Source organism: Schistocerca gregaria, chromosome 9, assembly GCF_023897955.1.
Source record: "Schistocerca gregaria isolate iqSchGreg1 chromosome 9, iqSchGreg1.2, whole genome shotgun sequence".
In the NCBI taxonomy this organism is placed as follows: domain Eukaryota; kingdom Metazoa; phylum Arthropoda; class Insecta; order Orthoptera; family Acrididae; genus Schistocerca; species Schistocerca gregaria.
Window position 1 is genome coordinate 115,497,946 of NC_064928.1, and position 72,089 is coordinate 115,570,034.

Below are 72,089 nucleotides of genomic sequence, written 5' to 3' on the forward strand. Positions count from 1 at the left end.
TGTTGATGCTTTGGGCAGATGGAGGGAATATTTTGAAGAGTTGCTCAATGTAGGTGAAAATACTATCAGCAATGTTTCAGACTTCGAGGTAGAATGGGATAGGAATGATAATGGAAGTAGGATAACATTTGAGGAAGTGGAGAAAATGGTCAATAGACTTCAGTGCAATAAAGCAGCTGGGGTAAATGAAATTAAGTCGGAACTCATCAAATACAGTGGAATGTCAGGTGTTAAATGGCTGCACAGGATAACTGAAATGGCCTGGAAGTCGGGACAGGTTCCATCAGACTGGACAAAAGCAGTAATCACACCAATCTTTAAACATGGAAACAGAAAAGATTGTAACAACTACAGATGTATCTCTTTAATCAGCGTTGCAGGTAAAATCTTCTCAGGTATTGTTGAAAGGAAAGTGTGAGTATTAGTTAAGGACCAATTGGATGAAAATCAGTGTGGGTTTAGGCCTCTTAGAGGTTGTCAGGACCAGGTCTTTAGCTTACGGCAAATAATGGAGAAGTGTTATGAGTGGAACAGGGAATTGTATCTATGCTTTATAGATCTAGAAAAGGCATATGACCGGGTTCCTGGGAGGAAGTTATTGTCTGTTCTACGAGATTATGGAATAGGAGGCAAACTTTTGCAAGCAATTAAAGGTTTTTACAAAGATAGTCAGGCAGCAGTTAGAGTTGATGGTAAATTGAGTTCATGGTTCAGAGTAGTTTCAGGGGTAAAACAAGGCTGCAACCTGTCTCCATTGTTGTTCATATTATTTATGGATCATATGTTGAAAACAATAGACTGGCTGGGTGAGATTAAGATATGTGAACACAAAATAAGCAGTCTTGGATATGCAGATGACTTAGTTGTGATGGCAGATTCGATTGAAAGTTTGCAAAGTAATATTTCAGAGCTAGATCATAAATGTAAGGACTATGGTATGAATATTAGCATCTCCAAAACGAAAGTAATGTCAGTGGGAGAGAAATATAAACGGATTGAGTGCCAAATACGAGGAACAAAGATAGAACAGGTGGACGGTTTCAAGTACTTAGGATGCATATTCTCACAGGATGGCAACATATTGAAAGAACTGGAAGCGAGGTGTAGCAAAGCTAAGGCAGTGAGCGCTCAGCTACGGTCTACTCTCTTCTGTAAGAAGGAAGACAGTACCAAGACTAAGTTATCTGTGCACCGTTCAATCTTTCGACCAACTTTGTTGTATGGGAGGGAAAGCTGGGTGGATTTAGGTTACCTTATCAATAAGGTTGAGGTTACAGATATGAAAGTAGCTAGGATGATTACAGGTACTAGTAGATGGGAACAATGGCAGGATGGTGTCCACAATGAGGAAATCAAAGAAAAACTGGGAATGAACTCTATAGATGTAGCAGTCAGGGAGAACAGGCTTAGGTGGTGGGGTCATCTGGATTTGGTTAAGAATGATTTTGAAGTAATAGGTTTAACATCAGAAGAGGCACCAATGTTAGCACTGAATAGGGGATCGTGGAGGAATTTTATAAGGGGGCTATGCTCCAGACTGAACGCTGAAAGGCATAACCAGTCTTATATGATGATGATGATGATGAGAAAATGTATCAGATCAAGTACCCAATGGTGAATTCGCCAGTGAAAATGTAGATTACTTTTCCACTTCAGGAGGTGAGGTAATGTCAGTTACTGTGAGCAGAGCTATTGCTTGGTCTGTTGTTACAATATTTGATCCTGTTATGGAGATCTTATAAGAATTACAATAGGTATTGTATTTTGACTTATTACCATGAAACAAACACAAGAGAGTAGGAAAGCTATGATGGGAGCTATGATTCAAAATTATGATACTATGCTTCTAAACCATGCTATGGGTAATGATATCAGACTGTTGACTAATGATTCAGCTAGTCAGCTTGCACATATCAACGAACAAATTAAAGATCAAACCAGGTAGTGAAGTGAAATATGTACAGAGCAAAGCGCTTCAGTACAGACAGGTAAGAATGAGCTAGAAAAAACATAGAGAACTATAACACAATATTTGCCTCATGGTAAGACTTAGTACTGAGATAGGTTAACTTGAAAAAGAATGGAATATGGTTATGGAACAAGTAAGAAATGGTACAGCCTATGCAGTTGACTCTAGTGATGTTTGCAACAGTTCAAGTACACAGTAATAATTAGTTATTACAAATGTTACAGCTAAGAGTATGTGGACAAGGATAATTCTTTCTTCTGTTTTGTTAGAAGAAATCTACTAAAACACAAGCTGTTTCTGATATGCACAACTATGACAGATAATAATAACAATGACAAAAACTACAACAACTGTTGCTGCATTAGCCATTGTCATGGCTGCACATAAGGTTGTGCTGCCATGATACATCACAGGACAGAAATGTCAATCCAATGACGCAACTAATAACACTACCACTGTGCTATACACGACATGCAGAATGCAGCCCACCTTCTATTAATAAAGTGAGATGTAATGGGAATCCAATCAGTTAATGTCCTCGCAATCTAGAACAATACACTGAACATGAGAAAATCAGAATATATGATATATTACACATACTAGGGCCACCAGAATGGGATGGAGATAGTTTAATTTCAAATAGTAAAAGATCCCCATGGAAACAGTTACTTATTGGCTTATCCATCTAATAATAAAATTAAGGGATTATATTCGCACAAGGACACTGGTAAATACTATCAATAGTACTTGAATGTAATTAATGGAGATGGAAGATCCATCTGAAGCTCAGGAACCATAACTCTGTAAGTTATGCCATAATTCAAACTAATGCAACAGATACCAATGGGTACCTTCAGACCATAACACAACTACAATGAAATAAAAGCAAACAGCTATTAATTCTCTTCATGGAATAAGCAAAATGTTGATAATTTTTTCATACTGTGTGGCCACAGTTATAATATATTTCTTTGAAGTCAGTACAGCCATTAGACTGTTGTTTATTTGCAGTGTTACATTTACACTTACAGAATCATGATTTTGGCTTCACAGTGCCATTATCAACTGTTTTAAGTGTTATACAGTGGCTAAGATGGCACATTGTCGTATTTAAAATACACAATGCGTCTAATAGTGTATTGCATTTAAAATACACTATTAGATGCATTGTGTATTTTAAATACGACAATATACCATCTTTGGCACTGTATAACGCTTAAAACCCTTGATAAGGGCACCTTGAAGCCGAAATCATGATTGTGTAAGTATAAATGTAACACTGCTAATAAACAACAGTCTAATGGTGATATTGACTTTAAAAATAGTAACATGCTGTTTCTTTAACTCAAATGCATTAGTTCCATTATCCAGTGTGGTTACAAATTTTATTGTTATTATTAAATTAACTAGGAAGCAGCAGTAACTAGCTGCTATACATCAACAGGAACGCACTTGTTATAGTGAGTGATGAAAAGTGACAACCACTGTAACATTAGATTAGGTTTTTAATAGGGAAGCGAAGTCGATTGGTATGACCATAATAGTTAGTTAAATGCAGTTTGGCTGGCATAATGGAATCTCATATATCTGTCGAAATGAAACAATATATATAAAGTTTTAATACAGAAGATAAAGTGATCAAAATTTGGAAACTATGTAAGTCGCTATGATCACTGACAGTGAGCCATTCTCTGTCTCTTACCATTAGAGGGAGACTGAAAGGAAATAGTAGAAAACAGAAATGACAATCTAGTAATGGAAAATCACAGTTCTGTAATGATCTTACAGTGCCAAATCCAGACTGTTATCTTGCAGAAAATGAATAATAATAAGCTTCATTAATATCAATTAGCAAATAATATTATTCGTGATGTGACAAAGACAGTTCCCTAAATGGAATTATTTGAAACTTCTGTGGTGTACTAAATCTTAATAATACTGATCCAAAAATTTCTAAAGAAGTGCAAAAATTAGAGCAGCACAACATATGTAGATTTCTCTTACGTTTAATTAAAATTGTAAATATGAATGCATATATTTTTATAGGTTGTTAGTGTATAGTGTATATGTCTGATGTGGACATTATATGTGCTGAACTGTATTTCTGTTCAAATAATATAAAATATTACCTCTTAGTTGATTATATGCTCTCACTGAAAAAGAATATTATTGCAAACTGAGATTCCCAGTTGATCAACATGCATATTACTTGCGAATGAGGCTGATAATGTATAAACGGCTTTTTGAGTAAAGCAAGGAGGAGAACAGACCTAATAGACCCAGTTTAGGTAACTAACTGCGCTATGTACGTTCAGAACTCTTAATGAAAGGGACAAAAGGCGAAACAGTGATAGATAGTGATATGAATTAATGGTGTCATCAGCTGGAAAAGCTGGCTGACAGTGTAAGTGTGTTTTACATATCAGTGGTAAGCTGTTACAGGGACAGACAGTAACTAAGACAGAAAGGGTCTTCACTTACTCCTGTTAGTAACAACAAATGTAGTAAATTCGCTCATAGCTCATACATACATCCAGAATCTTAAGCATATCAGTAATGAACATGTACAGGCCAGTCTATGTGACAGCATGATGCAACATGAATAAAAGCCACCCTGTGTTGTGGTTTGAATTTAATTGTTGTCGACGATCTGGTGTAAGCACCTGCGTTCTTAACTTTCAAAGAGCATACGAATGGCGTTTAAAAAATTAACACACATAGACAGTGTATATTGTGCCAGTGATTAATTTTCTATAAATGGTAGTTAACTAATAAAGACGATTTAAACTTGTCTACAGTTTCTCATAATAAGTTGCCATGGGCGCGAAATGATACTCCATTTTCTAGTTGTTTCAATTAGAAAAAAAACAACAGATTAACTGCATTCTGAAGTTAACGTTTCTTTCTGCACATACATATATCTCACGTGTGCCACTATTTTAAATCCTGTTTGTGCACCCTTTCCTGTAATACACCAAATGTGAACATCATCATAACCTCATGGAAACCTATTCTGAGCAGCCTGAAAGTGACCTGTCCACTGACTCCAAAAACTTTTCTTGGAAAATCCTGGTTTACAACGATGGGTCTTGTGTTGCCATGCAACCGAGTTTGCAGTCTTCTGTGTGCTGTTGACCATCGGCAATGCACTCACCATCAGTTCCTTGAAGGTGAAACTTCCAATGAAACTAATATAACTTCAAGAATTTACAATTTTATCTAAAACTCTTTTAAAGAAAGAAACTATAGTAAAGATTAAATAATTGTACCCTTGTGTCATGTAGTGTGTGTATGTGTGTGAGATTGAGTGTGAGTGAGTTTGTGTGTACGTGGGGGGATTAGGCTGCAAACAAACATTTGTGTGAAATGATTTAGCCTACTGAACATTTGCATGAACTAATTTAGCCCACAATTGAACATTTAAATGAACTGATTTAACACAGAGTGAACATTTGTATGAACTAAGTATGGTCTGAAGGTTATGCCACAGTTTTTATTCTTGGAGTTTCTCTACTATCCCTTGCCCGGTTGGGGGAAGAATAATCAATTAACTCCCAAAGTGTAATACGTTGATCCAGATCTTAAGTATACGAATCTGACATGTGCAAATGAACAAGTTTTTAAAAAAATCATATATCGCATTAAATACTTGTTACCCTCACACTTTAATAGTGAAAATATCTACAGTTGACTTCACCACACAAATGTTACTGTTTCGATGCCTCTATCAAGGGGGCAGTATAGAGACACAGTTTTCTTTTCCGACTTATTTTACAAGGCAATTAATGTTTTCTTTTGTGATGAAAAGATACCTATACCGTGCACAAATATAGAATGTTGATAATTCTGGAAATATCTTCTCTTTTTGTCTTGCTACATCCTCTTGTCACTTTGTTCATTATCTGTTCTCCTTCTCGCCACTAACTGTATATGAGTGTGTGTGTGTGTGTGTGTGTCTGTCTGTCTGTCTCTCTCTCTCTCTCTCTCTCTCTCTCTCTCTCTCTTTGTGTGTGTGTGTGTGTGTGTGTGTGTGTGTGTGTGTGTGTGTGTGTGTGTAGGTTATCATTTTCGAGAGTAAAAAAGTACAATCAAATAGACACATTGCATTGCACTTATTCACTTTCCTAACACTAATGATATACAGAGGGCTTATATGAAGCCATGACAAAACTGTATGAGGTTAAAGTAAAGCAGAATTTCCTTTCATTTTGTTGTTATTGGACTGATGAATCTAATAAAACATGCCCCAGACATGTATATGCAGTAGTTTTCCAGGACATCCAGAGAAACAAAGATGTAATTCCGTAAAAATTTTAATTTATTAACTATTTGGCCCTATTCGTTTTTTTTTTTAATTCCAGACAATTGCTCACAGTTTTCCACAGAAGATGCAGAGAATTTAATTGTGGAAAAATAATGGTAATAACGTTAACTGAGACTGTATGAATGTGTCAGATAATCTGATGTTATTAATACAATAACACACATGAATTCATGTTAAACCAGAAAAAACAAAGCTCAGTGTTAACGAAGTTGTACAGTGAACATACAGTTGCCAACAATGACATAAACATTTCAAAATTCTTAATAAAAAGTAAACAAATTTACTTGTATAAAAATCTCTGGATGATCTGGAAAAGTACTGCAGATGCACGTCTGGGACATGTTTTTATCTTTTATTATCCATAACTAAACATTGATGGATGGATGTTTACATGAACTTTTTTCTTTCGTTTTAGTTATAGAGTAATATATTAAAATATTTGCATATCTTCCTGAATCATCCTGTATTTGTATTATAACAGCTTATACTTTGAAACTGTCAGTACGTGTGTTTCATGACCAGAACTGGGTGGCTTGAACGTGATCTGTGTATCCTCTATTATGAACGTATCATAGAAATAAATGTCAGTTGTAGTAATTTTCTATAACCTACTTCTTTTAACCACAAAGTACAATGCAATAGTGGAAACAAAATTGGTACACTTCAAATATTTTGAATTCATGGCTTTTGACTAATTATCCAAGACAGCTACTTCTAAAGCAAAATATTTTGTATTTTTCATTTAACACTTGCTCTGGGGTGCCAAAGTAATTATTACTTTACAGCATGCACAGAGAGTTGATGCAATGCTGTTTTGACACATCATTACCACTTTCTTGGCATGCATTGATTTAACATGTGGGGAGTTTGCAATTCAGCTGTATTGTCAGCCCCACGCCTGCTGGACAGTGAGTGGATCACCATGTCTGAAATTGTTTCATGTAGCAGGTCTCTGTTTGTAGTGCAGCACAGTCACAGTCGGCAGTTACTTCCCATATTATGTGGACAAAAGCAAGGGAGGGGATGATACCATGTGGGATTGGCATGATTTCTGCCATGATCTTTGTCTTGTGATGATCTGATTCTGGTAAAAGCTCAATTTAACACCAGTTACTACTGCAATCCTCTTACTATTGCAGTCACCTAACTTTAGTATTAATTTATATTCATGACCCCCTTTTCCAGGTGCAATGTGATGGCACAACCTTTTTTTATATGAAATATCATTCTCAGTGGTTTTTCTACTATATGCATTTTAAATTGTTATTAACAAAAAATTAGCGTACAAATAGATTACTGATACATGTATTCACTGTAATTACTCATAAAGTGACTATATGATATTGATAACATCAGACAAAAATCCACACATCATGCACACAGTGTGTCTAAATACTTAGGTGACACATATTTAATTGGTTGAACATTACATTTAATAACAGTGCACTCTTTTGTGTTAACAGCAACACTGTAGCCAATGTTCCAAGAGGAATCTGTGTATTAACCAATGCATAGCTAATGGATTTTCGTTGGCTCTTGTATCTAGGATGCAAGAATAGTAGATGATTCGCTATTCAGATCAAGTGGCTTTGGAATCTGCATTCTTTTAAGTACATCCACATAAGCGTTGTTGTGAATAGTCTACTCCTATTCCAAACAGTAAAACAAGGAGATAAATCTATTTTAGGTTTTAAGTGAGCATATTGTTCGTCTTTTGTTATCTTCACTGAATCCCATTTCAGTTGTCATTAGTTTCTCATTTATTAATTGATTAAGATTAGCTTTTCTTGATAAAGAAGTATATCGTTTACAGTTAGATTAAGTCCATTTCTCATTTCATTACATTGTGAGTCATCTCCTTATGGAAGATACCACTTTGTCCTGGATTCGACAAGAAATTTATTACTATTCCTGCTCGCTTATTTGCAATGACTTCTTTAATAATGCCTGAAAGATGGCATAATTTATATCAAGCAGTTACAACTGCTGTTATGTCAGAGCCATCATGTTATAAAATCCCATCTAACAAAGTCAGACGCACAGAAAATCTACAAACACATAAGGTATTAATAGTAACAGTTTAAAGCTCAAAATTAGTAATAGAGTAATAAAGCAATATAGTAATAGACCCTCTTGTATGTCCCAACCAGATATCTACTAATATATGCTTAAGAACAACATAAAATAATGGAACTGGTCCTCTTCTAGTCCTAGATACTACAAAACACAGATTATTCTGCAAACTCGTGTATGTCATACCATAGAGAAACAATCATAGTAGTACTACAGAAAATAATTAATAAAACGTTAACAGACATGAATTAGCTCACATATGAAACACTTTTACCACCAAGATAATCCCTTTCTGAGTGAACAGTGTTTCACAGAGACAACGAAAATTTCATGTCTCAGTGCTTTTCATAAAAAGAGATTCCTTGTACTCTAATAGCTCTACACCTATATTCATTTTATTAAAATCCCTCAAAAGAACAATATTTTTTTATGTCAATGTCCTTTTTGTAGCAATAGTGTCACAAATACAGAGAGTAAAACTTATAGTTACAGGTTTGTTTCAACCTACCTACATGATTCTGTAGGCTTAGATGAAGGCTAACACTTCCTTGCTACATTTTTTTGATCTAGTTAAAGTATATGATCTAGTTTACATTGATGTTTAATAATTAAACATCACAATTGTGGGAACAGAGGAGTAGCTCTTAGTGTCATTAGATGATACCTTCAAAACGAAGAACTGAAAGTAGAAATATCATTAAAATAGCTGTAATATCTATCATAATTTCTGTACAAAAGTGATAGTGCGTCACTAAGAATCACATTAAGATGTCTGCTAATAGAGATTATATGTGCAGAAAACATCACTGGTTTAAATGTGGAACCAAGTTGTAATGCCACAACGAAGCATAGCCAAGGCGCAGCAGTTGAATAAGTAAAAGCTCATGCCATCTGTTGGATAGTTGCGCAAACAAAAGCACAGTTGCTTCCGCCTATCGGCAGTCAAATGAAATAGCGCTACGAGTACGACAGTATCTGAATATTGCTGCACTCGGACGACGAAATAAAGAAGCATTAAACTAGGATAATATTATTACATGTAGTAAAAGTATCAATTTAATATTATATATAATAAACGTGGACAATGCAGGTTGGCGCGTGAATTTGGAAGTAGAGAGAGATGTGTTCTGGAACTGTTCAGATGCAGAACAGAGATTACGCAGCGCATAAGTGACGGTTTAAGTATGGTATGGTGGTGGTGGTGGTTGTTGGGATGTTTAAGGGGGACTAAACAGCTAAGGTCATTAGTCCCCCAAGTACGGTATGGTAACGTTCCTTATAGACAGTTAAAAGTAAGCTTACAACAAACACGAACTGGATTTATGGTGTGTCAGCAAGTCAAATGGACAATAAGGCTTGCAGGATGCAACATTTCGACGGAGACGGCTTGTGAGCGATATAGTTGCTGTTCCCACTCAAAAAGCACTTGGCACGCCTTGTGGAAGTCTGCGTAATTTACGACGGACTGCAGCGACCAGCAGCAAGGTATGAGGTGACCAGTGTCTACACCTAATGTTGCAATGTGATCTTACTACCATATGAGATCCATTGATGAGCTCACGCCAGCACAAGCAACGAACTAGTAGTTATCGTATGACAGTATTTTTATGAACAGTGCATTTTATACCGCCGCCATAACAAGTACATTTATCCGTAGTGAACCAGTTTATGTATTTATCAAGTGAAGTTCTCTACAGTGTAATGTCTGAGTGAAATATTAAGTTTGTGATTCAAAGTGCATTCCATGAGTGTCATCAATTATTTGCAAAAAAAGTTCATTATTATCCCAAATCCATTACAGTGTGTGCAGCAATAGCAGTAAAAGGCTATATTATGTATCAGCATATTAATGCAACAAGAGGATATAATCGGAGTCAGTGCCGAAAATTTCCAACAAACGCTGGATTATACAACTGACAGAAGACGCCACTTTTTGTGACACATTAATTACAGTTCAACTCGATGTGGTGGCTTTTCAGTACATTATCAACATAAAAACTCATTCAGTTTCATTAGAACAAAATGATTCTAAAGTAATGTTTTTAACATCTCTAGTAAGCATCAGTTCTATAGTGTTCACTGATTATTCAATTAAAGAATTTATTGCCACCACAGTACTTATTGTACCTTCAGTACAATGCAAATTCAGCAACATTAAAATCATTACTGACAGTTGGTGTAGATCAATCTAACTTACAGCAAGTTCAAGTGTTTATCATAGGTTTGTGTATATCGTGTTACGTAAATGTTGTTCGGCTGCTAGGCGTGATTAACGTACACCAGTTATTGCATTCTGTTCAGTCACTTCAAAGAGGTTATTTTTGTTAATAAAATCAGAATTCATTTAACATTCGATTTCTTGTGTGCCATCGACAATATTTATTCAGGAATTCCGTGTAGTAGTCTGAACTACATAGCAAAGCTATTCAGGCTTATTACATGTGATAGCCGCTTTCCAGACGTCCAATTCCGCATGGTCTAATACTATTACAGTACATTCGGATAGTGGCATCACACAGTCCACAGGATACAAAATTGAGGTAATACTTGAAATTCTGGCTAAAACCAATACAATAATGCTCCATTGCTTGAATATTAAAGCACTGCTAGCCTCAGCAACAGACAGACAGCATATGAATCTATTTAACCTAAGTAAGGAATATAAATGTCGTTCAGAACTCCTTGGGCTCATTTTCGCCTTGTTCAGTGTCTTATTGATAAAACAAATTGTCTTTATCGATGTGTTTTGACATTGTACATCTACTGTGATATCCCAGTTGCCTCAGAATGCTTTTCAAAGAATGTGTGGAATTTTCTCATGGAAGCTGTCCACCACTAAACTTGCTATATCACTGTAAATGAACATGTATCTGATATCCAATAAATGTTGTTAATCTTAAAACAACTTATAATATGGAAAATCATACTGACAACTTGCACACAAAGAAAACTGGTAAGGTAAATATAACTATAAACATTGAAATGAACAATGGCATATAATTTTAAGTAATTTTATTTTGTAGCCAAAATTGTCTGTTATACTACACCAGAACCAAATTTTATAAGGTTCGAATTTAGGTGATGATGAACAAAGATCCTTCCTTCTGAACCAGCTGATTAAGTACAGTCTTACAAGTGAACATACTCATGTGTAAAGAAATGATATCTCTGAAACTTGACAGGTTTGTGGAGGGGTTAAATGATGTAATACATATTTTTTTCTTGTGCCCAGTTTTACTTTTGGGGGATAAAACACATCCCAAAAAGTAATTTGGCACAATTTAAAAGCAATATCATCAATATCTTCTTCTTCTTCTTCTCATACAAAAGTTGATATGTAATTAACATTCTTGGGGACTGTTCAATCTATATAATAATTTGAAGATTTCCAAAATATCCCATCAACACTAATTAATTTCAAAAAATGAAAACTTTTATTACAACATAAATTAAATATGTTTTCAAGCAATATGCATCCACATGTAATAAAGCTGGTTTCTAAAATATCATTTTTGGAAAATATGCTGAACACAATGTGCTGTTGAAGTATTCTCAATGTACCTAATTAAAATATCTAAGCATTCATATTATTCTAATTATTTACTTTCCTTACATTTCTTTTATGTTTTAAATCATTGTTTTACATTTTTCATTCATATTTTTTAGATTATCATTTCACATATGTGAAATTTGTTAATCAAAAATAATAAATTACTCATTATTATCACAAAACATCATTAGAATAATGATAATCTGCTTGAAACATAACTTTCTTAAATCATGCACATAAAATGATCGAAATTTTTTAATATAATATACATGACAGAGAACACAATATAACACAGAATACAACAGGATTTCAAATTGTCACAGATGATCCTCTAAATATCCTAATTTGCATCAGGCATATTTCAGTACACTGGTAAGCTTTGGTGAAGAGAATTGATTATGTACTAGTGACTGCAGCTTGATTATATTGTTTCTCAAGTAGTGACAATATTGTAATAATTTAACAAAACAGGATCAGAAAATGTTTGTACTAAGCTGTGGTAATGATGAGATTAAAGTTTGACATCCGATTGATAATAAAGTCATTAAAGGCAGTCCATGAGCTTGGATTGTGAAAGTATGGAGAAAGAAAGCGACAGTGTCCTTTTGACGGAAGCATCCCAGCATTTGCTTAAGCTATTTAGCGAAATCACAAAAAAATCTAAATCAGAATGGACAGATGTGGGTTAGGGCTGTCAGCCGGAATGCAAGTCCAGTCTACTAACAACTGCACTACCCTGCTTGGTTTTACACCAAAGTTCTTCCAGCATCAACAGCCATATACACCCTCTGGTTGTACCTGTACCATTGAGTCCTTTGGCATCGCCAGATGAACAAGTTTGTTGTGCTTAGTTACAAGGATTTTTCACAATGACCACCTGCCTTTTCATAGTTTTAAAGGAAACTAAATGTTGAGTTTGGACTGAGAAATCGAGAATCTCTTTTTCAAGCCCCAACTCTCCTTGTGACAGGATCTAAATGTTACAAACAAACGTCTAACCAGGTCAAAAGATATTTGAAATATGTTTTAAGGAGAAAAATATGTATTATTGTTAGATGCTTGGGGTGGTCGATGTAAAATAACAGTTTAGACCATCATACCGAAACACAAGGAACTTGTTCATCTGGTGATCCCAAAGGACATTGGAGGGATATGGTTTTTGATCTTAGAAGAATTTTGTGAGAGGTTTTCCAGATTTAGTTCTGTTGAATGATTATCATGTTGATCTCCACTTCAGAAACAGTGTAATCAAGCTGCAGTCACTAGCACATAATCATATATCTTCAACAAGTCTTACTGGTGTAGTGAAACATGCCTGATACAAATAGAGATATTCAGAGGACCACCCACAACAATCTGAAGTCCTGCTGAATTTTATTTAATATTGAATTCTCTATAACATGTATTACATGAAGAAATATCCTTTGTTATATTGTATAGTGTAAAAAAACCTTATTTTGTAAGCATTTATTTGCGGATTATCGTTATTGTAACGATTTTGCGTCATAATTACCGGTTACTTACTATTTTCAATTTACAAACTACACATATGTGAAATGATAAACTAAAAAATAAAAATCGTGAATGTAAAATGTAAAATAATGGTTAAAATGCCGCCGTTGGATAAGTATCTGCAGCAGCAAGTCGTATACTCCTAGCTCACTCATTTGTTACATATTTTAATTCTTAATTCCTTTGCGTGTTTTTGGTACCTGCATTGTTTAATTCATAAATTTCGGGCGTATTATAGTATTTGACAGTTGTAGCATCGCGTTTTAGTACCTGAATAGTGTAAATTCCCGTAGTCTCCTACCGCCGCCGAGCAGTGTCAGCAGTGCGCAAGTAGCAGCATTACTGCATTTACTAGGAAATCTTGTATTTTAATGACCGCTTAAATTTTGTGTTGATTTGTTTGCGTTCTCTGTATATTAGCTCAGACGTTCTTTGCACAACAGTTTTTAGCATGGATAGGGACTGCAACTGCTGTGTTGGGATGCAGGCTGAGTTGGCATTCCTTCGCTCCCAGCTTCAGGCTGTGTTGGCTTCAGTCACACAGCTTGAGGCTGTTGCCAATGGGCATCACTGTGGGGGTCTGGATGGGGGTTTGTCGGGGACGGCCAGCTCGTCCCACTCATCCCCCGATCGGACTAAGACTGTGGTTGCCCGGGATACTGCCCGCATTGAGGCTGATCCCTGTGGTAGAGTGGGAGGTCGTCTCAAGGTGTGGCAGGGAGCGAAAGACATTCCGGAGGGCTGAACGGAAGGCCTCTCCGGTTTGTCTGATGAACCGGTTTCAGGCTCTGTCTCAGGCTGATACTGAATTTCGGCCTGACATGGCTGCTTGTCCTATTCCAGAGGTTGCCCCTCAGTCTGCAAGATCCGGGTGGCCGCAGAGGGTGGGCTTACTGGTAGTTGGGAGCTCCAACGTCAGGAGCGTAATGGGGCCTCTTAGGGAAATGGCAGCAAGAGAGGGGAAGAAAACCAATGTGCACTCCGTGTGCATACCGGGGGGAGTCATTCCAGATGTGGAAAGGGTCCTTCCAGATGCCATGAAGGGCACAGGGTGCACCCATCTGCAGGTGGTCGCTCATGTCGGCACCAATGATGTGTGTCGCTATGGATCGGAGGAAATATTCTCTAGCTTCCGGCGGCTATCTGATTTGGTGAAGACTGCCAGTCTCGCTAGCGGGATGAAAGCAGAGCTCACCATCTGCAGCATCACCAACAGGACTGACTGCGGACCTTTGGTACAGAGCCGAGTGGACGGTCTGAATCAGAGGCTGAGACGGTTCTGCGACCATGTGGGCTGCAGATTCCTCGACTTGCGCCATAGGGTGGTGGGGTTTCGGGTTCTGCTGGATAGGTCAGAAGTCCACGACACGCAACAAGCGGCTACACGGGTAGCAGGGGTTGTGTGACGTGGGCTTTTAGGTTAGATGGCCTTGGACAAGTACAGAAAGTGCAACAGCCTCAACGGGTGCGGGGCAAAGTCAGGACATGCGGGGACCAAGCAGCAATCGGTATTGTAATTGTAAACTGTCGAAGCTGCGTTGGTAAAGTACCGGAACTTCAAGCGCTGATAGAAAGCACCGAAGCTGAAATCGTTATAGGTACAGAAAGCTGGCTGAAGCCAGAGATAAATTCTGCCGAAATTTTTACAAAGGTACAGAAGGTGTTTAGAAAGGATAGATTGCATGCAACCGGTGGTGGAGTGTTCGTCGCTGTTAGTAGTAGTTTATCCTGTAGTGAAGTAGAAGTGGATAGTTCCTGTGAATTATTATGGGTGGAGGTTACACTCAACAACAGAACTAGGTTAATAATTGGCTCCTTTTACCGATCTCCCGACTCAGCAGCATTAGTGGCAGAACAACTGAGAGAAAATTTGGAATACGTTTCTCATAAATTTTCTCAGCATATTATAGTCTTAGGTGGAGATTTCAATTTACCAGATATAGACTGGGACACTCAGATGTTTAGGACAGGTGGTAGGGACAGAGCACCGAGTGACATTATACTGAGTGCACTATCCGAAAATTACCTCGAGCAATTGAACAGAGAACCGACTCATGGAGATAACATCTTGGACCCACTGATAACAAACAGACCCGAAGTTTTCGACTCTGTATGTGCAGAACAGAGAATCAGTGATCATAAGGTCGTTGCAGCATCCCTGAATATGGAAGTTAATAGGAATATAAAAAAAGGAGGAAGGTTTATCTGTTTAGAAAGAGTAATAGAAGGCAGATTTCAGACTACCTAACAGATCAAAACAAAAATTTCTGTTCCGACACTGACAATGTTGACTGTTTATGGAAAAAGTTCAAGGCAATCGTAAAATGCGTTTTCGACAGGTACGTGCCGACTAAAACTGCGAGGGACGGGAAAAACCCACCGTGGTTCAACAACAAAGTTAGGAAACTACTGCGAAAGCAAAGAGAGCTTCACTCCAAGTTTAAACGCAGCCAAAACCTCTCAGACAAACAGAAGCTAAACGATGTCAAAGTTAGCGTAAGGATGGCTATGCGTGAAGCGTTCAGTGAATTCTAAAGTAAAATTCTATGTACCGACTTGACAGAAAATCCTAGGAAGTTCTGGTCTTACGTTTAATCAGTAAGTGGCTCGAAACAGCATATCCAGACACTCCGGGATGATGATGGCATTGAAACAGAGGATGACACGTGTAAAGCTGAAATACTAAATTCCTTTTTCCAAAGCTATTTCACAGAGGAAGACCGCACTGCAGTTCCTTCTCTAAATCCTCGCACAAACGAAAAAATGGCTGACATCGGAATAAGTGTCCAAGGAATAGAAAAGCAACTGGAATCACTCAACAGAGGAAAGTCCACTGGACCTGATGGGATACCAGTTCGATTCTACACAGAGTACGCGAAAGAACTTGCCCCCCTTCTAACAGCCGTGTACCGCAAGCCTCTAGAGGAACGGAAGGTTCCAAATGATTGGAAAAGAGCACAGGTAGTCCCAGTCTTCAAGAAGGGTCGTCGAGCAGATGCGCAAAACTATAGACCTATATCTCTGACGTCGATCTGTTGTAGAATTTTAGAACATGTTTTTTGCTCGAGTATCATGTCGTTTTTGGAAACCCAGAATCTACTCTGTAGGAATCAACATGGATTCCGGAAACAGCGATCGTGTGAGACCCAACTCGCTTTATTTGTGCATGAGACCCAGAAAATGTTAGATACAGGCTCCCAGGTAGATGCTATTTTTCTTGACTTCCGGAAGGCGTTCGATACAGTTCCGCACTATCGTCTGATAAACAAAGTAGGAGCTTACAGAATATCAGGTCAGCTGTGTGGCTGGATTGAAGAGCTTTTAGCAAACAGAACACAGCATGTTGTTATCAATGGAGAGACGTCTACAGACGTTAAAGTAACCTCTGGTGTGCCACAGAGAAGTGTTATGGGACCATTGCTTTTCACAATATATATAAATGACCTAGTAGATAGTGTCGGAAGTTCCATGTGGCTTTTCGCAGATGATGCTGTAGTATACAGAGAAGTTGCAGCATTAGAAAATTGTAGCGAAATGCAGAAAGATCTGCAGCGGATAGGCACTTGGTGCAGGGAGTGGCAACTGGCCCTTAGCATAGACAAATGTAATGTATTGCTAATACATAGAAGGAAGGATCCTTTATTGTATGATTATATGATAGCGGAACAAACACTGGTAGCAGTTACTTCTGTAAAATATCTGGGAGTATGCGTGCGGAACGATTTGAAGTGGAATGATCATATAAAATTAATTGTTAGTAAGGCGGGTACCAGGTTGAAATTCATTGGGAGAGTCGTTAGAAAATGTAGTCCATCAACAAAGGAGGTGGCTTACAAAACACTCGTTCGACCTATACTTGAGTATTGCTTATCAGTGTGGGATCCGTACCAGATCGGGATGACGGAGGAGATAGAGAAGATCCAAAGAAGAGCGGCGCGTTTCGTCACAGGGTTATTTGGTAACCGTGATAGCATTACGGAGATGTTTAACAAACTCAAGTGGCAAACTCTGCAAGAGAGGCGCTCTGCATCGCGTTGTAGCTTGCTCGCCAGGTTTCGAGAGGGTGCGTTTCTGGATGAGGTATGGAATATATTGCTTCCCCCTACTTATACCTCCCGAGGAGATCATGAATGTAAAATTAGAGAGATTAGAGCGCTCATGGAGGCTTTCAGACAGTCGCTCTTCCCGCAAACCATACGAGACTGGAACAGGAAAGAGAGGTAATGACAGTGGCACGTAAAGTGCCCTCTGCCACACACCGTTGGGTGGCTTGCCGAGTATAAATGTAGATGTAGATGTAGAAACAAATATAAGTAAATAATGAATATTTAGATATATTCATTAATTGTCAAAACTCCAACAGCACATTGTGTGCAGTTTATTTTCCGAAAATGGTATTGCAGAAACCAGCTTTATTACACATGGATATATGTAACTTGAAAGCATTTTTAATTCATATTGTAAATAAGATTTTCATTTTTCAAAATTAATCTGTGGTAATGGGTATTCTCCAGTATTTCAAATTATTACAAAAGTTAATTACACAGTTTTCAAGAACTTTAATTGCATATCAACTTTTAAACAGAAAAAAAAATGTTAAACATATCACCATTTTGAAGTAATCCCCCCCCCCCCCCAAACCTAATACTGTAAATTGTCTTCTGTGGTGTGTTTTCTCCCCTTTAACGTGAATCTGTAACACTAAAAAAAATGCTGCGTTCTTTTGATCCCTCTAAACACTTGCCAAGTTTCATCAGGAACATTTATTTACACTTGGGAATGTTCCATTGTGAGTACTGTACTGGAAATCAGTCTTTAGATTCATGAAAAGTCTTGGGAAATATTTTGATAGAATTTGCGAATTCATCTTTCCAGATACAGTCTCCTGTTTGCGGCTACTTGCACCACATTTGCCTTAAGGATATAGATTTGTAATCATTTCTTCATTTCATAATGGAATCCGTTATTTCAATGCAAACAGGCAATCATCATCCATTTCATAATCACATCTTCCCCAAGTGAGCTGCAGTTCCTTTTTTCAAACCAAAAGCAACAACAAATAGTCCTGCACGTAAAATTCGTCTTAAAGCTCATGTATCACGATTGTGACTTTTTTAAACAAATAGAAGTTGCTGTTAATCGATTATAGTCTCTCTGTTAATATCACTGCTTCCATCAGCAAATAAATCAACTTTTATTTCTGGACATTGTGTCAGTTCAATCAATTAATGACACTCTATTGCAGTCTTTTAGACATAAAGTGAATCATATCCCAATCTTAATATTTCTTAAAGTCACTTTGAAATGTATTTATATGACACAGTTAGCCAGTGAGTATGTTGACAGTCACTAACACCAGAACTCCTTTCTCCATAAATAGTTTTCAGAATTTCTCTCTTCTGTTTAGCTATAAATGTTTACTAGGATTAATGACCCCTCGCTCCCATGAACCATGGACCTCGCCGTTGGTGGGGAGGCTTGCATGCCTCAGCGATACAGATAGCCGTACCGTAGGTACAACCACAATGGAGGGGTATCTGTTGAGAGGCCAGACAAATGTGTGAGGGGCAGCAGCCTTTTCAGTAGTTGCAAGGGCAACAGTCTGGATGATTGACTGATCTGGCCTTGTAACAATAACCAAAATGGCCTTGCTCTGTTGGTACTGTGAACGGCTGAAAGCAAGGGGAAACTACGGCTGTAATTTTTCCTGACGGCATGCAGCTTTACTGTATGATTAAATCATGATGGCGTCCTCTTGGGTAAAATATTCCGAACGTAAAATAGTCCCCTATTCGGATCTCCGGACGGGGACTACTCAAGAGGATGTCGTTATCAGGAGAAAGAAAACTGGCATTCTACGGATCAGAGCGTGGAATGTCAAATCCCTTAATCGGGCAGGTAGGTTAGAAAATTTAAAAAGGGAAATGGAAAGGTTAAAGTTAGATATAGTGGGAATTAGTAAAGTTCAGTGGCAGGAGGAACAAGACTTCTGGTCAGGTGACTACAGAGTTATAAACACAAAATCAAATAGGGGTAATGCAGGAGTAGGTTTAATAATTAATAGGAAAATAGGAATGCGGGTAAGCTACTACAAACAGCATAGTGAACACATTATTGTGGCCAAGATAGATACGAAGCCGACACCTACTACAGTAGTACAAGTTTATATGCCAACTAGCTGTGCAGATGACGAAGAAATTGAAGAAATGTATGATGAAATAAAAGAAATTATTCAGATAGTGAAGGGAGACGAAAATTTAATATTCATGGGTGACTGAAATTCGAGTGTGGGAAAAGAGAGAGAAGGAAACGTAGTAGGTGAATATGGTTTGGGGCTAAGAAATGAAAGAGGAAGCCGCCTGGTAGAATTTTGCACAGAGCACAACTTAATCATAGCTAACACTTGGTTTAAGAACCATGAAAGAAGGTTGTATACATGGAAGAACCCTGGAATACTAAAAGGTATCAGATAGATTATATAATGGTAAGACAGAGATATAGGAACTAGGTTTTAAATTGTAAGAGATTTCCAGGGGCAGATGTGGACTCTGACCACAATCTGTTGGTTATGACCTGTAGATTAAAACTGAAGAAACTGCAAAAAGGTGAGAATTTAAGGAGATGGGACCAGGATAAACTAAAAGAACCAGTGGTTGTACAGAGTTTCAGGGAGAGCATAAGGGAACAATGGACAGGAATGGGGGAAAGAAATACAGTAGAAGAAGAATGGGTAGCTTTCAGGGATGAAGTAGTGAAGGCAGCAGAGGATCAAGTGGGTAAAAAGACGAGGGCTAGTAAAAATCCTTGGGTAACAGAAGAAATATTGAATTTAGTTGATGAAAGGAGAAAATATAAAAATGCAGTGAACGAAGCAGGCAAAAAGGAATACAAACGTCTCAAAAATGAGATCGACAGGAAGTGCAAAATAGCAAATCAGGGATGGCTAGAGGACAAATGTAAGGATGTAGAGGCTTATCTCACTAGGGGTAAGATATATACCGCCTACAGGAAAATTAAAGAGACCTTTGGAGAAAAGGGAACCACTTGTATGAATATCAAGAGCTCAGATGGAAACCCGTTATAACCAAAGAAGGGAAAGCAGGAAGGTGGAAGGAGTATATAGAGGGTCTATACAGGGGCACTGTTCTTGAGGACAATATTATGGAAATGGAAGAGGATGTAGATGAAGATGAAATGGGAGATACAATACTGCATGAAAGGTTTGACATAGCACTGAAAGACCTGAGTCAAAACAAGGCCCCGGGAGTAGACAACATTCCATTATAACTACTGACGGCCTTCGGAGAGCCAGTCCTGACAAAACTCTACCATCTGGTGAGCAAGATGTATGACACAGGCGAAATACCCTCAGATTTCAAGAAGAATATAATAATTCCAATCCCAAAGAAAGCAGGTGTTGACAGATGTGAAAATTACCGAACAATCAGTTTAATAAGCCACAGCTGCAAAATTCTAACACGAATTCTTTACAGACGAATGGAAAAACTAGTAGAAGCCTACCTCAGGGAAGATCAGTTTGGATTCCGTAGAAATACTGGAAAACGTGAGGCAATTCTGACCTTACGATTTATCTTAGAAGCTAGATTATGGAAAGGCAAACCTACGTTTCTAGCATTCGTAGACTTAGAGAAAGCTTTTGACAATGTTGACTGGAATACTCTCTTTCAAATTCTAAAGGTGGCAGGGGTAAAATACAGGGAGCGAAAGGCTATTTACAATTTGTACAGAAAGCAGATGGCAGTTATAAGAGTCGAGGGACATGAAAGAGAAGCAGTGGTTGGGAAGGGAGTAAGACATGGTTGTAGCCTCTCCCCGATGTTATTCAATCTGTATATTGAGCAAGCAGTAAAGGAAACAAAAGAAAAATTCGGAGTAGGTATTAAAATCCATGGAGAAGAAATAAAAACTTTAAGGTTCGCCGATGACATTGTAATTCTGTCAGAGACAGCAGAGGACTTGGAAGAGCAGTTGAATAGAATGGACAGTGTCCTGAAAGGAGGATATAAAATGAACATCAACAAAAACAAAACGAGGATAATGGAATGTAGTCGAATTAAGTCGGGTGATGCTGAGGGAATTAGATTAGGAAATGAGACACTTAAAGTAGTAAAGGAGATTTGCTATTTGGGGAGCAAAATAACTGATGATGTTCGAAGTAGAGAGGATATAAAATGTAGACTGGCAATGGCAAGGAAAGCGTTTCTGAAGAAGTGAAATTTGTTAACATCGAGTATACGAGGGTCAGTCAAAAAGTAATGCCTCCTATTTTTTTTCTATGTTTAATTGTCAGGAAATTTAAATGCAATTACATAGGTTGAAAACCACAACATTGAGGATCATTTTGTCATTTTTCAATGTGATCTCCGCCCATCTCTACAGTTTTGGTCCATCTTTGAACAAGGGCATGTATCCCAGCACGGTAAAAATCACAGCTCTGCTTCCTAAGCCATTGACGCACGGATGTTTTGACGGCCTCCTCATCTTCAAAATGAATCCCACGATGAGCTTCTTTTAGTGGCCCGAACAGATGGAAGTCTGATGGTGCCAGATCAGGGCTGTATGGGGGATGAGGCAAAACTTCCCATCCAATTTTGACAATCTCGTCAGAGGTGTGACGACTGGTGTGTGGTCTTGCATTGTCATGCAAAAGAAGAACATCTGCCATTGATTTTGTTGGGCGAACTCGCTGAAGACGTGCTTTAAGTTTTTTGAGGGTTGTGACGTATTGAACAGAATTTATTGTGCATCCCTGCTCCAAAAAATCAACCAGAATCACACCCTCTGTATCCCAGAAAACTGTTGCCATAACTTTCCCTGCCGATCGCACAGTTTTGAATTTTTTCTTCCTCGGCGAGCTTGTGTGACGCCACTCCATTGACTGCCTCTTTGATTCGGGTTCAAAAAAATGCACCCATGTTTCGTCCCCGGTCACAATTTTTTTCAGAAACTCATCTCCCTCCAAACGGAAGCGCTGCAAGTGTTGGGAGGCTATTGTTTTCCTTGCCTCTTTATTCTGATCGGTTAACATTCTTGGAACCCACCGTGCACAAACTTTTGAGTACCCCAATTGTTTAATAATCGTGATCACACTGCCTTTACTAAGAGAAATAATGCGACACACTTCATCTGCAGTCACCCGACGGTCACCACGAATGATGTCATCAACTTGCTGAATGTTGTGTGGAGTCACTGCACTCACCGGCCTGCCGCTCCGCTTTTCGTCAGTCAACGGTGTTTGCCCTTCAGCTTCCTTACAACGACGAACCCATCGTCCAACAGTGCTGACATCCACTGTCACAACACCATAAACCTTCTTCAGTCTTTCATGAATGCGTATGGGCGTTTCACCTTCTGCATTCAAGAATTCAATCACACAACGCTGTCTCAAACGAACATCGATGTCGGCCATCTTACAAACTTCTGCTGTGCTGCCACCTGTTGACACAGAAAGTTACTACTGCAGTGGATTGCAGAAGAAGGTTTGAGGAATGGCGCCAAATTCAAATTTTTCACTTAACTTAATTTTTTTAAGTAGAAAAAAATGGGAGGCATTACTTTTTGACCGACCCTCGTAGATTTAGGTGTCAGGAAGTCATTTCTGAAAGTATTTGTATGGAGTGTAGCCATGTATGGAAGTGAAACATGGACGATAAATAGTTTAGACAAGAAGAGAATAGAAGCGTTCGAAATGTGTTGCTACAGAAGAATGCTGAAGATTAGATGGGTAGATCACATAACTAATGAGTAAGTATTGAATAGGATTGGGGAGAAGAGAAGTTTGTGGCACAACTTGACCAGAAGAAGGGATCGGTTGGTAGGACATGTTCTGAGGCACCAAGGGATCACCAGTTTAGTATTGGAGGGCAGTGTGGAGAATAAAAATCGTAGAGGGAGACCAAGAGATGAATACACTGAGCAGATTCAGAAGGATGTAGGTTGCAGTAGGTACTGGGAGATGAAGAAGCTTGCACAGGATAGCGTAGCATGGAGAGCTGCATCAAACCAGTCTCAGGACTGGAGACCACAACAACAACAACAGGATTAATGAAATCGTTAGTATATTAACAGCATCTTTTACTGTGGACTCACCAGAGTGGCAAAACTAAAACTCTGATCACCAGTTTTGTAGCTATGTGTTACTTGACAGCAGAAATGAAATTCTCTTGTACAGTCATCAGCATTGAATCATTGTTACTGTAATGCATCATCAAAACATTTCATAACTAGATTAATCCTCAAAGTCACATAACAAGTTACATATGTTTGACAACAGTAAAATTCAGTAAATTCATAGATATTGCTTTATTCTTCAAATTCATAACTTGTGCCTAAGAACGTTCATATTACCTGTAAGATGTCATAATGAGAATCTTCATTTAAATTTGAAAACTGTCCATCTGCCTTGTAAAAATTAACTCTCAAAATCTTTTGAAACTAAATACTTTTTTTCATTATATCTACTCAGTGCTTCGAATCTCCACATTATTTCTCTTCATAGCCCTCTCCAATCACTACTAGTTGTAGGACAACGAGTTTTTATAGAGAATAATTTTAATGATATCCTGACTGGCTTATAAACAACAGTACCATATTAGCAACATTTTTACATGTCATTTTATTCACTTTTAAGTAAGGAATAGCATGACAATGGTTCCAATGTACTGTTAGTAGGAGCTCCGTGGCCTCCTGTCAGACTGAAATGTCGCCCAGGTATCTCTGAACACAGTACCACACAAAGCCGGCTGGAACAACTTATTGTCTGTCATGATGGATATGAAACAGATGAAGCAAATACAGTAAATCAATTCAACAACTGCAGTAACATTAACAGTGTAACTATGCAAACATATACAAATATCAATACTTCGATGGTGGCACTCAGTGGTAATTGCTTGCTTAATGTGTGCCAGGGATGTTTTATTAATTTTGTAAACATTGCAATTTATATCACAAGTTACTTGTTGATGAAAACATAACCTCTGCAACACTTTTGTAATTTTGAACACATGTTATACAGACACAAAATTTCAACAGATCTACTCAGATTACACTGTCACAGGACAGCCTCATACAGATTTACTGATCGCAGAAGTATTGTATACACAAGGTATAAAACAGTACTGCATTGGCTGAGCTGTCATTTGTACTGAGGTGCTTCATGTGAAAGGATTTCCGACGTGATTATGGTCGTACAATGGGAATTAACAGATTTTGAACCCAGAGTGGTAGTTTGAGCTACATGTATGGGGCCTTCCATTTCGGAAATTTTTAGACAGTTCAATATTCTCAGTTCCAAAGTGTCAAGAGTGTGCTGAAAATGCCAAATTTCAAGCATAACCTCTGACCACAGACAACAAAGCGGCCGATGACTTTCATTTAACGACCTAGAGCAGCACCATTTTGCGTAGAATTGTCAGTGCTAGCAAGCAAGCAGCTCTTGGTGAAATACTGCAGAAATCAATTTTGGATGTATGACGAACGTATCCGTTAGGATAGTGCAGTGAAACTTGGCGTTAATGGGCTATGGCAGCAGACGAATGATGTGAGAGTCGTTGCTAACAGCACCACATCGTCTGCAGTTCCTCTAAAGGGCTATTGACCTTATAGTTTGAACATACATGACTGGAAAAACGTGGCCTGGTCAAATGAGTCCCGATTTCAGTTGATAAGATCTGAGTGTGGCTCAGACCCCATGAAGCCATACACCCAAGCTGTCAACAAGGTACTGTGCAAGCTGATGGTGGCTCCATAATGATGTGGGCTGTGTTTACAATGAATGGAATGGGTCCAGCGGTCAAAGTGAACCGGTCATTGACTGGAAATCGGTATTTTTGGCTACCTAGAGACCACTTTCAGCCACTCATGGACTTCACATTCGCAGACAACAATATAATTTTTATGGATGACAGTGCTCCATCTAACTGGGTTACAGTTGTTTGCAAATACTTTGAAGAACTTTCTGGACAATTTGAGGACATCCCTAGCATGGGATGTTATAGAAATATCAGTTCGTACACAAAACCCTACACTGGAAACACTCCCACAGTTATGGATGGCTGTAAAGACAGCATGGCTCAGTATTTCTGCACGAGACTACCAACGCCTTGTGGAGTCCATGGCATGTCGAGCTGCTGCACTATGCTGGACAAAAGAAGGTCCGATACAGTTGTAGGAGGTATCTTATGAATTTTGCACCTCAATGTATAGCAAAATAGATGTATACACATACATATTAGACTGCTAAATACACTGAAGAGCCAAAGAAACCGGTACACCTACCTAATATCGTTTAGGGCCCCCATGAGAACGCAGAAGAGCTGCAACACGATCCTGGAATGGACACAACTAATATCTGAAGTAGTGCTGGAGTCAACTAACACCACGAATCCTGCTGGGCTGTCCATAAATCCGTAAGAGTACTAGGGGGTGGTGATCTCTTCTGAACACCATGTTGCAAGGCATCCCAGATATGCTCAATAATGTTCATGTCTGGGGTGTTTGGCGGCACAAGTGTTTAAACACAGAAGAGTGTTCCAGAGGCCACTCTGTAGCAGTTCTGGCCGTGAGGGATGTCGCATTGCCCTGCTGGAAATCCTCAAGTCTGTTGGAATGTGCAATGGACATGAATGGATGTAGGTGATCAAACAGGATGCTTATGTACGTGTCACCTATCAGAGTAATATCTAGATGTATCAGGAGTCCCATATCACTCCAACTGCACGTGCTCCACAACAATAAAGAGCTCCAACAGCTTGAACAGTCCCCTGCTCATATGCACAGTCCATAGATTCATGAGGTTCTCTCTATACCCATACATGTCAATCCACTCAATACCATTTGAAACGAAATTCATCCAACCTTGCAACATCTACCCAGTCATTGACAGTCCAATGCCAGTTTTAATAGACCCAGATGAGGCATAAAGCTTTGTGTTGCGCAGTCATCAAGGGTTCACAATTGGGCCTTCAGCTCCCAAAGACCATATCAATAATGTTTCGTTGAATGGTTTCCATGCTGACACTTGCTGATGGCTCAGCATTGAAATCTGCAACATTTTGTGGAGGGGTTGCACTTTGTCATATTGAACGATTCTGTTCAGTCTTTGTTGATCCTGTTCTTGAAGGATCATTTTCCAGCCACAGTGATGTCAGAGACTCGATGTTTTACCGAATTCCGGATATTCTCGATAGACTCGTGAAATTTTCATATGGGAAAATCCCCTCTTCATCACTACCTAAGAGATGCCATCTCCCATCGCTCGTGCGCCGACTATAACACCACGTTCAAACTCATTTAAATCTTGGTAACCTGGCACTGTAGCAGCAGTAACCGACCTGTCAACTGCATCAGACACTTGTTGTCTTATATAGACGTTGTCGAGAGCAGCGCCGTATCCTGCCTGTTTACATATCTCTGTATTTGATTATGCATGCCCATACCAGTCTCCTTGGCGCTTCGATCTATATACACATAATTATTGGAGTCTTTGGACAGAATATACTAAAAGAACCTACTTTCAGATGAGACACATCACGTCGTATTTTGCAAATGTATCAGCAATTTGCAGCAAAAGATTTGCAGAGTGAAATAACTTTATAGTCAAATTAAAAAAATTTCCCATTCAAAAGCATATTTAGCCTTACATTGAAAATTTTGGTTCATGCTAATACTAACCCTTTATATATTTTGGTGGACATAGCTAAATTGAATCATTGGTAAAGTACTAACACTAGTGTTTAATTATTCACTCTCTTAAAATTCTGTACAGTGGAAGGGAGGAAGGAGGAAGTTCCCAATTTAATGTTCCATTCTCAAAAAGAGATCAGTATACACTGGAGTGTACACTTGGATTAGGTGAAAGTTGGGAAAGAAATCAATTGTACCCTTTTCAAAGATATCACTCAGGCATTTAACATTTACAGAAAATACAGAAAACTAAGAATGAAAAGAGAGAAACCTTCTACATAAAAGTAAACAAATAAATTATTAAAAACTTATAAAAAAAGGCTGAAAAATCATACAGTTGTGACACTTTTAAACTTTCTCAGCGGGTGTGTTGTAAATAGTCTCCATTGGTTTGCCACCGGATCACATATTGCGAATTCCATAATATTTAATCGGAGCAGCTGTCTGACATCTTCAGCTGGTTCAACCTTGCTGGTGACTAGGTATGACAGATGGTATTCACAAGGCGACGCCCTGTTTCTACAACATGCGCGCCAGGAATGCGCAGGGGCGGAAGTCGCGCATTAACAAATTATTAGCAGATAGATGGTGCCATATTCAAACGCCCTCTGTCCAAAATCGCAGAGTGGCTCTCCTGGATGTGGGCTGTACGCTGCGTTTACTAACAGAGAGGCCAGACGTTACTCACCAAACACCGTACGAGACCAGTGTTATGATGGGTCTGTTATTGAAAAATCTTGAATTTCGCGTTGTGCTTTAACAACAGCCAATAAAGGGTTCCAGGCTGCGCTCAGTTGAAATTTCATATCTTTGTTGATGAAAATATTGGCTGTATGGATATGTATTGCTTCCTTAATGATGCAATTCCAGAAAGATGATGGGGATAAAACTTCCATCTTTCATAAATCATGTCATGTCCTGTATTCAGTCAGTGTTCAGCAATTGCCGACTTTTCTGCTTAACGAGGCGTGTATGGCGCTGATGTTCATCACAGCGTTCTTGTACTGTGCGACATGTCTGGCCTATATATGCTGCCCCACACTGACAAGGAATCTTGTACACACCACATTTCCTGAGGCCAAGATAATCCTTAACCGAACCCAACAGGTTTCTCAGTTTTGCAGATGGTTGAAAATCACACTTAATGCCATATCTTCCGAGGACTCTTCCGATTCTTGACGACATGGTACCAAAATACAGAAAAAAGGCCAAAGTGTTAGATGTCTTCGTATCTTCATTCTGTTCCAGATATTGATCCTGAATGCATTGCGTATCTGTCTCTCAGAATAACCATTTTGTCGGAATACTGCCTGCAAATGTTGTAATTCACTCAGTAGGCCTACAGGATCTGTGTCCCAAGGTTCCATCTGCTTTCCTTCGAAGCAAAACATCAAGAAAAGGTAAAGTACGTCTTTTTCCACTTCCATTGTGAATTTTATATTCGTATGGAGCGAATTCAGATGCTGAAGAAACATAGATAGAGTATCAAGTCTATGTGGCCACACCACAAATGTATCATCCACATACCACAGGAAAGATCAGCGTCATACACGCCTTCGTCAGCTGGAAAAGTCGGCAGTTGCTGAATACTGTCTGAATACAGAACATCGCATGATTTATGAAAAGATGTAAGTTTTATCCCCAGCATCATCTTTCTGGGCTTGCGTCATTAAGGAAGCAATACATATCTGTACAGCCAATAATCTCATCAACAGTGATATGGAATTTCAACTCAGCACAGCCTAGAACCCTGCATTGGCAGCTATTAAATCACCATGCGAAAATCAAAATTTTTCTATAAAAGCCCCTTCATAACATTGGTCTAGTATGGTCTTTGGTGAGTAACGTCTGACCACACTGTTAGTAAACGCAATGTACAGTGCACATGTGGGAGAGCCACTCTGTGATTTTTGGCAGAGGGCGTTTGAATATGGCACCATCTACCTGCAAATCATTTGCACATGTACTATTTCCGCGACTACGCATTCCTCGCACCCATGTTCTAGAAACGGGACGTCGACATGCAGATACTGTCAGTCAGCCAGCCCGCCAGATGCAGTTAGTGTCACTGTTATGCCATGTCCAATCCTTGGTCTACTCTCTTGTTTGGTTTCAGGAAACCAAACATAGAACACATTTGGTGACACCTTCTCTGCTAGCCTGCTTGAATTTGTGGGCACGATAATCTGATTGGCGAACTTTAGTGCTAATTAACTCAGAAACAGCATAATATAACTAATTTTTGGTTAACAATTATGTATCACCACAACCTACACTATAACATGCTTAGAGGCCTTTCAGACTGTTTCTGACTACCTTGTAAAACTTCATATGGCCCTTCCAAGAGCATATAGAACCATTACATAGCTTTGGTCTTCGAGTTTTCCTATATTACCATTAACATGTCAGTAGCTGTAGTTGCATGAAGTTGTTTTGTGCTTCTGATATCTTCAATTCTTCACATTGTGCTTCAGATTTAACTGATCTTAAGAATCTCACTTCTTCGATGGTTTCCATTCCATCATTTGGATTTCTTGATGGCATTGACACCGTGGTTACAAACATGTCTCACAAGAGTTTCTTGTTATATTGTATATATCAGATGACTGTGTGAACTCACAAAATATTACTACATGAGTTTTATTTGTTGTCTTAGAATGTCACAATTGGTCTTTGCATTCATCTTGTGTGTTTAGCCAGGTGGCAGACATGAGTACTATGTGTTTTTCAGCTTGCCAGTTCACCCCTAAAAGAACCATATAAATTTCGCGTGTTATGTTTGAAATTTACTGTCGATTCCTTCCATTCTATTGGAGTAGTATATGTGTTTAATTTGCCTGGTTGTTTTGAATGGTTTATGTTTCATTTCAAAAACTTTTGGGAGTTATTTCAGTTTTTTCAGGCTTAAATGTGGACTTCGAGGGCTCTATCATATTCTGTGTTTACATTTTTGTAGATAAGCGCTACATTTCTTTGCTCATACTATAATGAGCTCGAAAACAGCCTCTGGTGTTTGCATGTTTGTCTGAATTTATGGTATAAATTCCTGAGCATGCTTTTTAAGCACTCTGGATCCCTAAATGATATTTTGTGTGTCTCATATTTTTCGAATTAGTTCTGTAGCTAGCATTGTGAAAGATGACGATCAGACCCTTATGTACCCTTACATTCGGGATTTATTGAGCGAATTTTCTAGTGATCGCCGCATAGATGTGGTATTAGCCCATGTGGTATGCTAAAGTAATGAGACATCTAACTTCCATGAAATGCTTCAGTAACGTAGGCATAGGTATTTTCAATCTGGCTAGCTTCGGGTCATACCGCTAATGTTTCGATACTTCGAGATGAACACAGTGGCCAGCTCCAGTGTTTGATCTTGTATAAGCTCTGTGTAGCGTTGTGGATACTCTTTGCATTTCATATGTTTTGATAGTAGTTGGTGTTTAGGTTAGAATCTTATCGTCATGGGAGACGGCGTGACTTGTAAAATAGGACCATCTGTCTTAAATGCCGATCTTGCTCAATTACATGATGAATCGAAGCGTCTTGTTGATGCTGGTGCAGATTATTTACATTTGGATGTTATGGACGGTCATTTTGTCCCCAACATAACATTTGGTCATCCGGTAGTCAAATGCTTAAGGGCTAAGATTCCTAAAACATTTTTCGAAACACACATGATGGTTTCGAATCCTGATCAGGTGCGTTTGTTATTGATTTCCTCATTAATTTGCTTGCAGCTTTGTCTATCGGACATATCTCTGAAAGTTGAAGGTCCAAACTTTTTCAGTGGATAGATCCTATGGCAGATGCAGGAGTAAACCAGTACACTTTTCATGTTGAGGCTTCGGAGGACGTAAATGAAACGTGCCGAAGGGTAAGAGAAGCAGGCATGAAGGTGAGCAACATAGGTGATAACTTACAAAATCAATGACACACAGAGCTTTCCGCTGTGAAGTATTTAGCAGATGGTAATGCTGCAGTTAAACATGTCTAGGTTGGAGTGGCCCTGAAACCAGGCACGTCAGTTGAATCTGTCAAGGAGTATGTTGATGTCGCAGACATGATTCTAGTGATGACTGTGGAACCAGGATTCGGTGGGCAAAAATTCATGTCTGACATGATGGAAAAAGTCAGATGGTTACGTGAAAATTATCCTGGACTGGACATAGAGGTAGATGGTGGCGTGGGACCGTCCACAATACAGCAGTGTGCTGAGGTTTGTTGAATTAACGGTATTTGTTAGTAATTTTACATTATTACGCAAAATAACATCAAATGCTATCAGAGGATCTAGTAATAAAAATTTTTAACAGAAGTTTGCGTTTATGGAAATGTTTTCCAATGTAACTCATCCTAGCTAATAATATAAATCTGTTTTTACTGCACACATTTTCGTAATTATGGAAAATAGCACTCGGTTCATGAACGGAAAATGCAGTAATGTCTGAATTGCGGTTTTTTTTTTTTTTTTTTTTTTTTTTTTTTTTTTTTTGAGATGCACAGTGGAATGAAAAATGTCTTGAAAATATTTCATTCTATTTTAGAAAAAATGTCAGCAGTAATTTCTAGAAATGTTAACCATGTGTGAAGTTCATATTGTAAGCATCAAAAATTACTTCTGGAACCTCCTAGGGAGGCTAATATCTGAACATTTTAATTGTAATTTCTTGCATGATTTATCCTGTCTGACCAGATATTTTCCTATGATATTTCTGAAATTGATCAACCTTGAAAGATAAAACTGGGAGAAGTTTATTTAAAATTTGCGGAGCAAGAGTGAGTGATTTTCGAACATATTTTAACCCAAGAAGATTGTTAGATCACAGGTTACTCTGATTTCAAATTTAAAACGAAATCTAGCTGTATACCTGTACCTAGTAATATTTAGGCCTATACATTTCTAAGAATACATACATACAATTTAATTGAAAATTTTACATTCTTCTAAGAGCAATGCCAAAAACTGTAGTGTGGTTGACTCAGTTCACATTGTGCACTTTTCAGCATGGCAGTACACTCTTGACAGTTTCTAGGAATTTTTGATAAAAAATATACCATAGTTCCTTAATTGTTCATGATAATGTTAAGGAAGTGTTAGTAAATGAGGAAACAAATGTCAACAGGATGAGAGATGCCACTTCGTTGAAGCTGTGTGTTGGAGCATATATTTGCTTGTGCTGTCTGTGAGTGTGACACATCTGTGATAGACTAGACTGAAGAGGACATGTTTGCAGAGGCACAGAGTAAAAAAATAAATACAGAAGAGTGTATTGCTGCTCAAACATGACACTAAAGGACTTCATATTTTTTCTGATTGCAGTTACAGTATTTTTTGCCACAAATGGATATATCTTTCAAGTGAAGAGCATGCAGATTAAGCTGTTTGTGGAAGAGAGCACACATTTTCAGTGGAAAGGCTGATTGGACTGTGGAACAGGTAGCTGCCTCCTTTAGGCGTTACTCTAGAGAGTAAACTTCTGTGATTCCTTCACATACTGATAGATGTAATTTTTCTCATCACTGCCTTGCTTCATCACACTCCTTTCCTGTGTTGATATGCATTGCATGTTGTGGTGTCACCCATCCCTCCTTCTGTTGTACAACAACTGATGAATCAGGACTGCCGCACCGAATGTTGAACATGTGTTGATGTGCAGACATTACCATTGAAAGAGTTGTAGCAACTACTAATGTAAATGTAGTTGCATTGAGTATTATATTGGGGCACGAGTCCCAGAATCACTTTCATTTGAGATGACTAGTATATTCAGTTTTAAATATATTACGTATTGGGCAACTTTCTGCAATATTTATTGCACCCTTACATGTTGAAATAGTTTTACTCTGGCAAAGTATTTCTATTTCAGCTACATGGTCACCATCGGACGATACTGAGGTGTCAAGAATTTATTAAGGGTCTTCATTATGTAATGAAACACTTTTTCTCTAGGCCAGTTTTGGTTGAAAAAGTGCAGAATTTGCTCTAGGGCATTGTGGAGTATGCCCGTTTCAACCCCCGTAGTTTCAAGAAGTTCCAATAGGTGGCAGCACTAACCATTGGCTTAAAAATGCTGTCTCTAATAGATGTGTTCCAGGTAGAGAGCTGCCATCGAGTTTCTTTTGGCAGAAAACGAGAGCATTGTGGATATTCATAGGTGTTCGCAAAATGTCTATGTATACCTAACAGTGAACAAAAGTGCATTAGGTCTTTGGGCAATGCATCTATCATCACAACAAGGTTCAAGGTTGCAAGGACATGTCTCATCTCCAGCATTCTGGCCAGCTGTGCTTCCTGCATTGCTGGAACATGCGGACACTTTAATTTTGCATGATAAATGGGTCACACTCACACCTCGCTAAACAGTTTAACATCTCTGTTGGCAGTTCTAACCCCCTTTGTCCACGAGTTGGGGTACTCAAAGGTGTATGACCAGTGGATTCCGATCCACTTAATAGAAGACCATAAAGAGCAACGAAGGACCATTTGTGTAGAACTCATTGCACACTGAGGCTAATTGTGACAATTTTTTGTCAAGTATAATCGCAGGTATGAAGCATGGGTTCATAAATTCCAACTGAAAACAAAACGGCAATCCATGGAGTAGACCCACACCACCTCTCCTTGAAGAAATAGTTCAAACGTTCATGCTCAGCTGGTGAAGTCATATCAGTAGTCTTGTGGGACCCTGAAGAAGCCATTATATTTAATGTCCTTCCTCATGGTTCAACAATCAACTTTGAAGTATATCGTGCTACCCTCAGAAAATTAAGTAAATGACTTTAGTGTGTTCATCGCCACAAAAATGCAAACGAAATACTCCTTTATGACAACGCAAGGCTTTGCAGAAGTCTGCCCACCCGAGAGGAGCTCACACAACTTTATGGGACCATTCATCATCCACCCTACAACCCAGATGTTGCACCTTCTGACTTCCATCTGTTTGGCCCATGAAGGCTGGAATTAGCGGGAAGCGATATGTGGATGACGGAGAGGTTATTGATGCAGTAAGACGTTAGCTGTGATGTCAACCACTAGCGAGTCTGAGCATACAAGCCCTCCCAGAAAGGCAGTATAAGGCTTCCACATTGAAGGGAAATTATGTTGAAACTTGGGTTTTGTACCCAAAAGTGTAGGGAATGATACAGTGTATTGGAGTCATGAATAAAATTAACCTACTTTCAGAAGATGATGTGTTGCATGAGTTACATCTCTCAAACTCTGTGCTTATACAATGGTCAGTCACATCTCTGTGGTTCATTCTGTATTCAATACACTTGTTACCTGCATGCAATCCCTATACAATTGTTCTCATTGGAACACCTGATGTTCTGTGCATGACTTGTTTCTTTGTGCACTCAGTTTGCTCTCATAGCTGAGAATGGGATCCCAGATATCCATATTTAAACCCACTGAGAAACTTCAAAGAGTTCTGTAGAAGTCTACTTCCATGAACATGTAAGAATTTCAGCCAGTACTTTTAATCATTTCTTGTTTACTGCTAATATTGAGTATTCACATCAGTAGCACTTTCTTCTTGATCTGTTTCTAATTTCTCCCAAGTCTCTTATCTTTTTCTTGCAATATCAGACTTCCGCGCCTCAACTGTGGGTGGTCATTTAAGTTATTGTGTGCTGAACTACAGTTAACTAAGTTGTTAATTTTACTTTAAGTTCCTTTATCATCAGTCTTTGTACTGCTCTACTTTGCCATTTCCCTAGTTGTCTCTACTTGTGTGGTTTCTAGTGTTTGTAAACCTTTTTAACATTTGGTGCGCACAGTTAAATTTTCTTTTGAAGTATCCACTTGCATAGTTTCTACTTTACTTGAAAGTTCTCACAAAATCATCAGTAATGACCTGTGAGGTGCATTGAAGTGAAACTGTTTTGGCCCACATACTGTTCACCACTATCAGTCATAATGTACCATTGTTCATCACCTAGACTACTTCTTTGGTAGGTTGGGGAGGGAGAACAATGGTTCATATCTCTGCTTGTTGTAATTGACTTTGTATGAATATGCAACGTTGTTTGGATGAAACCCTGAACTCTAGTGAAACTTAAGCTTTAGGTTACATTCAAACCCAATATTTTGATTTAGTTGGCTAAGCCGTGAAATATGACTGGAAAATGTCAGGTGTGGTGTCATAGCATAGCCTGAGGTCTGCATTAGGTTTAAAGGGGATACAAATATTTGCCATGAACTACACAATTTTAGAAAGAATCTTTCACTCTAATGCAGAGTGCACTCTCTTTTGAAAGTTCCAAACAGGTTGGACACAGAACCATTCCATTTTCAGGCAGTGCTGTTACCAACAGTGATAGATGTGATTCACTATCCACCCTGACAGATGTATGACTTCCAGTACTTCTCTTGTACCTGCATATTTTTGCTTACAAACAATACTTTTTCCCAGTCTGATTACTACCACTTTGCATTACAAACTTGTGGGACGGGGCTATGTCAGTGGCCTCTGCTCTGGGCCTGTTTTTGTTCATATAGACTGTCTGATTAAAAGTATCTGGACCCCTGATGTAATGCAGAATATACTGCTAGATATTACAAGAGATGACCTGCCATTACAAAAGGAGGTGGAGAGAGTTATGTAATTAGTGTAGAAGCAGTAATGTAACAACATTAAAATTGATCAGTCAGGAGGGCTCAGAGACTTGGAATGTGGATTAGTCATTGGGTGATGTCAAGTGACAAATCCATCAGGGACATCTAAACCCTTCTACAGCTGCCCCTGCTTACTGTTCATGTGACTGTGAAGTGGAAACTAGTAGGAACAACCACAGCTAAACAGAGACAAAGATCATCTCATGTATAGATGATGGGAACCATCCAGCATTGTGCAGGGTAGATGTAAAAATAAATATCTTTAATTAGAAGGAATCACTCTTGAATTCCAAAGTGTTACCAGACGTCAGCTGGCACAGTAATGTTGCATAAGGTGGTTAAAAGAGTGGGTTGCAGTGGTTGAGCAGCATCTCATGAGACACATTTATCAGTGCTAAATGACATTCAATTTAGTGTAAAGGCTGATGCCACTGGACAGTGGATGACTGGAAATGAGTGATTTGGAGTGATTAATCACACTGTACCCTGTGGCAATCCAACGGGAGGATTTAGATTTGGCAAACGCCTGCCATCATGTGTAGTACCAAGAGTGAAGCATGGAGAAGGTGTTAAAGTATATGAGTGTTTTTCATGATTGGAGCGTGGTCCCCTTATTGCATTTAAGAGAACACACATGGGGTAGAATATGAACATATTTTATAGCAGTGTGTACTGCAAATAGCAGAGGAATAATTAAAGGCCAGTGATTGCATCACTGTGACAATGCGCCATGTCATAAAGCAACATTTGTGACACAGTGGCTTGTGGACAGTAAGATTTCTGAAATGGACTAGCCTGCCCAGAATCCTGATGTGAACTCAGTGGAACACCTTTGGAATGAGCTTGAATATTGCCTTTACTTCAGACTCTAGTGTCATACATCACTACATTATGTTGATTTGGCTCTTGAGGAAAAATAGCAGCCATTCCTTCAGATATTCGGACACTTTGTTGCAAGTATCCCCAGCAGATCTCAAGCTGTCATAAGGACAAACAGTTACCACACCCCATTTTAATGTCCACTAATAGGTGTCCTGATACTTTTGATTATATAGTGTATATCAGTTCCCTGATACTAAACATGACAGATGATTCAAAGAAGCCTGTCTTTGCAGATAATGCATGTGTTATTGAATAACACTGAAGAGCCAAAGGAACATGCACATGCCTGATATTGTGTGGGGCCCACGGCAGCATGCCAAAGTGTTGCAACATAATGTGACATGGACCATACTAATGACTGAAGTAGTGCTGGAGGGAACTGACACTGAATCCTGCGAGCTGTCCATAAATCTGTAGGAGTAAGAGGGAATGGAGATTTCTTTTGAACAGCACGCTGCAAGGCATCCCTGATATGCTCAATAATGTTCATGTCTGGGAAGTTTTGTGGCCAGCGGTAGTGTTTTAACTCAGAAGTGTGTTCTTGGAGCCACTTTGTAGCAGTTCTGGATGTGTGGGGTGTCGCATTGTCCTGCTGGAATTGCCCAAGTCCGTTGGAAGGCCCAATGGACATGAATGGATGCAGGTGATCAGACAGGATGCTTATGTGTATATCACCTGTCAGTCATATCTAGATGTATCAGGGGTTCCATACCACTCCAACTGCACATGCCCCACACCATTACCGAGCCTCCAACAGCTCAAACAGTCCTCTGCTGACATGCAGGGTCCATGGCTTCATGAGGTGTCTGCATACTCGTACACATCCGTCCCCTCGAAACAATTTGAAACAACTCACCTGACCAGGCAACATGTTTCCACTCATCAACGGTCCAGTGTCAGTGTTGACAGGCCTGTTTGAGGCATAAAGCTTTGTGTTGTGCAGTCATCAAGGGTACAAGAATGGTCTTTCACCACCGAAAGCCCCTCGATTATGTTTCGTTGAATATTTCACACACTGACCCTTGTCGCTGGCCCAGCATTGAAATCTGCAGCAATTTGCAGAAGGGTTAAACTTCTGTCACATTGAACTATTATCATCAGTTGTTGTCGGTCTCGTTCTTCCAGGATCTTTTTCTGGCCGCAGGATTGTCAGAGAGTTGATGTTTTACCAGATTCATGGTAGACCTGTGAAATGGTTGTAGGGGAAAAATCCCCCTTCATCGCTACATTGGAGATGCTGTCTCCCATCGCTTGTGCACCGACTATAACACCACTTTCAAACTCATTTTAATCTTGATAACCTGCCATTGTAGCAGCAGTAACCGATCTAACAACTGCGCCAGACACTTGGTGTCTTATATAGGCATTACTGGTCGCAGTACAGTATTCTGCATGTTTACATATCTCTGTATTTGAATACGCATGCATATACCAGTTTCTGTGGCATTTCAGTGTATATGACATAGCAAACAGGTTAGTCAGTATCATGTGGCCTTCAGAGAATTAAAGCTTAACTGCAACAAAAACCAGTGCATACAATTTCTGAATCAGAACTATCGTGAAAGTTACAATAGAAGCGAAAGAAATGATTTAAAATTTATACCGCAGCTGGGACTTGAACTTCGGTTGCGTGGATACTAAGCAGATGTGATAACTATTACACTGCCATAGCAGCATGGTTAACCTAAGTGCACGGTCTACCCCAGTCCATTCCTGTTCTTAGCATAAACTTCAGTTCATGACTTCAGCCCATTTTCCACTTCCCCAGGGGTACCACAACTCTTTTGTGGATACGTACATGGCGAGCACGGGGCCCCGAGCTATTGCAACCTTCCTTCTTTCCAGGGCTGCATTTCCTTCCCCTTCCCTTACTTTCCCCTCCTTGCTCCTCCTCCCTCGCCCTCTCCTCTCCCTCTCTTGGTGTCCTTGCTTATGTTGGCCCCAGCTATCCTCCTCGTTCTGTTGGTTTTGCAATTTAGCTTTGTCGTGTAATCACCTCCTCCTTTTGGTACTCCGTGGTCCCCCTCTGGGGTTTGACCTCCATTGCAATTTCTCTACCATAGTGTGAGCCATTTGGGGAAGAACACCTTACCTAGTGTCCCTGAAGTGTGCCCTCCTAGTTCATTCCACCTTTCTTTTACGTCATTGTCTGATGCTAGGGTGCATAGCCAGCACGGTAGCCAGCCCGTGTGGTGGGGTTGCTATGTACCCTTTTGGTTGAGCCCCCTGAACACACGGGGATCACACTTCTGATACCTGATCTGTGACCACCTCATGCAAGCCTTTGAGTAGTTGCTAGTCATCCTGGAGCATCGGAACTTCCGGCAATGGCCGCCGTGGCAGACGGCCCCTGCTGTGGCTGGGTGGCGCCCATGAGGAGAGCCCCTTATCGGAGTGGGTGGTATCAGGGCAGATGCTATGCAAATGAAATGCATACGGGTCGAGAACTCTGGCCGTTCTTCTGCAGCCGTCTCTCTGCATGGAACTGATTCTTCTAGTGCTGCTTCTTTTGCCCCTTCAGCCTGCCCTTCCATGGCTACCCCCTGGGAAGAGGATCAGGCCTGTCGGCTAGGGCCGAAACCTTTCCCCCGGTATCTGGTTTGCACCAGGCCTGATGGGGATACTTTCACCAATACCAAACCTTTATTCTTTGTGGAACACAAGTTTGGTGAAGTGGACTTCCTGTGCAAGATGCAGTCGGGTTCGTTGCTGATCAAAACTGCTTCAGCTGCCCAGTCTGCGGCCCTTCATGCCTGTTCCCATCTTGGCACAATTCCTGTGTCCATTACGCCCCACCAGTCTCTAAATATGGTTCAAGGTGTGATTTTTCACAGGGACCTCATCCTTCAAATTCATGAGGAACTTCGGGACAGTCTCGGACGGCAGGGTGTTAACTTTGTTCGGAGTGTTCAGAAGGGTCCTGAGGGCAATCACATTGATACTGGTGCCTTTATCCTGGCCTTTGAAGGGGATACCCTCCCTGAGAAAGTAAAGATTATGGTTTATCGATGTGATGTGAAGCCGTACATCCCACTTCCAATGAGGTGTTTTAAGAGCTTGCGTTTTGGACACGTCTTCCTGCAGTTCGCAGGCCCCTCTCTGTGGTAACTGTGGACGTCCACTCCATAAGGGGAGTCCCTGTGTTCCCCCTCCTGTGTGTGTTAATTTTCATGGCAATCATTCTCCACTTTCACCAGATTGCCCAGTATATAAGAAGGAAAAGAAGATACAGGAATATATCACCCTGTGTCCATGATGTCTGGTTCACCCCTTCCTTACCCCAATCCCGGGCCCCTCTCCTTCCCCCTCCCCTGCGGCTCCCACACCTTCTCCTCTGGGCGCTGCTCCCCCTCCCCAGCCGGAGAAGTGTCCCACCCCCTCGGCGTCTGCTGGTCAAGGGCGCCCCTCCCGGGCTGCCCCTTCCTGGCACCTCCCAGACCAAATGTCTGCTGCCACACGATGACTGCAAGAACAGCGGTCTGTCGGCCCCCAGGTCACTTGATATCTTTCTGTTCCCGATCTTGCTGAATATAAGTCCCGGGACAAAGAGCTTCTGGTGTCACCAGAGGTCCCATCTCCGGCTTCACAACCAGATTCTGACCTGTCATTCATGGCTGTCGTGCCCTCCTTGTTGGTGATGGGTGGTGACCCAGCGGTATGACTGGCTTTAGCCTGTTCAACCCCCATTTAAATCATCGTTTGTGGTTATCCAATGGAATTGTAATGGATACTACCGTCACCTTCTGGAATTGAAATCCCTTATTTCGTCTTACTCTGCAGCTTGTGTTGTTCTACAGGAATCTCATTTTACTGATGATAACTCACCAACCTACTGTGGGTTCCGGGTTTTCTGTCTAAATTGGGTTGGACCCCTGCGGGCTTCTGGTGGCGTTTGGACCTTGGTCCAGACAGACATTGCTAGCATGTGGATTCCTCTTCAAACTACATTGAAAGCGGTTGCTGTTAGGGTCCACTTGGACTGAGGTCACGGTTTGCAATCTTTATCTCCCTCCTGACAGGACTCTTACACCTGCTGCCTTAACTGCCCTTCTTCAGCAACTTCCTCCTCCTTTCCTCCTTCTTGGGGATTTTAATGCTCATCATCCCTTGTGGGGCATTCCATCTAGACGAGGTCTTCTCTTAGTTTATTACAGACCACGACTTGTGCCTTCTTAATGATGGCTCCCCTACTCATTTCAGTGCCGGTAGTGGTACCTTTTCTGCCATTGATCTTTCTCTTTCTTCTCCCTCTCTCCTCCATTCATTACACGGGTCGCCACATGACGACCTTTGCGATAGTGACCATTTCCCATTTATTATCTCTCCCCCTTCCTGGCATGGACAGGTTACCTCGTTGGTCTTTCCAACGCGCCGATTGGCCCCTAACACTGCACAGGTCTTGTTTTCTCCCTCTTTGTCAGGTTGTATTGATGATGTCGTATGTGACGTGTCTGACAAGATTGTTCGTGCTGCGAGCCTTGCTGTACCACACTCATGTGGACCATTTTATTGCTGGCAAGTCCCGTAGTGGAGTACAGCGATTGCCCTTGCCACCCGTGATTGCCATCGAGCTTTGCAACACCTTAAGAGGCACCTATCCGTTGCCAGCCTTATTACCTTTAAGTGCCTTCGCACTAAAGCCTGTTATTTAATCAAACGGATATGTTGGGAGTGATTTGTTTCTTCCCTCGGTTCTACTGTCCCTATGTCACAGGTATGGGCTACACTTTGCTCTCTTCAAGGTTGCCATCGGCAGTCCACCCTCCCGGGCCTTCATTTCCCAGATGGCCTTTGTATGGACCCATTGATTCTCTCGGAACATCTTGTGACCCATTTTACAATGGCATCGGCATCAGCCTCTTATCCAGCTGCTTTTCTTCACCGGAAACAGTGGGCCGAAGCTTCCACCTTATGTTTTACCCCTTGTCAGTCAGAATCTTACAACGAACCTTTTACTGAACGGGAATTTCTTTCCACACTTTCTTCTTCTCATGATACGGCCCCTGGCCCAGACTCCATTCATAACCAACCACTTCAACATCTCAGTGCTCCACAACTCACCGACCTTCTGTGGGTTCAGTGTTTTCTGTCGAAATCGGGTCAGACCCCTGTGGGCTTCTGGTGGCGTTTGGACGTTGGTCCGTACAGACATTGCTAGCATGTGGATTCCTCTTCAAACTACATTGGAAGCGGTTATCCAGATGTATCTGGCTTCAGGGTGACTTCCCTTCTCAGTGGATGGATAGCATCGTGGTTCCTGTCCTTAAGCCTGGTAAGAACCCCCTATTTGTTGGCAGCTATTGGCCAATTAGTCTGACTAATGTTGTTTGCTAGGTACTTGAACGGATGGTAGCCCGTCGGCTCAATTGGGTCCTCGAATCTCGGGATCTAGTGTCCCCTTACCAGTATGGCTTCAAAGAGGGACGGTATCCGATTGATCATCTACTTCGCTTGGAATTTGCAGTTTGGTAGGCTTTTTCCCAGTACCGCCATTTGGTTGCAGTCTTTTTTGACCTACACAAAGCCTATGACATGGCCTGGAGCCGTCTTATTTTACTTACCCTTCATCAGTAGGGTCTTCAGGGCCCACTCCCAATTTTTATCCGCCAGTTCCTGTTCCATCGGTCACTCAGGGTTCAGGTTGGTACTGTTTTTAGTTCTCCACGGACCCAGGAGATGGGCACCCCACACGGTTCTGTCTTGAGTGTACTTCTTTTGCTGTCGATGGATTTGTGGCCTCTGTCGGTCCTTTGGTCGCCCCTGCCCTGTATGTGGATGATTTCTGCATTTGGGTTAGTTCCTCTTTGATGGCCTCTGCAGAGCGGCAGCTCCAGGGATCTATAAGGCGTGCCTCTGCATGGACCCTCACACGGGTTTCAATTCTCTCCTGTAGAATCACAGGTGGTTCACTTCTGTTGCCGTACTACGATCCACCCTGATCCAGAGCTCTGTCTTGATGCACAACGATTGCATGTGGGCCCACAGTTTCGTTTCCTGGGTCTTCTTTTCGACGACAAGCTCACTTGGCTGCCCCATATCAGACTTCTGAAGGTAGGATGTTTCTGTAAACTCAGTGTCCTTCACTTCCTTGCCCACTCTTGGGGGTGCGGACTGCTCGCTCCTTCTCCGTGTTTATCGTGCTCTAGTTCTGTCTCGCTTGGACTATGTTCGTCAAGTTTATGGTTCAGCTGCTCCTTCCACACTGCAAGTACTGGATCCAGTCCACCATTGTGGTATCTGTTTGGCCATTGGTGTTCCCTACTAGCCCTGTTGATAGTCTCCTGGTTGAAGCTCGGATCCCCCCCTTCTGTTTGGCGGTCCCAGCTTCTGGTGTCTTATGCACTCGCTGTCCATTCCTCTCCCACTCATCCTTCCTATTCTATCCTGTTCCAAGACCATGGACGTCGCCCACCTGATTCCCACCCTTGGGTGGGTTTACCACTTAGGCTCCGCCTTGCATCTCTTTGCCGTGATTTTCAGCTTCCTTCTTTGTCATGTCTTCCTTGCTCCCTCCCCTCCACCCCCCTCCCCTCCCCTTGGTTAGTTCCTCGGCCTCAAATTCGGATGGATCTCCGCAGAGGTCCAAAACATTTAATCCTCCCCCCCCCCTCGTCCCCCCCCATTCCCCCCCCCCCTCCTTCCCGATGGTGTTTCATTCCTTTTTCGCCGAATTTTATGGGAGTTTCAGGATGCTGTTGTTTTTTCACTGATGGCTCTAAATCTGCTGATCATGTGGCGTATGCCTTCACGTCCTCTGTTGGAACGGAAAATCATCTGCTGCCACCTACATGTGGGGTGTTTACTGCGGAATTGATGGCAATTTCCCAGGCCCTTACCTTTATTAAACAGTCCCAACACAAACACGTTTTGTTATACACGGACTCGATGAGTGGCATTCTGGCTATTGACCGCCGTTTTCCGCCCCATCCCTTGGTCTCTGCCATCCATGACCATCTCGCTGATATTCACTGTGTTGCTTGTTTCGTTGACTTCCTTTGGGTCCCTGGCCATGTGGGTATCCCGGGTAATGAGCTCGCTGATCATTTGGTTAGGGGAGCAGTCACTTACACCACATTTTCTGTAACCCCTCCTGCAGCGGATTTATGGCTTCACATCAAATCCCAGTTTGCACAATCATGGGCCAACTCTTGAGAGGCTACTTCTCTGTCTAATAAACTTTGTGTGATTAAGGTGACACCAGGCACGTGGTGTTCTGCCTTTCGCCTCTCCCGAAAGGACTCGACCACACTGTCATCTCCGCATTGGCCATACCAGGCTAACCCATGGTTTTCTTTTGCGTGATGAGCCAGCCCCACTTTGTGGTTGTGGAGCCTTCCAGTCAGTAGCCCACATTTTGGTTGAATGCCTCCTTCTTTTGGCTCTGCGTACTAAGTACAGACTCCCCCACACTTTACCTTTGATGTTGACTGATGATTCCTGGATGGTCACCCTGGTTCTTAGTTTCCTCTGGGAAAGTGGTTTTTATTCTCAGTTTTAAGGTTTTTAATCTCTCTCTGGTGTTGGGGCAGCGTGGTGAGTGTTGAGGTATCTCCCACTGTAAGCCGTGTTTGGAAATTCCCGACTCCCCTCCCTGACAGAGATCCTCTTTTCTTCCCCTTTTACTCTGTTTTTATCATTTTTTTAAGGATTGGTTAGTCTCCTTTTCCCATATGTACTTCTACATTCTAGCAGTTGCACCTTTTAAATCGCAGGTGATCTTGCCTCAGCTGCTTCAGAAGTGGGATATTTCCTGCCTCTAGCATAACGGGTTCGCTCTCTTGCTGACGTACCTCATTTTGTTTTTACCATTGACAACGTGACTGCCCTTTTACATTTTTTAGCCTTTTCTCTTTTATTGTTCTGACTTTTTGAGCTGTCACACTATTGGAATGGACCACATTAAAAACAAGGGACTGATGACCTTGCTGTTTGGTCCCTTAAGCACCAACCAACCATTTACCACTTCTTAAGTTGTCAGTTAGCCATACTGCTATGGTGGTAATGGTTAGTACATCTGCCTAATAAGACTTGGTTTCATGTCCCAGCTGTGGCACAAATTTTAATTCTTTTCTTCAGCTTACATCATTATCAAAGATTAAGTTGAGACACCCATCTCAAAGAAAATGTAATTCCATGAGATCTGAAATGGCAGATTAAAACTGTGTGCTGGACTGAGTGTCGAACTCATTCTGGATACATCCCCAGGCTCTAGCTAAGTCATGTCTCTGCAATATCCCTTCTTCCAGGAGTGCTAGTTCTGCAAGGTCTACATGAGAGCTTCTGTGAAGTTTGGAAGGTAGGAGACGAGGTACTGGTTGAATTAAAGCTGCGAGGATGGTTCGTGAGTCATGCTTGGGTAGCTCAGATGGTAGAGCACTTGCCCACAAAAGCCAGAGGTCTCGAGTTTGAGTCTCGTTCCAGCACACCATTTTAATCTGCCAGGAAGTTTCTTATTAGTGCACATTCTGCTGCAGAGTGAAAATGTCATTCTGGCTACATCAGATCTATTGTAAAAGTGGTATTCTGTTGTCTTAATGGTGTCATGTGTTCAGTTAATTTAACCATTTTAAATTCTTTGGGATAAATGGAAGGCTTTGTTAGAAGTATCATGTTCAGTGATTTGTAGAGAAACCGAATGCTGCTATCTTGACCATGCATGATCTCAACTGACAGGCACTGAAACATGAAGGCTTGTTTGCTTAATTTACTTTCACTATATCTCTTATGATTTTATACTTTGGAGCAACTCTGTGAACTAGTCAGAAATATTCTTGGCCCGTAGAAAGGTGATCAGACTGATATGTAGTGTCAATTCGTCAGCTTTGTGTGGGTCACTGGTCAAGTGCCTCAGATTCTAATGCCAACATTCTTGTTCCAATATTGTTAGTATTGACACATTTGTATGAAACTGCAACATTCATTCATTGATCACCAAATGGGAAAAAGACACACATTTGACTAACGTTTCCTTAAGCTTTGTACAGAATGGTGTGTTTTAATCAACAGCTATCATTTTCAGTAGTCTTCCATCAGAACCAAAAAAAGTATTCAAATCCACATTGAAAGGTTCCCTTGTGCACATTTCTTGTACTGTGCACAGCAGTTCTTCACAGTGGTCAAGAAATTTTCTTTGTAGTGTTATTTGTACACTATTACCATTTTTATTGTTCTGTTAATTCTTTGTTTATAAATATTCTAATCAGCATTCTGTAAATTATTTCGTTACTCATTCTGGGACTAAGTAGCTTTTTCTCGCATGATTCCACAGAACCTGATAAATAAAAATTGTACAAATTGGAACCTTGCTCAAAAGTTAATTGTAGAATTGGTTACTGAGAATGGGCTCTGTCCCACCTTATTAATTGTTTATTTGTGGCAACTGGTACCAATATTCATTTTATATGAAGTGCACAGATAGACTTCAGTGAAAGTTTACTGAAATCTCCTTCTTTTCAACACTTTCCTTCATATATTTAAATCTTTCAAGCATTAACTGACACTTCCTGCCATTTGTCACTGTCACTGTCTATCATGGTAGATAATACATCCCTCAGTTGGTAGACACTTGCCCGCAAAAGGCAAAGGTCCCGAGTTAGTCTGTCTGGCATAAGTTTTAATCTACCAGGAAGTTTCATATCAGCGCACACTCCGCTGCAGTGTGAAAATCTCATCCTGAATACATCCCACAGTCCATACGTGTGAGTTTAAGCATAGCTTTCCTGTGCTCCCAGTCTGCATTGGACACAGCTTTCATTTACTCTTTGACTCATTCATTGCTGTTTATAGTGCCTGTTGATGAGATAGACCTTTAGGGATTTGGAACAAGTCAAAATTTACTTCAACAAATAACAAGCATACCATAAAAATTTAATCTGTACACAGCATTGGCAGTAAGCTTACACTGTTGTGAGAGTACGTGTGATTTCCACAAGAAGCTCTCTGAGCCTTGTAGCTTGTTTCCAGCCGAGCTATCTGTAGCTTTCTGTTCTTCAAGTAGAATAAGTGAAAATGAAAAACAGTAAAAATATCTCTGTGACGTGGCCTGTTACAAACCCAACAGAAAACATTAAATTAATTTTGCAGCTATTAGCTGGTTTACAGAGAACTGTTCTTTATGTTGGAGAGTGTTCAGAGGCCTACTATTAAAATAAAATAATGAACATTTATATTGTTATTAATTATGGAATGTGTATGTTTCACTTTAAAATGTACACTGTGGCCATTATAACACCACCACTGTGGAGATGGCATGCAAGAAACATCAAACTGGAATGCAGTGTGTTACATGCTCAGATATGCACATGATTACCATTTCAGTGCAGGTACAAAAAGTAGGTAGGAGACAGTGTTGTGGGTTTGTTGTGCAGAAATCCCATTTGAATGTTGTTTGTCAGTCCGATCATTTTGTGCCTTGCATAAGCAGGAGTTATGGCTTCCCATGACACGGTAGCAGAGAGTTGTATGAACAGTGGTCCACCCAAAAATGTTGGAATCAGCAGTGGTATTGCATATTAGTCCCAGTTCTCTGTGCACCACCACTATGGACATATCCATGTGTTAGAACTGATACTGCCAGATTACATTTGTTTCTGATACAGGCCCAACACCTGGCATGATGGCACAGGGTGCCATTGGGTAGACAGCATTGTCACCTCTGGCTCTCAGAGCTGGTAATGTGGCTAGCAGCCATTACATTTTTAAGTGTGATGGCCAGTGGTTGTGCCCCTTTTGTAGTTATTTCCCTGACCAAGCTTTCAAGGAGAGGCCGCTAGGGGTGCGACAGTTTTTGGAACTATCTATTCAGTGATGTAGTTTGGGATTGCAGGTACCTCACCCTGCAGCCATTCACCATGGTAATTTGATGTGACTGTTCTGGAGGTTTAAAATTAAAATTAATAACAATAATTAGGTGGGCATTTTGATGTAGTGGTTAGCATACAAGTCTAATGAGTAACAGTTGGTGGCATTGAATCTTGTCAGATACTTCAAATTTTTTTCCATTTTTAAATGTTTATCAAAATGACTTTGATCATTATTTTTATTCAATTAGTTGGTTTAAATGTACTTTCTTATTTCTAATTGTTTGTCATGTCATTTTAATCACCATATCAACTTTTTCCTTTGTTCTTATTTTTTCTTCCTATCTTTTTTCAGTTAGTATAGTTATGCATGTGATTTTAATTATTTTTTTAAAAAACTGACTTATATTTAATTTTGTCCAATTTGCAGTCATATATTTTTGTCCATATTACTGCAGTCATTAATTCTATTCCTGACATTCCTTGAATATTGTTTTGTTTACAATTCCTTCTTTCATTTACATCATCTGCATTTCGTCCTTAGTGGAACAAGAATTTGTTTTAATTGTTTGTATGACAATTGCCATACAAAAAAGTACATCTTGTTTATAATAAATGTTTTTGACTATGTCGCACACCCAATACAAAGATTTTAGTCTTCTGTTTTTTGACTGATGTATTGACATTTTCAAATATTTAAGTATTATATTGATAAATGTAAATAAGTAAAATCATGTGCCCAAAGATTTCAAATGAGAAAAGAAAGATACGAAGAATAAAAAATAGCAAATGAAAAAGTTAGTATTCTGATAAAAATGATGTGGCAAAGGATTAGAAATTGAAAAATAAATGTAAGCTAATTAATTGAATATAACTGTCATTTCTATAAAGATTTAAAAATAAATTTTGAACTACCAAACAAGATTTGAAACAATAATCTTCACATCAGACTAGGATGCTAACCATTACACCAGTGGTTAGTTAGATGATGATTGTGTTCAATTTTAAAGCTCTAGAACAAGCAAAATTAAAACAACAACAAAATTGTCGATTACTTGCAAAGTAGAACCCATGAGGGTGAATGGCCACAGGGTATGATAAAACGTACTCTAACCCACATGAGCGTGTAGATGATTTCAAAAAGTCGATCCCACCACTAAGAACCTCTTCTTGTCAGTACAGAGGGTGCTAGACTGTTGTCCTGGCCAGCTCATTCTTCAGGTATCTCACTTAGTGAAGACACCTGGCTGTGGGTTTTTAAGAGACTGGCATGTCACCACTCACCAGCAACTGCTGTTTATGAACTCTGGCAAAAAGTTGAAGCAGCATGGGGTGAGTTATCAGTACCTGTCATCCAAGCTCAACTCTGTGCACAGCTGGGTTAACCTGATTCCTGCTGTCAAAGTGGAAGCTCTGTGTATTAAATATCATACCCGTAGAACCCCAAATGCCTTAAAAATTTAATAACATGTTCCTCCCCCTACACTGTATATGCACAGTAACTAAAATTTCGTTACTTGCTATCTACTGTGGTGTTATTTTGAAGGCTAGCAGTGTATTTTGAGCTTTAGTTTGGAATTTTGTGTGCTTTATTCTCATTTTGGAAATATAAATTACATTCCTGCATGTGTACATGATTTACTAGTGTATCGCATTCATAACTTCTAAATTCTCTGTGTTTAAGAATGTTTACATGAATGAAATTGGGTTAACTCTTTCCAAACAACTTGATATATAAATCGTAGCTGCCATGGTATTTCCACCCAGTTTTTACAATTTAATGGCAGTTTCTAACATTGACTGATATTCTGGAACTTTCCTTTTACTTTTGCAGGCAGGAGCCAATATGATAGTCTCTGGAACTGCAATAACAAGTGCTCCAGATCCAAAGGACATAATATCAACAATGAGAAGTCAAGTGCAAGCATCGATTGATAAATTGAGGGTGCAAGTGGAAGTGTAAGGATGAAGGAATAGAGGAGTGTGCACATGCAATAACACCCGAGACCCAAAAGCACACACAACTTTCCATTACTAGATGTAGTGTCAGTTGGTGGATTCAGTAGCAGATGAAAATTGCTTACATTTGGAAGTAGTGAGAGGGTATACTTCCAAAAGAATCATGTGGCAGCCATTCTTTTAAGAGGATGAGTAACGGTGTTTTGTCACACCGAATAATGGGTTTTAATGTTGAAGTCGTATGTAAACATTGTTTGATACGTATAGACTGGGTTGTTACTATAGTATGTAAAGATTATTTTTGTATGAATAAATTTTATAGGGATTCTTAAAGATTCTGTTTTGATCTCCTTTTGTGTGAATAATTGAAAATTTTCACTGCGCACCCATTCCTATTCATAATTTATCTGAGCATTGCAATTTTAAAATTAACTGCATACAGTCTTGAGCTTTTTGGAACATTAAAAGACCTTTCTTCAGAACGTTAAGAAAGGAACAGGGACTAAACACACAAGTGCAGTGACATATGAATACTTAATGGGCACTGAAATATACAGTAAAAGAAGTCTAACAAATAGGTACTCAGCTAGATACACCATTTTCATGATCTGTTGGTAAATGGCAGCAGCTGCATGAAGCTGTTTGGTAGTTATATTTTCATATGTATGAAGGTCATGATGCCAGAAAACTGTTACTAAAGTCTGGATGACTCTGAGGTCCAGTGGTTGGTAAAGTGAGAATATTACTTGTTAGATATAAATAGATGAAAAGACAAATCATTATGATACTGAAAAGCACTGAATGGAATATATATATGGACCTCAAACAGAATAACAAAGTGCTTGACAGTTGGGCTTGTGCTGGGCAGTGTTGGTTCATGTTCCTCCCCACACACAATATAGCTGTGGGAGCAACAGCTAGGCTTTCCATTCTGGAAATATTCACAAGCATTGACATGTAATACCTGATTTGCTTAACAGAATGATAATAGTTATCACTTTTCTATGCAATTTTGCAGCTACTTTAGGGCATTCTCGCATAAAATAAACATGTTGCACAGAGAAACAGTGAAAACAATTGTTATATTACCAGCTGTGGCATCGGGACTGACTGGTTACTGATACCTGAAGTAGCAAAGCAATATGACTACAGTGAACAGAGTACAAGGTGTGACCAAGCTCATTCTTTGATTGGTTGTTGCTAGGGTAATTGTTGTCCTTAAACAACTAGCTATGAATCACTGGAGCTATCAACAGGCACATATACAAGTCTTAAATTGTTACTAAGGTTTTGGGTGATCTTATGTGCCTTCAGCCTGTGCTGTACTATACAATGATGCTGGATACAATAAAAAATACACACACACACACAAATAAAAGAAAGTTAAGTACCCCGAGGAGGAGGACGCAAAGGAATGTAACTTCACTAGTGAGAGGTATGCAGTTTTATTCAGGGATTACAAAACTGAATCAATCACGTTTGCACAAAAATTGGCATTGTAAGATGTCTTAAAAGTGAGATGTCAAACCCCACTCTGGCATTGATTTAGGCACTGATGCAAGTGAGAAGGGTGTCATAAAGTAGTACTATCCTCTCCAGGGCAAGCTAGCCCACAGCTGTTGTAACTGTTTTTGATGTATTGGCACTGGGACCGAATTGACATCTGCTCTTGCTGGGCATAGGAATGTATTAAAATCGTGCCATGTACAGATGAGCATTGTCCTGTCAAAAAATGGGACCGTGATAGTGTCATGCGAAAGGTAACATAGAACATACGAAGTCTGATGTACTGTTGTGCTGTCAGAATTTCCCCAGTGATTACCAGCCACAGCCTGAAGTCACTCACATCAGGCGTAACACCAGTGTGCCTCTCTAAAGTATTGGAAGAATGGAAGCTCTCATCAGCATACTTGTTGACAGTGGTATTTGTGATATTGCTGGACTGATTCAATGGCAAATACAGTGCAGTACTGTTCCTTGGCAGTTCATTCTTGCTGGTTACAGCACCACTCCAAACACAGCTGTGTAGTATTTTTTTTTTTTTAATTTCAGCCCATGAGTGGAATGCAGATTTCCTAATCTGACTGTTTAAAGTCTCTGACCGAGGGTGCGGGATGACACACAATGTCGCATGGAGTCCACCTACTTGTTCTCGGGGGGGAGGGGGGGGCTGGCACAGATATGAAGCAGTTATGATGTGCTTGGTAAACAGTACAGTGTTCATCTCTTGTGATGGTCAGACGTGGTTGAAAGGGAACCTTCATGAGAAGTATGCCTCCTATCATGTTCCCGTGCAGTCAAACATCAGCCCACTGTCACATCTGAATGCTCCACAAATCTGGATATTACATGATTTGACTAGCCAGCCACATAGACAACAGTGAGGTCCCTTTCAAACTCTGTAGGGTGCTGATAATGCTGTCTCTCATGTATATGCAGCATCTCCGTGTCCCTAAGTGATTACTCGACATCTTTTCATGTTCACGTCCCTTATGCACCCTACCTGGCATGGTAATGACACTAATCGCTAATGCAGTCTCATGGCATACAGGGTGATTAAATATTTAGGCTTTTGTTACTTGAGCTGGTGTAGACAGAAAACTATTAACCGTATGGATACCCAACTTTATATGATCAAGGCATGCAATGTGAATGGCACATGTTATTGTATCTGCTTTGCCATTGTGTGACCCATGTTCTATGGGAGACAGGTGCTTTGGACTCAACTGTTTTGGTGCACAATGGAGCTGCACTGACTAGAACTGGTCTTGAGGTTACTGGGTTACTCCATATCACATTTGGAGAAAACCGAATCATTGGCCATTCGTTTCAAACTGAATGGCCACCAAAATCACCTGATTGTGATTTCTGGCTGCGGGTTCACCTGAAGGACAGGTTTTATCAACAGGACACTTAACATGTATTGGAGGCTGAAAGTGAATATAGTGAGGGAGGACGGCAACATCCCACCTGGAATGTTTCTGGCAGCAGTAGAGCAATCTATCTTGTAGTTCCGGGCTGTCATGGATGCAGATGGTTTGCAGATTAAGTAATATTCATAACCTAGAATGTAAACATGCTACACAGTTAACAAATATAACCATCTCATGTAGAAATTAAAATGCATTTCTTTCAGTTGTTTACTCATTTCTTTTCTGCATGTCCTTACAATTTTTTTTTTTTTTTTTTTTTTTTTTTTTTTTTTTTTTTTTTTTTTTTTTTTTGCAAGGTTAATTCACAGAAATTTTCTACTCACATAGTGCCTCACTCATGTCCAGAAACCATGCTCTTTTAGAGATGTGTAACATCTTAGACCTATTATGTAAGATATTCCACCACTGATTAATAAGGAAATGTTATGTAAACAAAGATCGATCAGTTCTCACACTGTTAACACTTACAAATAAAAGTTGCAAGCCTCATTTTGACCTGTGGGACAAGGTTAATTGGCACACTAGACATATAAACCCTGCAACAATGTAACTGCATTCAGAAAGATTCAGAGATCCAGCCACTGTACTGGAAAATGTACACTGCTAACAGTCATTGGTCCTTTGCAAGTCCTGCAGATAATCTCTGCAAATACAAAACAAATTAACAGTTGAAAGTTGCACAAAAAGAACATTTAAAAGCTTCCACTGAAATAAATGCCATTTATTAGCGTTACTTAATTCTTGCAAGTCCATCTTTTCCATCCAGTTTTTCCTCCAGTTAGATAAAAGGCCTGCAGTCTGATGCCCATAAAATGCCTATCCACTAAGCCACAACACTGCCATATAAAAATGTAAAATGATTAACCAGGAACATCCCAGCCAATTCTTAAAAGCTTTCCACACTAGTGGAATAAGTTAGAGGTTTCTCCAGATCAGTAATTCCTAATTCAGGAATATGAAACATTGTTCCAGAAGTGCTTGTTGCATGCTTATTTTGGCACTGTCAGTTTCGCCTAATGCATCTACTTGGGCTAAGTAGATTGCATTTGGCCTCCTACCTGTATTGTAGTTATCTGAGTGGTCTTCCTTGCACTGTGCTTGGTATTTCTGGAGTGTTTTCTGTGATGTCACTTTGTGTCACACCAGTATTTGCCACTACTGAGATGATCCTTATTGTAGGTGTAAAAATTACTTTATGCCTTCAAAGCTTCTCTGCAAATCTACAGTTGTTAAAAATCTGCAGAGATTTGGAGATGGCTTTTCCTACAATGGTTTCTGATCCAGGTTCAGTAACGATTTCTGGAAGTTACAGTCACTTTCAGAAACCGAAGAACTGTCAGTCAGTTCTCTAGTTGAAACATAAGACTGTGGTGTAACACCTGCCCTATAGACAGCTTAGAACTGTCACTTTCAGAATTCGTGGAGGAATTATCAGTTAGATCAACACTGAATAATTCATCCAGAATTCGTGGAGTAATTATCAGTTAGATCAACACTGAATAATTCATCCTCACTGTTGCTCTTAGTATCACCATGGTCTCTTCATTGGTGTAACCACAACCCCTTGAACAGTAAGACATAAAGCAAAGCTGAATGATTCAAATCAAGATTGCACCAGACAAAGAACATGAACACAACTTTGCAACCAGAACTGTGAAAAGCTTCTGATGTATGGGGCAGAAATTCACTGTATGTTTAAACTCAATGGCCCTCTGGTGCATGAGTGGTGGCGTGTCTACCCAGTATCAGTGCACAGGGGGCAACAAAATATTAAAGAGTTAACTCTTCAGTAGCAATCAAAGGATTAAACATCACCTCCACATCCATCTTCTATTCACAGAAGGACTGCCAGACAACTCCTAGATTTTTCTGGCTCTAGCACCCCTAAAATTCTTTAAATTTTCTTGACATTCCCTTCTTCCATTAAAAGCACTCCTTGAAAGTGCTGCTTCCCATTGTGATCTGGTGCTTTTTTAAGGAGCTAGGAAAAAAAATTAAAAACACACATAGTGGGAAAATCAGTAGGCCTGAAGCCAGCTGCCAGCCTAGTAGGTTCCAACCACAAAACTCATCTTGTAGTGTGAATCTCCACTTCAGCTCACTTTAAGTGGATGAGGGAAAATCAGGTCCAGGTTGGGCAAAACCCAATTCCACAGGGTGGCAGATTGTGTATGCAAAACAGCCAAAAAGATGAGCCCACAGCATGTCAGGGAACACGTTGTTACAATTCTTTATACCTTGTCATATGCAAATGGAACAAGAAAGATAATAATGAAAATTTCATGTAACTCACTGCCACAGTGAAAGGCTTTCACTTGGACCCCACTTCAGTGACTAGCGTGTCCCTAAGATATCCTAGACATCCTATCAGGAAAAAGGGGACCTACAGTTTCACAGGGAATCCAAACCACGATTTCTTCCAGGTGAATCTTCCCATTATTGAGAGGTGAAGGCTAGGTTAAGGGCAGACTGAAAAATTTCAGTTATTTGACTGGTATTTGATCCCACAACCTCTCAGTTTCCAGGCATGTGCTTTACCACTAGACCACCAGGCCGGACAACAAGAAAGAGATGAAGTTACAGTAGTATTGAAATATCCAACATGACGACGATAGGTGTAAATGTAGCAATATGTTTTATAAAAGATACAAAGATATCTACTGCATGTTAGAACTACCCTTTCACATACAACATACACTGAGTAATAGCTACTGTTCCTCAGCAGTTTCTTTTATTTAAATTGATGGAAGTCATCACAAGTCTTGCCTTGTTAATAAAACCATGAAATATAAGTTCACTGTGAAATTAGCTTGAATATTGAAATAAATGTGTATTAATATCAGCTTGTGTCATTGATGTAGACAACTGTGAAATTTCTAGTATTAAAAGAAACTGCCATAAGGGCAATGTGAAAAGCTCTTGGCCAAGTCATGAAAGGCTGCTTGTAGATCAAAATTCATTTATCAGCACTGCTCAGATTCTGCAAGGCCTGGAAAAATACACGTTTACAGCTGCCATAAATTACTCATTGGACTGAAACTGTTTTCAAGCCACTTGGGAATTGGTGGACGTGGATATTCCAAAAATTTGTATTCCGTCCCCTCCCCTTTGCAGTCCAGGCTTCATCTCAGGGATATTTTCCAGACCATTCGGTTCAGGAGAGATAAGTGTCAAGGGTGGTCATAATGTTTTAATTATCACTTCATAAAAATACTGTTGCATAATTAATCTTTTGTTTGTGGGAATGTGTGTGTAGTCTTGGTTCACACTGAAGTCCCACACCACGTACCATAGAGCACTGCTACAAGAGCCAAAACAAAAATGTGCAACCCATTGATAAAGTGGAGACTGACTGTGGCATTTGTTTTGGCTCCTGTATGAGTGCTCTATGGTACTGTGTAGTGGGATTTCAGTTTGTACCAGGAATGCACACACATTCCTGCAAAGAAATAACTTTATGACTAGCCCTCATTGTCTTAAGTTGTGCCCCACAGCTTTCACAGAAGACTCTTTTTTTTATATACCAAAAAAAGCTGCTTCAAAACTTTTATGTTGCTGCAACTATTTTAGACCATTCCATCATCATCTGTTATGAGCTGTAGATTAAAACTGAAGAAACTGCAAAAAACGTGGGAATTTAAGGAGATGGAGTCTGGACAAACTGATTAAACCAGAGGTTGTACAGAGTTTCAGGGAGAGCATAAGGGAACAATTCACAAGAATGGGAGAAAGAAATACAGTAGAAGAAGAATGGGTAGCTCTGAGGAGTGAAGTAGTAAAGGAAGCAGAGGATCATATAGGTAAAAAGACGAGAGCTAATAGAAATTCTTGGGTAACAGAAGAAATATTGAATTTCATTGGGGAAAGGAGAAAATATAAAAATGCAGTAAATTAATCAGGTAAAAAGGAATACAAACATCTCAAAAATGAGATCGACAGGAAGTGCAAAATGGCTAACCAGGGATTGCTAGAGGACAAATGTAAGGATGTAGAGGCTTATCTCACTAGGGGTAAGATAGATACTGCCTACAGGAAAATTAGAGAGACCTTTGGATAAAAGAGAGCCACTTGTATGAATATCAAGAGCTCAGATGGAAACCCATTTCCAAGCAAAGAAGGAAAAGCAGAAAGGTGGAAGGAGTATATAGATGGTCTATACAAGGGCGACGTACTTGAGGACAATATTCTGGAAATGGAAGAGGACATAGATGAAGATGGAATGGGAGATATGATACTACGTGAAGAGTTTGACCGAGCACAGAAAGACCTGAGTTGAAACAAGGCCCCGGGTGTAGACAATATTCCATTACAACTACTGACGGCCTTGGGAGAGCCAGTCTGACAAAACTCTATCATCTGGTGAGCAAAATGTATGAAACAGACGAAATACCATTAGACTTCAAGAAGAACATAATAATTCCAATCCCAAAGAAAGCAAGTGTTGACAGATGTGAAAATTACTGAACTATCATTTTTATCAGTCACGGCTATAAAATACTAATGCGAATTCTTTACAGACAAATGGAAAAACTGGTAGAAGCCGGCCCCGGGGAAGATCAGTTTGGATTCTGTAGAAATATTGGAACACGTGACGCAATACTGACCTTACGACATACCTTAGAAGAAAGAATAATGAAAGGCAAACCTACGTTTCTAACATTTGTAGACTTAGAGAAAGCTTTTGACAATGTTGACTGGAATACTCTCTTTCAAATTCTGAAGGTGGCAGGGGTAAGATGCAGGGAGTGAAAGGCTATTTACAATTTGTACAGAAACCAGATGGCAGTTACAAGAGTCGAGGGACATGAAAGGGAAGCAGTGGTTGGGAAGGGAGTAAGACAGGGTTGTAGCCTCTCCCTGATGTTATTCAATGTGTATATTGAGCAAGCAGTAAAGGAAGCAAAAGAAAAGTTTGGAGTAGGTATTAAAATCCATGGGGAAGAAATAAAAACTTCGAGGTTCGCCGATGACATTTTAATTCTGTCAGAGACAGCAAAGGATTTGGAAGAGCAGTTGAATGGAATGGACAGTGTCTTGAAAGGAGGACATAAGATGAACATTAACAAAATCAAAACAACTATAATGGAATGTAGTCGAATTAAGTCGGTTGATGCTGATGGAGTTATATTAGGAAATGGGACACTTAAAGTAGCAAAGGAGTTTTGCTATTTGGGGAGCAAATTAACTGATGGTGGTTGAAGTAGAGAGGATATAAAATGTGGACTGGCAATGGCAAAAAAGCGTTTCTGAAGAAGACAAATTTGTTAACATCGAGTATAGATTTAAGTGTCAGGAAGTCGTTTCTGAAAGTATTTGTATGGAGTGTAGCCATGTATGGAAGTGAAACATGGACGATAAATAGTTTGTACAAGAAGAGAATAGAAGCTTTCGAAATGTGGTGCTACAGAAGAATGCTGAAGATTAGATGGGTAGATCACATAACTAATGAGGAGGTATTGAATAGAACTGGGGAGAAGAGGAGTTTGTGGCACAACTTGACAAGAAGAAAGGATTGGTTGGTAGGACATGTTCTGAGGCATCAAGGGATCACCAACATAGTATGGGAGGGCAGCATGAAGGGTAAAAGTCGTAGAGGGAGACCAAGAGATGAATACAATAAGCAGATTCAGAAGGATGCTAGGTCAGATGAATAGGGAGGCTGACAACACACAGCAATGTTGTGTTTGGCCAAAAAACAATTTAAGTGAGAATGATGAGAGGATGTATTATCGTGGTGAAGGCGCCAGCCACCCACTGCCCACAAATCTGCCCATTTGCATCTCACTGATTCACGAATGGGACACTGAACCTCTTGATAACACTCGTTATTGACATTAGTACCTTCCAGAGTGCTCCATGATGTATCGCACTGTTTGAGTTAAAAAATATAGTCAGCATAACTTTCACATTGCTGCGGACCTGCCTCACGTATTTGGGTTTCACTTGTCAGGGATGAAGGATGCTTCCATTGCAATGACTGGAACTTTGTTTCTGGCTGGACCCATAAACCCAGGACTCATCACCAGAGGCCACTGTGTTAAGAAACTGGAGATTACTGTTCGCAGTGTACTGCATGCCTTTTGTGATCTCCAAATAAAGTTGTTTTTGCTCAGTTGTTAGCAGCTTTGGCACAGATTTTGCCGATATCCTCCTCAGCCCAAATGTTCCATTGATGTTGTTGTGGTCTTCAGTCCTGAGACTGGTTTGATGCAGCTCTCCATGCTACTCTATCCTGTGCAAGCTTCTTCATCTGCCAGTACCTACTGCAACCTACATCCTTCTGAATCTGCTTAGTGTATTCATCTCTTGGTCTCCCTCCACATTGCCCTCCAATACTAAATTGGTGATCCCTTGATGCCTCAGAACATGTCCTACCAATGGATCCCTTCTTCTGGTCAAGTTGTGCAACAAACTTCTCTTCTCCCCAGTTCTATTCAATACTTCCTCATTAGTTATGTGATCTACCCATCTAATCTTCAGCATTCTTCTGTAACACCACATTTCGAAAGCTTCTATTCTCTTCTTGTCCAAATTATTTATCGTCCATGTTTCACTTCCATACATGGCTACACTCCATACAAATACTTTCAGAAATGACTTCCTGACACCTAAATCTATACTCGATGTTAACAAATTTCTCTTCTTCAGAAAAGCTTTCCTTGCCAATGCCAGTCTACATTTTATATCCTCTCTACTTCGACCATCATCAGTTATTTTGCTCCCCAAATAGCAAAACTCCTTTGTTACTTCAAGTGTCCCATTTCCTAATCTAACTCCCTCAGCATCACCGACTTAATTCGACTACATTCCATTATCCTTGTTTTGATTTTGTTAATGTTCATCTTATGTCCTCCTTTCAAGACACTGTCCATTCCATTCAACTGCTCTTCCAAGTCCTTTACTGTCTCTGACAGAATTACAATGTCATCAGCGAACCTCAAAGTTTTTATTTCTTCTCCATGGATTTTAATACCTACTCCGAATTTTTCTTTTTTTTCCTTTACTGCTTGCTCAATATACAGATTGAATAACATCGAGGAGAGGCTACAACCCTGTCTTACTCCCTTCCCAACCACTGCTTCCCTTTCATGTCCCTCGACTCTTATAACTGCCATCTGCTTTCTGTACAAATTGTAAATAGCCTTTCGCTCCCTGTATTTTACCCCTGCCACCTTCAGAATTTGAAAGATAGTATTCTACTCAACATACTTCCTGAGCAGCCCTTGCACAGGGTTGTTTGAAAAGAAGGAGCAGATTTCAAGAATTTGTTTTACCTCTCACAACCCACAAAAGGTAGAAAACAACTTTAACATTCCTAGGCAAAGAAATGTTGAAAGTTTTCAGTGTGCACAGAAGTTCAGTTCAAAGTTACCGTTGTGCTGTTGGTTGTTTGTAGGGAAATAGTGACACTGCGAGAAATACGTGAACTGTAATGCATTTGTATTGGTCACAAATATAATCTTTTCTCAGTAGCTGTTACCCACATGATTGCACTCACATATCAGTAGATTTCTTAAGATGAGATGGTAAGAAAGTAAGTTGGGCACTAAAACAAAATGTGGAAGTCTTAAAGTTGTTAAATAGCATTAAACTGTTGAACAAAGAAAATAAATAATTAGTAGATTGATGCAGCATATATTTTATAGTATTTGTACATTCAGCAACATTATGTGCCCTTATGTATCTGTCTGTCAAGTTAAACATCACTGCTGGCCAGTGTTGTTGGAGGAGCATGAGCAGGAGCGTGCATCCATTACTTTGTCATTGAAGTAGCTATACATAATACAGCATGTACATTATGCAATAAATTTAATAATTTTTAACTTGGATTATGGTCACTGGTGTAAAAAATACAATGTTCCATTCTCAACTTCACCCTCTTGGTAATAGATTTTTCTACTGTCTGAAGTACCCTATGGTCACTCTCAATGTTCAAGCTGTCTCCATGCCAAATTACATCAAAATCGGTTCAGCAGTTTAGTGATGGAAAAGTAGCAGAGTTACTTTCACATTTATAATACAAGTAAGTAAATATGGATTACATGTTTCCTGAAGTGTACCACAGGTCTGATCATAGTGTTTCCTGAAACACGCCACGAGATGAAGAATAAAAAATCATGTTGGTGACAGAGGCTGGTGTATTGCCATTCAGTGCTAAAATGGCCGCAGATTTCCAGACTGACTTCTTGTGTAAAGTGGTAAAATGTGGAAAGGTCATGTTGTGTGCTGCAGTAGAAAGATTTGACTCCATTGTTAATGTGCAACATGCAGTTCACTGACAATTCCACAAAGAGATGGCTCATTGTAAATATGTTTATGAGTGGTATCAAAAATTCATATATGATAGTTGCACCCACAAACAGAAAAGCACAGGTCATTCACAGATGAAAATGTTAAGCGTATCTGTGGAACTTACAAAAGGAACCCTAAGAAATACACAACACATGCAAGCAATGAACTTCATCAAGAAGTAGCAGCTCCAGTCACAAATGCTGACAATAGCCGGGAGAGCAGTGTGCTGACCCCACACCCCTCTGTCTCTGCATCTAGTCATGCCTATCAGCTGACGATGACACAGCAGTTGATCAGTATCATTGTGCCTTCTGGGGACTATTCAGATGGTATTTAGTTTTAGTTATTCTGCACAAAAGAGAACTTAAGGTCAGCACTTCTGTGCCGTTTCTATAAACAAACAATGGAAAATCCAGGGTAGAGAGTAACAAAATTATGAAAAGGATAGTTGGGATTCACGATATTGTGAAGATTTGGAGTCACGAAAGACACTACAAAAAGACTGTCAGAAAGTTAACTTTCAGCTAACAAGGCCTTTGTCAAAAATAGAGACTCAGCATCTCTGGTATATGGTGAGTAGCAACTATCCTTTTCATCATGTTGTTGTTGTTGTTGTTGTTGTTGTTGTCCTCTTCAGTCCTGAGACTGGTTTGATGAAGCTCTCCATGCTACTCTATCCTGTGCTAGCTGCTTCATCTCCCAGTACATACTGCAGCCTACATCCTTCTAAATCTGCTTAGGGTATTCATCTCTTGCTCTCCCTCTACAATTTTTACCCTTCACGCTGCCCTCCAATACAATGTTGGTGATCCCTTGAGGCCTCAGAACACGTCCTACCAACCAATCCTTTCTTCTTGTCAAGTTGTGCCACAAACTCCTCTTCTCCCCAATTCTATTCAATACCTCCACATTAGTTATGTGATCTACCCATCTAATCTTCAGCATTCTTCTGTAGTACCATATTTCGAAAGCTTCTATTCTCTTCTTGTACAAACTATTTATCATCCACTTTTCACTTCCATACATGGCTACACTCCATACAAATACTTTCAGAAATGACTAACTGACACTTAAATCTATACTCGATGTTAACAAATTTCTCTTCTTCAGAAACACTTTCCTTGCCATTGCCAGTCTACATTTTATATCCTCTCTACTTTGACCATCGACAGTTATTTTCCTACAACCCTCTCTCACTCCCTTCCGAACAATTGCTTCCCTTTCATGTCTCTCGACTCTTATAACTGCCATCTGGTTTCTGTACAAATTGTAAATAGCCTTTCACTCCCTGCACCTTACCCCTGCCACCTTCAGAATTTGAAAGAGAGTATTCCAGTCAACATTGTCAAAAGCTTTCTCTAAGTCTACAAATGCTAGAAACGTAGGTTTGCCTTTTCTTAATCTAACTTCTAAGGTGAGCCGTAGGGTTAGTATAGCCTCATGTGTTCCAACATTTCTACAGAATCCAAACTGATCTTCCCCGAGGTCAGCTTCTACCAGTTTTCCATTCATCTGTAAAGAATTCGTGTTAGTATTTTGCAGCCGAGACTGATTAAACTGATAGTTCAGTAATTTTCACATCTGTCAACACCTGCTTTCTTTGGGATTGGAATTATTATGTTCTTCTTGAAGTCTAAGGGTATTTCGTCTGTTTCATACATTTTGCTCACCAGATGGTAGAGTTTTGTCAGGACTGGCTCTCCCAAGGCCGTCAGTAGTTCTAATGGAATGTTGTCTGCTCCCGGGGCCTTGTTTTGACTCAAGTCTTTCAGTGCTCTGTCAAACTCTTCACGTAGTATCATATCTCCCATTCCATCTTCATCTATGTCCTCTTCCATTTCCAGAATATTGTCCTCAAGTACGTCGCCCTTGTATAGACCATCTATATACTCCTTCCACCTTTCTGCTTTTCCTTCTTTGCTTGGAAATGGGTTTCCATCTGAGCTCTTGATATTCATACAAGTGGCTCTCTTTTATCCAAAGGTCTCTCTAATTTTCCTGTAGGCAGTATTTATCTTACCCCTAGTGAGATAAGCCTCTACATCCTTACATTTGTCCTCTAGCCACCCCTGGTTAGCCATTTTGCACTTCCTGTCAGTCTCATTTTCCAGATATTTTTATTGCTTTTTGCCTGCTTCATTTACTGCATTTTTATATTTTCTCCTTTCATCAAATTCAGTATTTCTTCTGTTACCCAAGGATTTCTACTAGGCCTCGTCTTTTTACCTATTGATCCTCTGCTGCTTCACTACTTCATCCCTGAAAGCTACCCATTCTTCTACTACTGTGTTTCTTTCCCCCATTCTTGTCAATTGTTCCCTTATGCTCTCCCTGAAACCTTGTACAACCTCTGGTTTAGTCAGTTGATACAGGTCCCATCACTATAAATTGCCACCTTTTTTGCAGTTTCTTCAGTTTTAACCTACACTTCATGACCAACAGATTGTGGTCAGAGTCCACATCTGCCCCTGGAAATGTCTTACAATTTAAAACCTAGCTCCTAAATCTCTGTCTTCTCTCCCTTTTCCTACTATCGAATTCCAGTCACCCATTACTTAAATTTTTGTCTCCCTTCACTATGTGAATAATTTCTTTCATCTTATCACACATTTCTTCAATTTCTTCATTATCTGCAGAGCTAGTTGGCATATAAATTTGTACTACAGTAGTAGGTGTGGGCTTCATGTCTACCTTGGCCACAATAGAGCGTTCACTATGCTGTTTGTAGTAGCTTACCCGCACTCCTATTTTTTATTCATTATTAAACCTACTTCTGCATTAGCCCTATTTGATTTTGTGTTTATAACCCTTTAGTCACCTGACCAGAAGTCTTGTTCCTCCTGCCACCGAACTTCACTAATTTCCACTATATCTAACTTTAACCTATTCATTTCCCTTTTTAAATTTTCTAACCTACCTGCCCAATTAAGGGATCTGACATTCCACGCTCCGATCTGTAGAATGCCAGTTTTCTTTCTTCTGATAATGATGTCTTCTTGAGTTATTTCTATAAATAAAGTTTATGAGCTTCTTTTAGTACATTATCATAGGAATCTCATATATATTCAGAAAACTAGATATTTTGCCAATTTGAAAGTGATTCCCACAATATCATCTTCATTCAAGATGGTTGCTTCTTTAACGACATTATCTGAATAATGCCATTCCAGAATGTTGAATTGGAAATGAGGAGAAAAAGGTCAATACCATTGTCCACGGCACCCCAGGTCACCTGTTCTTGCCTCCTGTGATTTTTTATCTGTGGCAGTACATAAAGTACTGCGACTTTGTCTTATGCATGCTTGTTGCAAGCTGTAAATTCAAAAATTCAATAAATGGAATCCAGCTGACTCGATTGTGGCAAGAAATTAGCTACCATTTTGGTGTTTGTCATGTAAAACACACACACACACACACACACACACACACACACAGACAGAGAGAGAGAGAGAGAGAGAGAGAGAGAGAGAGAGAGAGAGAGAACACCTAATCATGTTTCAACATTCATTAGTCTGTGGGAAATTCTCCATTACTTGAAAAAAGAACTCAAATGCACATACAATAGAACAACTGCCATTAAGTAAGCAATAGTGGAAGATCTTACTTTTTTGTGTCAGAAAACTTGCAACTAAATTTTCACATTATTTTTGGTTGTAAGTAAAAGGCATTGTTACACTGGAGCTAAAAGCTTCTTGTTTCAAATTCATTGATTCATTGTAACTTAGCATATTTTGTGCTACAGGCTATTTTCAAGTTATGTGAAATACATCAGCTATCATAGTCTTAAGAAACAAAGCACACCACATGAGTCCAGTTTGAATCAGTACAAATCAAGTCATTACACCAGTAACAACTTACGAGGGCCACATTTCCTAAGAATGTGACAGCTGACATATTTGGCAGCACTGAACTAAGTTTGATGTAACGCTGCATCCTGTTTTGCAAGATAATGGGGGCTTAAGTATATGGTACCTTCTTGGCTTCACTTGAAATTGGTCCTCTATCACCAAACTGGATGTTCATGATGTAACTAAAAAAAAGTAACAATCCCAGCAGAACCATGGTTTAACCCCTAACAAGATCATAGTGGCTGTGGAATCTAACCTGAAGAAGGTGGGATCATTTGAGAAATAGAAAAGACTAATTCCAAATAAGAGAAAGTAAATTTCGCTCATCTATCATGAAGAGACAACCTGCATAGCTGAGGTTGCTAATGCACACCTGTGCAGTGGTGCTCTACTCAAGGGTAAGCCAGTTTGAATCCTGGTGGTGGACAGAGGAGACTTACCGGATGAGATGAGACAAAAAGACTGATTCTTGGGGACTGCACCAGACTAGATTTGAAAACCTGAGAGCTTAAAGATGAAAGACAGAAATTACTACTAAATCATCATGAATGAGTTAATAAGAGTAAAAACAGGGTTGGGAGAGGGTATGGAGAAAAATAGACAAGTTAGAAAATGAAAGATGTAGAAACTAAAATGGAGTAGTTACTGTGAATAAATGCTGAGACGGAAGAAAGTAACATAAATTAAGGTTAGGTGGGTAGCAAGAACCAATGGCATATTGTTGTGCTAGTTCCCACCTGTGGAGTTCTGAGAAACTGGTGTCTGCGAGAAGAATCCAGATGGAGCGTGTGGTGAAACTGGCATTAACATGACTGTCGTGTTGTACAACATGCTGTGCAACAGGATACTGTGTGTTGCCTGTATACACCCTCTGCCTATACCCATTCATCTGGACTGATAACTGGGTGGTAGTCTCACTGATGTAAAATGCTGAACAGTGTGTACGTAACAGCTAGTATATGACATACATCACTTCACAGGTGGCTCTCCCTTTGATAGTATATGTTATGCCAGTTACAGGATTGGAATAGACGGTGGTAGGAGGATGCACAGGGCAAGTCTTATACTAGGGATGGTTACAGGGGTAGGAGCCATAGGGTAGTGAGATGAGTGCAGAAGGAGAATAGGGTCTGACAAGGATGTTGCTGAGACTGGGAGGGTGCGGTGGACAAAATCTCAGGCAGAATCGATCTCATTTCAGGGCATGATTTTAGGATGTCATGACCTTGTTGAAGTAGCTGATTGATACATTCAAGACCAGGATAATATTGGGTGATAAGTGGTGTACTTCAAAGTTGGGTTTTGGAGGAATCAGCAGCACCAGGATTGGATGTGACGGCCCACAAAATCTGCTTTTGAAATAGGCTGTTGGGGTAATTGCAACCAGTGAAGGATGAAGTGAGAGTGGTGGTGTATTGCTGTAAAGAGTCTGCATCTGAACAAATACATTTGCCTCAAATGCCAAAGCTGTATGGGAGGGAATATTTGACATGGAAAGGATGGCAACTGTCATAATGTAAGTACTGTTGTTTGTTAGTAGGACAGAAGCGTATAGCAGGCCTTCGGCGAGCATGAGATCAACGTCAAGGAAAGTGGTATGAGATTCAGAATAGGACCATGTGAAATTTAATTGAGAGAATGTATTTAGAGATTCCAGGAATTTTAACGGCACCACACAGTTATCAGTCAGGATGAATGGGCATAGACAGAGGGTGTATATAGGCAACACACACTATTCTGATGCAGAGCATGCTGTAAAACATTACAGTCATGACCTCAGTGCCTGTTTCACCATGCAACATCTGGATTCTTCCCCCAGGCACCAGTTTCTCAGACCTTCGCAGGTGGGAACTAGCACTACAACATGTCATTGGTTCTCGCCACCCACCTGGCCCTAATTTATGTTAATTTCTCCCATCTCAGCATTTATACACAATAACTACTCCTTTCTTCACTCCATTCCTGGTTTTCTACATCTTTCATTTTCTAACTTGCCCATTTTCCACTGTCCCACCTCTGTTACATACAATGCACATAGCTTTTCACTTTTATTAACTCGTGCATGATGTTTTAGTAGTGATCTCTGTCTTCCATATTATCCTGTCTTTCAGCTCCAAGCCCTTAGGTTTTCAAATCTCATCCAGTGCAGTCCCAAACAATCAGTCTTTCCTTCTCATCCCATCCAGTAAGTCTCCCCTGCCCAGGGCTTCTGGGTGACTTTTCTGAACTGTATCCCTTTCCCTAACCCTCTCCAGTTCTTTCCCTCGTCCCTTTTCCTCCTCCTTCAACTCTTCTGCCAGAAGAAGGAGCCACTGGCTCCAAAAGCTTGTAAAAGTTAAATCCTTTTGTGTGTGTGTTCCCCTGCTGCTGTTGGTTAGTATATTTCTCATCTATCAATTTACATTATAATAATACACTTTTGTAAGCCTGTGTCCCATCAGTGTCACTACAAACAGAGCACAAACTTGGAAAGGAAATGGAAATAGATTATGTCCTTTCCAGAGGAGGCATTCCATAACTTGCCTTGACCAATTTAAAGGAGCCAAAGCACACCTACTAGTGCAGCTGGATAACTGTACAGAAATTTGGACCTCATTCCTCCCAAATGTAAGTCCAGTGCTTGTATACTCAGGTGATTCATGTGAACAGGTTTCTGGTGTGGTTATGGCCACACATTGGAAATTAACATACTTTGAAAGCAGAATGGTAGTTGGTGATAGATGCATGTGACATTCCATTTCAGCAATCATTAGGGAATTCAATATTTTGAGATTCACTGTGTCAAGGGTGTACCAAGAATACAAAATTTTAGGCATTATCTCTCACTACTAACAGCGCAGTGGCCAACAGCCTTCACTTAATAACTGAGAGCAGCGATGTTTTAGCAGAGTTGTCAGTGCTAACAGACAAGCAACACTTCATGAAATAACTGCAGAAATAAATGTAGGATATAGGCCAAATGTATCCACTAGGATAGTGCAGCAAAATTTGGTGTTAAGGGGCTACGGCAGCAGACGACCGATGCGAGTGCTTTTGTTAACAGCACAATATCGCTTGCAGCACCTCTCCTGGGCTCGTGACCATATCAGCAGGAAGCCGTGGCCTGATCAGATGAGTCCCAATTTCCGTTGGTAAGAGCTGATGGTAGGGTTCAAGTGTGGCACAGACCCCACAAAGCCATGGACCCAAGCTGTCAACAAGGCATTGTGCAAGCTGGTGGAACACCCATAATGATGTGGGCTGTGTGGAATGAGCTGGGTCCTCTGACAGGAAATAGTTATGTTCACCTACTTGGAGACCATCTGCAGCCATTCATGGACTCCGTGTTCCCAAACAATTTTTACGGGTGACAATGCACCATGTCATGAGACCACAGTTGATCGTGATTGGTTTGAACAACATTCTAGACAATTCAAGCAAAATTTGGCCACCCAGATTACTCAACATGAATCCTATTGAACATTTATGGGATATAATTGTGAGGTCACTTTGTGCACAGCAACACATTTGCAATTACAGACAGCTCCACAGGTAGCATGGTTCAGTATTTCTAGAGGGGCCTTCCAATGAAATGCTGAGTCCATACCATGCTGAGTTGCTGCCCTACGCTGGCGAAAGGAGGTCTGACATGAAAGTAGGGGCTATCCCATGACTTTTGTCACATCAGTGTATAATGAGGAATTGACTACTAGACATCACAAAAGGAGGACATATCAGTATAGAAAGAGGCAGGGTGTATTGTGTTGTCAGTAGATAGAAATGGAAATGAGCATTTGGTGTCACTGGCCAGGAGGTCCCTTGCGGGGCAGGTCCGGCTGCCTCGGTGCAGGTCTTATTACATCCCATGCCACATTGAACGACCTGCATGTCACATGGTGAGGAAATGATGATGAAGACAGCACAACACCCAGTCCCTGAGAGGAGAAAATGCCCAACCCAGCCGGAAATCAAACCTCGGCCCATAGGACGGCAATCTGTCATGCTGACCACTCAGCTATCGGGTCAGACATTGTCAGTAGATGAAGAGTAACAGCAGAATGGGTCATTCAGGAGAGCTCAGTGACAGCGAACCTGGACTGGTCATGGATGTCATCTGAGTAACAATTACACCAGGAACATTTCAGTCATTCTACATACCACCCAAGTGAACTGTTGGTGACGTGACTGTGAAGTGCAAATGTGAAGGAATAACCACAGCCAAACCAAGACTAGGCGCACCTCATGAGGCATACTAATGGACAGGGACCATTCAGCACTGCATTCCTCATGAGTTCCAGAATGGTACCAGCAGCCCAACTAGAACAATGATTTTTGAAAAATATGTAAAAATCAGCCAACCGGTTGCATAGGTTTTCTATATACCTTGACCAAGTTTCATCACCTCTAAGGATGACTTCATCAGCAGGTAAGGTAATTACATGAAGAACATATTGTCAAAGATGTACAATGATTTATGAGCTGAGTTGCTCAAGTCATACATTAAAATATTAAACATAATGTTCTTCAAAAGGTCAAACATTAAAACAATTTTTCAAATTTGTGTATACGGTTGCTGCAAAAGTCAGCCATGTTCAAAGAACAATGATTGTGTGTAGGGAGTTTAAAAAATGGGGTACAATGTTCAACAGCTTCTCATGAGCCACACATTTCTGTAGTCAGTGGTGAGCCACGCTTGACACGAAGTAAAGAAGAAGCGGCTGCAAGTAATTTTGAGTGATGAAACACACTGTACCCTGTCTGATAGAAGGGCTTAGGTTTGGCTAATGCTTTGAGAACATTACTAGCCTCAGTTGTACTGTCACGAGTAAACCACAGAGGAGGTGGTTTTGCAATGTGGTGGTGTTTTTTGTGGTTACGGTGTGGTTACCTTACTGTGTTTAATATAATGCTAAATGCGGAAGGATATGAACGCATTTTACAGCACTGTGCTGTGTACAGTAGAGGAACAATTCTGAGATGATAATAGTTTGTATCAGCGAGACAATTCACCCTCTCATAAAGCAGCATCTGTGAGGCAATGGATTATAGATAACAGCAATCCCAAAGTGGACTGACCTGCCCAGATTCCTGACTTTTGGGGTGAGTTAGCATGTCAGTTTGGCTCCAGACCACAGTGTCCATCATCACTACTTTCTCTGGTTTTGATTCTTGAGGAAGACTGGGCTGCCATTCCTCCCCATAGATTCAGACACTTGATTGAAATTTCAGTCTGTCATAAAGGTGAAGGGTGGGTACTTCCCATATAAATGCTCACTGATATATGTCTGTATAGTTTTGTAACAATATTGTGACAAGGAATGTTGCTACTCAGCCTACAGCGGAGATGCTGAGTCACGCAGATAGGCACAACAAAAAGACTGTCACAAGTATTGCCTTCGACCAGTAAGGTCTTCGTCAAAATTAAACAACAAACACACACATACATGCTCATACAAATGAAACTCACACACATGTGACTGCAGTCTCAGGCAACTGAGGTCACAGTTGTCTGAGACTGCAGTCATGTGTGTGTCTGTATGTTAGAGTTGCGTTTGCGTGAGTATGTATGTGTATGTTTGTTGTCTAATTTTGACAAAGGCCTTACTGGCCAAAAGTTATATTTGTGACAGTCGGAGCATCTCCACTATATGGTGAGTAGCAACTTACCTTTTCACATTATTGTTACATTCCATCCTGGTTTTTTCATTTCTTGACCTGTATAGCTTTGGTCAGATAGGCATGCTTATGACCTGTCTCTTCAGCTGAGGTCACTGACACTTATCTGGTTGTGCTTATCTCAGAAGAAGCCAGTTAGAATCCTAGTGTAGGAGAACTTTTCACTGCAACTACCATGTGGTTGTAAGTAAAGGACAGCTATTCACAGAGGTATAATGTGGGCTGTAATTATTGTATGTCACTGAAACTTGGTAGATAATGAAGAACCATTTTACACTGGAAAAAAATGAGTTCAAATTTTGGCCAGTAGGTGCAAATCTGGTGCTCTTAATGCAAGGTGTACAGAGATGTTTCCATGTGTAATGGACATTGACAGAAAAAATCAAACAAGTGAGAAAGGCAAAATGCTGATTTTTATTATTAAATACTGCTTACACAATTTGTTTAGTATGACCCTGATGGGGTATGGCATCCATAAAATGACATGATCAACAGTTGCTTGCAGCAGTTCTTGTGGAATCTGAGTGATTTGTTTCTGTATACTGGTCTCCAGGTCAGGTAGAGACCAAACGCATCCCTGGTAAACACATTCTTTTAAATATCCCCAGAGCTAAAAGTCACATGGATTCAGATCAGATGACCTTGCAGACCACATATCTGGAAAACACCTGGAGATAACACATTCCTGGAAGGTTGCATTAAGTAGATCTCTACTGGGCTAGCAACATGAGGTGTTGTCCCAACTTGCATGAACACAGTGGTTTCCACACAGTTATGTTCTTCCAAAGTGGGGATCACCTCATGTACAAGGAAGTCTTGATAATGTCCAGACATCAAACTACACCTGACAGGCCCACTGAGTGTATTCTTTTCAAAGAATAATGAATCAAGCATAAAGGTGCTTGTGAATCCACACCAAACAGTCACATATGGCGCGTGCAACAGCTCTTTGCGCACAACACATGTGCATTTAACAGTACCTGAAATTTGGCAGCTCTGTGTATTCACTGCGCCCTGTGATGTAAAATGTGCATATTGCCCGGTCACATTTCATCATCTTCAATCTGTGCCAGAAACCAAAGAGAAGGGACACATCTCTTTCTTGTTCAGCAAATGCAAATGCAATATTTTAATCTTGCAAGAAACCTATAATGACCCACTAGCTACAGACCAAAAATCAATGTCATGATATTAGCTTCAGAATGACCCCATGAATAATTCGGGAGTACAATATCTATATGTGTCATCACTTCTGATTAAACCGTAATGCCTGCTTTTCTGAATATTGTGCTCCCAAATTGTTCATGGGGTCATTCTGAAGCTAATATCATGACTTTGATTTTTGGTCTGTGGCTAGTGGGTCCTCTATGGGTTTTTTGCACGATTAAAATACTGCATTTGCATATAGAAATTGAAGACCTGCACAGTGACTGCCATATACAACCCACCTGGGGCAGATTTCAAGTTCAAGGAACCAACTAACTTTCGAAACCAGTCAGTCAAGTACATGACTGGAGATTTCAATAGTTGCAGCACAACAAGAGTCTACCAACAGAGAGTTCAATGGGGAAGAAGCTGAAATATGATCAGAGACATCTGGATTCAATCTTAGACACAATCCCAAATTACCAGCATCTTTCAACTGCAGATGATGGGAACATGGAAACAATCCTGACAACTTATTAGATACAGATTTGATAACCCGCCAATCAGTTAAGTCAGCAGAAAACGCACTACCAAGGTCTCAGCATAGACTCATCACACTGACTGTAAAAGTTGTAGTGTGCCCAGATACCATCTCATTTAAAAGGCAGTTCTTTTCCAAGACGATGTGTTGGAGGTTTTTGGCAGAAGAATTGGATACCAAAATTGTTGGATACCTCAAGTCACATTTATAAAGCTCACCAGTGCTGGAAGGAATACCTAGCTGCACTTGATGGTGACATGTAGATGACCCCAGAAAAGT

The 72,089-nt window shown here is 40.2% G+C and overlaps 1 protein-coding gene across 1 annotated transcript; it reads left to right on the top strand.

The window, feature by feature from the left end:
* Positions 1-30,542: 30,542 nt before the first annotated feature.
* Positions 30,543-49,728, top strand: LOC126291572 (ribulose-phosphate 3-epimerase). The gene is made up of 4 exons (XM_049985104.1): positions 30,543-30,836; positions 30,926-31,033; positions 31,133-31,354; positions 49,271-49,728. Exons 1-4 carry the CDS (start codon positions 30,600-30,602, stop codon positions 49,397-49,399), a joined length of 696 nt encoding a protein of 231 aa, XP_049841061.1. The 5' UTR covers positions 30,543-30,599; the 3' UTR covers positions 49,400-49,728.
* Positions 49,729-72,089: the final 22,361 nt, after the last annotated feature.

Coding starts and splice junctions, on each gene's coding strand:
- LOC126291572 (XM_049985104.1), top strand. CDS start 30,600: ATGGGAGACGGCGTGACTTGTAAAATAGGACCATCTGTCTTAAATGCC. Junction 30,837..30,925: donor TGGTTTCGAATCCTGATCAG/GTGCGTTTGTTA, acceptor AAACTTTTTCAG/TGGATAGATCCTATGGCAGA. Junction 31,034..31,132: donor TAAGAGAAGCAGGCATGAAG/GTGAGCAACATA, acceptor AAACATGTCTAG/GTTGGAGTGGCCCTGAAACC.